The sequence below is a fragment of the Rhinolophus ferrumequinum genome, chromosome 6, assembly GCF_004115265.2.
Source record: "Rhinolophus ferrumequinum isolate MPI-CBG mRhiFer1 chromosome 6, mRhiFer1_v1.p, whole genome shotgun sequence".
NCBI lineage: Eukaryota > Metazoa > Chordata > Mammalia > Chiroptera > Rhinolophidae > Rhinolophus > Rhinolophus ferrumequinum.
In genome coordinates this window covers 30,799,101-30,871,189 of record NC_046289.1, presented here as the reverse complement: position 1 = coordinate 30,871,189, position 72,089 = coordinate 30,799,101, and the positions used below count along the sequence as shown (strand labels likewise).

Here is a 72,089-nt window from a genome sequence, read left to right as displayed (position 1 = left end):
CTTGTCAGCCGTTTAATGATAACTCTGAACACACGATGGGCAACCATATGCTGGGAAAATATTCCACTCCCCTAAAAGTAGGCATTGCGTATTAGATTCCTTTCCATTCCTTTCTTTTCTCCTCCCTTCCCTCCCCTTCTCCTGTCTGCAGCTTAAACCCTCTTCTCCATCTCTCTCTTCCAAACCCCTGGCTCACGTGAATAGGATTTCTCACTCTGCTCAGCGGGCGCAGGCAAAACCCACAGAGGGTGGGGGGGGGGAGGCCTCCTGATCCTCCTCACCTGTGTCATCCAGATGCAGATTGGGAGGTATAAGGTCCCTGCCTCCTCTGGCTCCAGCAGCAGCCTGGTGACATCCACCACATTTCCCAGCTGCCTGTTGGGTTTGAAGCTCTAGGCCTGGAGGCTCTGGTGGCCCTGGGGACAAGGGGGCAGAGAGGTGGGCGAGGCCTCTTCCCAGCAGTGGGTGAGGCAGGTCTGGCAGAAGTTGTGGCCACACTTAGTGATCACTGGGTCTTGGAAGTATTCAAGGCAGATTCAGCAGGTGACTTCCTCCTTGGGGTGGGTGAGCAGATCGGCAGCAGCCATGGCTTTTGAGGCCAGAGGAACAGAGGGGCTGTTTCACTTTCCTTGTCTCCACACTCTCTCCATTGTCTCCTTTGAGCTGAAAGCATCGGCTTTGGCCACCCTGACCAGCCCCTACAAATAACCTGAGCCTTTTGGCTTTTGGTTTCTTTCAGTCTCCCGGTTAGAAGCTGCTGCTCTCCGTTCTGCTGCTTTCCCATCAGCAGGCCTGTCTGGGTGGGGGTGGGGATGGGCTCAGTGACTGGGAGGAGGCTGTCGGCTGGGGAACTAGCAGGGGTTTATCCCTCATTACCAAGGGGCTCCCCATTTGTCAGGCCAGGATCTTTGAAATGGGCTTTGCTATACTGCTGTGGTGGCCCCTACAGATGTGAACCCACGAGGGCTGTGACGGCTGCTTCCCACAGCAGCTCTACTGACCCCACGGAGCTCTGGTTGCTCCCAGGGCCGGAAGTCTGGTTTCCTGAGGGTTAGGAAGGACTAAGAAGTTGGCAGGGTGACATCGTCTGAGTCACATCTCAAGAGAATTTGCGAGAAGTGCTTTTCTAAAACTTTCTTTATGGAAAATTAAACTTTGCATTCAGTAGGGAGAATGGGGCACAGGGATAGTGGGGAGGGTGGGCTTTGCTGGGGCAGCCTCATGGACAGTGATATCTGAGCCTTATGGAGAAGAGAATCAGGGATAAGTGTTGAGTAGATATCCTGGGTGGCTGCTGAAGGATGTAATTAAGTTATCCTGATGGTCTCAGGGCTGGGGGCTCCTGCCTCTATATCGACTTATGCCCCTCGAAGGGGAGGCTATGTGCATGCTGGCAGGGGAGGGGGAAGGAGCTCGAGGGAACCTGTTCTGTTTTGAAGTAGGTTCTGGAGCCTTGGACTGACAACATCAGAGAATTGTTATCCTTGGGTTCTGGGAGGTGAGTCTGCAAAGGGGAGATCGTAAGGTGATGTGCTTTACCCAGAGCTGAAATGGAAATAGCCAAACACCTTTATCTAGATGGAAGAGTTGATTAGGGGCGTCCTGGTTAAGAGGTGGGAAAAGATCTCAGATTTGGCCTCAGAAGCTCAGCTCAATCAGAGAGAAAAGTCCTGGATGGTTGCTGCTGACTTTGGAAGAAGGTGGTGGGACTGTGAAAGTTCAGTGAAAAGAGAAAATTGCCAACAGGTAAGAGAGAGCAGGGAGAGCCCTCTGGCTGAGCCCAGCCAGATTGTCCCACTGTTGCAGCTTTGTTTGAAAGCAAAATGCTGAGTGGCCTGTTTCAGGAGCTCCTTCTTTCTCATGACCATTCCCTGAGTACTTGGTATACCCCAGGCAGTATTCTGGAATTACAAGCATTGTTTTCCTTTTTTTACAAAAGACTTCTGGACATACTTACAGCCATCTTCTTCAAACTCAGGTGGTAGGGGCATTTGCCTGAAGCCAAACTTCCTGGGAGCAGTGGAGCCAGGATTCCAGTACAGTTCAACTTGGGGTCGAAGCCTGAGTTTTTACCATGGACACTAGTGACCCTGCACACACAGCAAGGGACTCTGATGGAATATGACAGGACCTGACCTCTGGGTAAAGCTAAACATTCTCATAGGAGACAGAAGTCACTGAGACTTTTTTTTTTTTTCTATCAACAGAGGACATTCTTTGCTCCTCCTATGCTCCTTGAACTTCCGTGAATCTGGACAGAAGCGGTGGCTGGAAGCTGCTGTACTTGTCCTAAGCATTTGCGGGATGAGTGCTTGCCTCGGTTTTCACACTAGCCTGAAACATCTGGGCTGGAAATAGTTAGCCACAAGCTCTTCTAGTACCTGCAGCCACCAGAAATGACATTTCAGACTTGAGTTGTAGGACACCTTCTCCCAACAAGGCACTTTAAGTCATGGGAGCATCTGCTGCCCTTCCAAGGGTTTTGAGACCTGAAGTTACCCCGTACGCCGAGTTGGACTGGAATGTTGGAATAGTCAGGGGGAGGTGGACTTGGGCAGGAGGGCCAGCTGTTATCATTATAGAGGAAAAAATACCCACACTGCTTCTGACAGGCAAGAAACACCTGTTTTAGAAGTGAGAGAGAATCTTGGTAATATGGATGGAAAGATGACATTTTGTCAGATACGGAGAGAACCCAGCAGAATAAATTTGCACTTATGTTCTACATGGGTTCCTCTGGTGATTCATGGCCCAGCCACAGAAAAATGTATGAGGTTTTTGAAAGTATTTTCTACAGCAAATTTAGTTCCGCACTGAAAAGGACCTAAGAATGAGCATTTTAATTACATGGCTGCAGCAATGTATGCTTTACTAAGTGAAAAGCTTCCCAATTTTAATATTTAAAAATGTATCTGACAAATTAGGATAGGCAGACAAGGTGATCCATTAAGGTGTATGGTCTTTCCAAACAGGCTTGCAGAATAAAAAGTTTGAAGGCCTCTGTCAGGAAGAACAGGTTCTGTTCCAAGTTCTCCTTATTTGGGGACCCAGCAGGCCACTCAGCTTTGTTTTAACAGTTTTCTAATGGGACACTAACTCCACCCTCTTTCCTATTTCAGGAACGGAAAGAACTGCCATTGTCAGGTCTGCGGGTTGGTGAAGGGAGAGACTACTGCTCTCGAGTGGTAGGTACCCTCATCCTTTCTTTTAACAAAATTATATGTATATACACATAGGGAAAGGAGACCTGGGAAAACACCAACTGTGCATGCTGATTAACTCTGGGTGATGCTAATTTTTAAAAAATACTCAAATGTGTTTTCAAAAATTTCCACAAAGAATGCGTGTTCATTTATAAGGAGGAAGAAAACATTGTAAATACCTCTCTCGGGTAGAAAAAAATCACAAACATTTATCTAACACTCTAATTTATAAAGTTCTTTTCACACCCATTCTAATTTAATCCTCTCAACAGCCGTTTCTGCTGATTATTTCTATTTAGGCTTCAGAACACAGACCTCAGGAGGTTTAGAAACTTTCTCAAGAACATACAACTCCAAGTAGTGGAGCCAGAGTGGAACCTGGTCTTCTCACTGTAGGTTTCCTCATCCCTTAGGATACTAGAATCTTGGACTGAGGTTGCAGAAGGAAATTTGAGGATAAGTTGTGGGAGAAAGAGAGAGGAACTGCTAACCTGATGGAAGGTGAGGGCTTGGTAGCTGCTGTTTGGATAACTGAGATCATGATATTGTTCTGTTTGGTGGGCCCTGGAACAATTTCCAGGCTGAGTAGAAAGCATGCTCTCAGGAGATTGGTCCTCTGGGGGTCCTAGTAGCTGGGTTTGGCTCTTCCTGGCACACCTCTCTAGTTGGAGACAAGTCATACATGGCCCTATTGGTTCCTCCTTTTTTCCTGGGCCGAAGGCAGGGCCTTCTTCCTTGTATGTGGGACAAAATGAGAGGCATAGGGTCCAGGATTGGCCAGTCACCTCACATAGAAGGTCCCGGGACTCCTCCCGGAGCCAGGAGGTGCCCCCTGCTGGGGTGGGGGGTGTCTGGGCTGAGGTAGGCCTGTGAACCCAATCCATGGGGAGGGAATTTGGAGATGAAGGCAGAGAGGTGGAGTATGAAGAAAGTTCTCTTTGTGGATGAGAAAAAAGGGGTTCTATAGAAAGTAACCTCACAGGGTGATCTGATCATAAATTCCTAACTGGGCAGGTCTTGGTTGGTAGTCATGCCCCAGGCATATAACTTTTTAGGAAAAAGTTTATCTTTTCCTTAAGCAAGCCCTGTTCATGGTTTCTGTGCATCTAGGTTCACATACCTTTGAAATAAGCCGTAACCACCCTTAAGAGAGCACAAAGTCTTGTTAACTATCCTGCAGTCCAATCCCTACCTTGCTTTTTCCTACCTCCATGTAACCTTCCTTATGGTCCCGCCTTAATTTCAAATGCATAAAAGAAGTTGCAAAACTTATATTCTGTGGAGTATTTGAGATCTTGTTCCCTGGCATATGTCATCAGTTTGGCTCAAATAAACTATTATAAAAATTCTCTACAGTTTAGGATGTTTCTTACATCTTTCAGAGCTGGGTCATGATGTTCTGGGCCATTCCTCTTTCTGCATTTGGTTAGAAATGAAAACTGGAAAGAGGGAGAGAGGGAGGGGAAAGCTAAGCAGACCGTTAGGTAGAGCCATCTGAGGATGCTGAGGGAATATCCTCCAGGTGGCATTCTCCATTCTTGTTTGGAATCAGCCTTGCTGGGGTGAGGCTGATCTATCCCCGCTCATCAATGTGCCCATCTAGAAGAATTTTGGAGTCCAGTTGATTGGGAAGGAGGTATATTTTTTCTAGAGATAAAAGAAATGGTATGTTGGAGCCAGCTCCTATAGGCTTGCAAGAGGCCTGTTGTTAAATTTTCAACAATCTCCATGACTTCATGAAGTGAATCATCATGTTGGTAGCTTGGAATTGGTTATGGGGGGAGTATTTACACCATGGAAAAAGGCAAACACTAAAAACAGGGCTTCCCCCTGCCAGAGAGCTTGTTGTTAAACAATTACCTGCATACCCCTGGGCAGGAGTACCATTCACCTCATGGTTTGGTGTTCACTATGGTCTTTTAAGGGAGATGATGACAACAATGTCAGGTTTGGCCTGCTCTCTGTGATGTCACAATGGGAAGTGGGGTTATACTTGCCTGTGGCAGTCTCTGTTTTGCTTTTCCTATAAATAAATCACAGAAGGTGGGTTTGGCTGGAAAGGGACCTACCATGTCCTCCATTTCTATTCTCTCTGGACCATGTGTCAGCCAGTACAATGCCCAGGACAAAGTAGGTGCTTTAGAAACAATTGTTCAATGAGGCTGAGGAAATCAGCATCACCTGCTACTAGAATTTCATAATTTTCCTGGCTGTCGTCAGCAGAGGGCACTACAGGACTAATGGTTTGCGTTATAGCTCCCTTTGATACTGTCTTTAAAAGAAAAAATGATCAGTTTTGAAAAAAAATAGTAGTAGTGCTCAAGTGCTCATAGTGAACATTGCTATGGTACTTTACAGTTTACAAAAAGCACTTGGCCTACCTCGGCTTACGTAATTCTTACAACATCCCTGCAAAGCAGGTAAAAGAATCGCAGTAGAGGAGATAGATACCTGTGTGGGCTCTGGGGTAAGCGTCTGGGCTTCCAATCCTGGCTCTGTCAGTTACTGACTCTGAGGCGGACAGGTCACAAAGCCTTCCTGTGCTTTGGGATAGTACTGGTTCTTGACCTGGTGCTTGGTGTGAAAGGAGAGAATGCACACAAAGCACTTACCAGGCTACTTCGCGGGTAATAAGAGCTCAGCAGATGTTAGCTCTTACTATTCTTGTTACAACATCAGGCACCTGGTCTCACTGTGAAGGAAACACTAAAAGTCCTATCACGAGGAAGGGCAAAGGCAGGACAAAAGTCCCACTTCTTCTCCCCCAGGTTTTCTGCCTCTGACCACCACTCGTCCCCCAGCTGTCCCTGCTAACAAGTCTCCCAGCTGTGCTGACAATAATGTTCGTCATTCCTGCTGGAGAGCTTGAAAATAACTTAAAAAAAAAATTCCCTCTTGAAATGCTCCTTACGCTATTCATTTGCTTAGTAACTCATTTTCCTTAAAGGGCTCGCAGTTAGCTCAAGCCCAGTGCTCTCCAGGTCTCAGAATCTGAGCCTCAAAATCCAACAGGTTTACCTTCCTGGGCAGTCTAAGCCTGGCGTCATGAACTCAAATGACTTCTGTGCCAGCAGGTGTAATAAGAGAGAAATAGGGAGGATTCCAGCCCTGTCTGAAGCAGGAAGTGGGGATGTGGCCAAGCATGGTCAGATTTTCTCATTTTTCAAGAGAATCAAGGACTCCATATTTTTATGTGAAATATTCCAGTTAATAGATCTTGTCAACCAATTTTCAGTTGTGTAAAAATCTCTGTGGGAACCAAATCTCACATGTTTGTAGGCCCCATCCACTCTGTCTACCAGTTAGCAATCACTGGATAAGCCTTAAGGTGGGGGTGGGATAGGGTGGGGTGGAGTGGGGGTGGCTTAGTCTTGACACATGGTCAGTGTTCCCAGAGGTGACAAGAGTAATTCCACTTCAGTCTGGAGGGCCTTGTCTAAAGCCAGTTTATTTTGCTCAATTGATCGTTTTCTCCCTTTGGCTGAGTTAAATAGCAGTCTTTTGCTCTTTCTATAAAGAATTAGTTCCTTGTCTAAGCAGTGCTAGAAGCTTCTGGATGGAGACTTGAAATGACTGGTATCTATCTGCGGCCCCGAGGTGTGACTCCTGGCAAATTCCCGTCCCTTCCCACCCTCTCCTACCAACACACCCAACGCAGCTGGGTTTCCACCCTTTTAAGCTCAGCAATGAATATTGCTCTCCATTCTGCTGAGAAACTTGCTTAGAGCAGGCGGCTCCAGTTTCTAAGTGCCAGGCCAGCAGCCTCCTCATTGGTCTACATTAGATCCTCCCCACCCCCAAATTTTGAATTATTATTTTTATTACTTTTTTGTTCTTTAATGATCAAGAATCTTTTGAATCATACTTACCTGTGGTGTAGTCCATGCAAGTGAGGCAAGGCAAGTACAAGAAGCGTGTCATTTTGGGACCTCTGAGAAGCAGATGCCAAGATAGACTTAGGTATACAATAAATGTATTGGGGAGAATGCCTGTGAGGGATAAAGGGTGAGGAAAGGGGAGGACAGGTTTCAGGCAACAGTGCAGGCCTGGCACTGGTCAAAGGACAGAGGACAGGAAAGAAGTTTGGGTAGGAAGAATGTCAGACTATAGCACAGCAACAAGAACATCTTGGCTGGGCTGCTGGGAAGCCCAAGAAGCCAGGAGTCACCATTGGGCCGGCCTGGCCTGGCTCGAGTACCCCTGCTGTGCTTGGGGACAGCCAGGCCTCAGTGTGAACAATACAGGGATAGCAAAGGCGCCATAGCTGGAGGCTGTCAGCCCGCTAAACCCCTTGCAGCAGTTTCTCAAAGGGAGGTCTGAGAGATGCTGTCTCGTGACTGCCACAATCAGCAAGATTTCCATGATTCCACAAATGTGTGGTGTTATTTACTTTTGCACAAAATGAAGGAGCACAGTGTGGGGATTCAAAGTTAGTCCTAGATTTGTGGCTCTACCACTGTGCTGGCCGCGACCTTAGGTAAGGAGCTAAATTTCCTTATCTGTTCAATAAAAATAAGTGAAAGCAACTCTCCTATGGAGTTAGTATGAGAATTATAATAGAATGTATGTAAAGTGCTTAGCACAGTACCAGATACCTCGTAAGTGCTGAATAAATATTTTTACTTCAGAATGTACTGTGAGGTGAAATATAGGCTAGCTATCCAACAACCTTTTCTTTACGTTGATTTTTAGAAGTCTTCTATTCAAAAATGTCATTGTTAAGGTGAGTCTGGTCGAGTGAGGATACATTTATGGACAATGGCCACCAGTAGCATTCTCCCACCAACCCCGTGAGGTAGACTCTACTATTATGTCTATCTTACAGATGAGCAAACTGAGGCCCAGCTTAGTCTTGGCGATTTGATGGAGATAGTGACTTAGTATGACCAATGAGAACACTGCAATGCATCCCGTTGGTTCAGGGATAAGCAGGGGACTCAGTCAGAACTGAGGAGATACAGTAAGTCTGTCCAGAGTAGCTGCAAAGATGTTGGGCTCTTTTACTTGTGGGCTTGGATCAGGGAGGCTGTGAGGCTGAAAGTATCTTACCGCCATAAAGGTAAACCTCTCTAAGATGGAGGTAGAGGCAGAAGATGGGTAGAGGCCACACCCATTCAAACCCGTTCTCCCATCACTGCCCTGGAGGAGGTTGCTAAGTATCCTGCAATACCACTTTCCCCTTCATGTTAGTAACAGAACTCCCCAAGTCTCAGCTAGGCATGTGGACACCCAAATTCTGCGTTTCTCTGATTCCCTTTCAGCTAGTTGTGATCATGTAACTAGATTCTGGCCAATGGGATGTGATCAGAAGACAAGCGATGAGTGCAATTTATGTATCACATCTTTAAAAGGAAGCTTCTTGTTCCTCTCTTCTACTTTCTCCCCTCTGGGCTGGGAAATGACAACAATGGAGCCACCAATCAAACCCTGCGATGCAGAGACAGAATCATCCCACAATTCTGGGTATGGCTTCTCTTTGATTGCTATATGAAGAAAACAAAACAAAACAAAAAGCCTGCCTCTACGGTAGGGGACAGGAAAACCTAAAAACATGCTTTCCTAGCCTCCTTGGTGGCTATGTAGACATATGCATGTGACTCTGAAATGTCCAATCTATTAGAAGCAGAGATCAGCTGGGCGTTTGGGGGAAGAAGTTGCTTTTCTCGATAAAAGAATCAGATACAGCTACCTGTTCTTTATGCCTTGAATGCCTGGGGCGGGAGCAGTCCTCCTGTGACCCTGAAGATGTTGGAGCAGAAATGAAGAAAAGAAGTTGTGTTCTCGAAAGCATTACTTAGCTGCTGCATTGTAATGCCATCGATGCCTATTCTGGGCTACCTGTTATCTGAGAAAAATAAACCTATCTCTGGACTTCTTCTGTGAAAAAAACAAAACACATTTTATCGAAGCCTCTATTCGCTGAGTCTTATGTTATTACAGCCCAAACACCAAAACATGGGTGAGACAGCCAGCCCAGATGTTGATGATGTCATCTGGCCTCCTGAACACAGCTGGGCCGGAGCTTAGTCCATACCCCTGGACTTTTCAGTTATAAGAGACAATAAGTTCTCTTTGTGCTTTTATAGCTTCGGTTGGGTTTTCTGTTGCTTGAAAAGGGAAGACTCCTGATATAACAATTAACAAATAACCAAATAGGCTGATCAAGTTTTTCCCTCCTCTCTGTCCTGCCTCCAAATTTTATGGCGAAAAAGATGAGTAAAATTAAAGGAAGGAAGGAAAACAGAAAAGAAGACAAGGAAAGAATAACAAACAGTAGTAAGACTTGAGCTAACTTAACAGAAGGATATGTTTTTACAGTTCTGTTCAGAAGCCGGGACCTAGTTTCCCTCTGACTTGTGGGACCTGCCCTTAACATCTTGTGAGCACCCCGACTGCCATGAATAGGGTGACTCGGTTTCTTGTTCCAAGCAACGCAGCACCACATTTTGGGACCTTTCATCTCCCTTTACTCTTCCTTAGATGTGGCATGGTCCACATTAGTGAACCTCGTCCTGAACCAACCCAGTTGTTCTGGGCTACCCTTAAGTCCACAAGGGCCGTAATCCTCTTGTATTTACTGATCTCCAGGGTTTTCATCACTTCTGAGAAAGGACTGTTTAGTCCAACCTTGGTCTAGACCAGCATTAATAGGCAATTGCCACAGAGAGATAATATAGGAAGAAAAATGGCTAAAAATATACAATGAATCACAGAAAATTACATCTCTTAAAACCTACAGTGTATTCCTATCCCCATAGCAACCCCCAGCTAGTAAAGACAGGGCTGATTTATTGCAGGCTTTCCCCAGCACTCAATTCTGCCAGAAGCGCCTCTGGCCTGTGGTGCCGTTCCTGGTGAGAAGAGCAATGAATGGGGTCATCAGAAACCCAGGGTTTCTCTCCTCTATCCCTTCCACGGGTGTTTCTGGAGTGAGGAAATTTGAGTTCCTTCAATACCACCCAGAAAGCTACTTTTCTGAGATGAAGGACTGTTTCTAACCTCTGACAAAATATCCTGCATTCTTCTTACACAAATGCCTGAAGCAGCAAAGAACTCACTTTCTGGAGGGGTCAGTGTCAATGAGGGATGCGGGAGGCTGAAGGTGTCTGACCGATCGGGATGAATGAGGAGAGGAGACATGTTCCTTTTTCCTTCTTTCTTTTTCTTTCCTTTTCTTCTCTACTTCCCTCTCTCCTTCCCTCACTTCTCTGACTCTTCTCTCCCCACTGCTATTTCCTTAGTAGGCCTTCTTTGCAATGCACTGGCCTCACATAGGACCGGGACATAGGATTGGGGGTCAAGCCTTGACTTACCAAATGAGTCTGGTATATAGAAAGACAACAAAATGGATGCAAATAAATATTTTGTTATTCCATTAGAACTCTAAAATTCATTGGCATATAATGTGTATTTTGTCATAATATTAAAAACGATATTCTTGAATGCTATTTAAACTATCATTATTTGGAGAAATATTCTGGACCAGATTTCTGGAGCATCTTCCCTCAAAAGTAGTCCTGCCTGGACATGTCAACATGACAAAGAGGCCAGCCGGAAGGAGCTCCCACTGACTAAATCTGGGACAATCTGAACTTCAAAAAAAAAATAATAGTAGTGTTTTATAATCTATTGAATAAAATAAGAAATATAAGTTTATACTGATATAAAGAAATAAATAAATGGAGGAAAAGAAATAGCCTTTCTTATAGTAAAATTCAACTAATAGATAAAGAAGAAATGATGGAATTAGAAAAATCACCATTTGGCAACCTTCACAGTAATGATTGATCCAGGCAACAATTATCAATAGATGTGTCAACCAGTGGGTAAAAGTTTGGTGAGAAACAGTGTACGTACTTATACAATCTTCAAGTATTTTCTGACAAAATACTTATTCATTTCAAAGAGAAAAATAGTAACTTTACAGTGGAGAGGCTCGATAGAACCCATCTGAACCAAGTGATCAATGTTAACACCGCAAGGGACAAATGGGACACAGTGATATCATGTATCTTCTGATGTGATGAGCTAAGAAGGACACAATATCACCTCTGTGATATTCCTGCCCAAAATGCACAACCTGATCTAACTGAGGAAACAGCAGACAATCCCAAAATGAGGGACAGTCTATCCAATAAATGGCTTCTATTCTGCAAAAACGTCAGTGTCATGAACGACAAGGAAAGACTGAGGAACTGAAGGGACCTAAAGGGACATGTGTGATCTTGGATTGGATTCTGGATCAAAAAAATTTTTTTTCTCTTTACTATAGAGAATATTTTTAGGAAAACAGACGAAATTTGCAAATGATATGTAGTTTAGATAATAGTATTGTATCAATATTAATTTCCTAATTTGATAATGGGTGTTATGAAAGAGAATGTTCATGGTTCTTTAGAAAATACATGAGTAAGTTTGTGGAATAAAGCAGTAGTATATCTGTAACTTACTTTCAACCAGTTCGGGGTTAAAAAAAGTATATATAGAGAGAGAAAATGATAAGCAAATGAGGTGAAGAGCATACAAGAATTCTTTGTAGTTTTTGTATTTTCTGTAAAAAGTACTTTTCCATAAGTCTGAAGTGATTTCAAAATAAAGATTAAGAAATAGCTCCATCTGCAGACTCAAAGTCCTTTTGAGTGAACTATCTTCCCACTCTTTTCTTTCCCGCACATTGAAGCTAAACCTTAGAATTTTGGTCCTCACAGTTCCTTGCACAAAGCAGGAGAATCATACCTTAATTGGGGAATATGAGGAGGGTATGTGTATATGAGTGTATGAGTGTGTGTGTGTGTGTGTGTGTGTGTGTGCGCGCGCATGTGTGTGTGCGTGCGCGCGCGCGCGCGCGTGAGATGAAAATGCAACTATTCCCTCAGGGTGCCACAAAAGGCCACACAGGAAGCTGGGATAAAGTCATTTGTTACAATGCCCAGATCAGATCAGTGAATGGAGTCAAAAGCCCCTTTGTGACTCTTCTCAAGTTTCTGAGGGAAGGGAGGACGTGGCCTGGGCAGAATATACTGACCCAGCTCAGTGAGAGCCAGAGGCAGCCTATGATGCGAGAAAGCCCAGGATCCAGCTCATGCGCGCTCGCGCGCGCGCGCTCTCTCTCTGTCTCTCTCTCTGTCTTTCTTCTCCCCCCCCCCCCCACACACACGTCACACATCTCTTGTCTCTTTCCTCCTCTTTCCTAGACACTTTCTAAACACTGTAGTAACATGGTGAAGGGGCCCTTTCTTCAGGGACAGAATATCACTCCACAGAAGAGGGCTTTTTCTTCTTCTGGGGATACAAAATGAAGCCCAGTTTGTGGAAAACCCACTAACTTTGAGGCCCAGTGCCCCACCTTCCTGTATTTAGTCCAGACTGTCTAGAGCCTTGTATCCAGGTCCAAAGACCTGGTTATACAAGTTCCAAAGCGCTTGCTCCAATGCCTACACAATGAGTGTGTCATGAAAAGATTCCAAAGGAAGTTCTGCAATATACTACGTTAAAATTTACTCCCCTACTTCTCTAATAGCCCTTTCGTTTAATTCACTCATCTCAATATTGTGAGCTGCAGTGAAGCAGAAAGCAGTTCTGCTATTTATAAATGATTCTGATTGAATGAAATAATGTCTTGATTTCTTCTCAGTGGTCTGGGGACAATAAGAAGAGAAGCCTAAGGGATGGGGGTAGAGTTCCCCTCCTGGATAGAAGTGGGCATCCATCCCACTCCCAGCTTTTAGAATATTGCCTCAGGGTTGTAGGGAGGCATAGGGAAGGAAAAAAATAGAGTCATTTTCAGTTCTGAAAAGATGCTATTTGTCTCAATCTACCAACATCAGCCAGATATGAGTTGTACAAATCAAATAGGCATAGGGCTTCAGGCTGGCCTGTGAAAAAGACACTTTAAATATTTAAGAGCTGGTCAGCCCTGATCTGATGAGTTTAGAGTGAAAATAAAGACACTAAGTCTTAGCCTTGTTTTTTTTTTTTTTTTTTTTTATAGAGGCCACAGTCAGTATGTTTCTGCAGAGAATTGAACCTCCACGGCTGGGTCCGAGGTTGTATAAAAATTATAGAGGATCCAATTTCCTGCCCACTGTGCGTCCCCTTTGCCCACATACTATCCCAAATTGCCCCAAATGGCTTTGTTTCACAGATACTATATGCCAAATAGCTGCATCTTTTATCAGTCAAGTGGGAGCCACACAATGAATAACTCGATATTAAATTTAGGCCATGCCAGCGCCTGGACAAACTTGTAAGAAACAATACAACTAGCTGTCAGATGGGAGTGAATGTGACCAAGTGACTCCCTGTGCCATCACAGTAATGTGATGGGGAGAACCAGGATTTTTCCTGCTGGCTGACTCACTCAAACTTCCAGGGCCCAATGACATGAGAGGGATTTTAGTTTTTTTCAAGATCCCTTTATGAAAAGATATTATTAACTCTTACATGGGAAATTCATTATTTTCATGGGGCACTCTATACCTTCTTTTCTTTTGCCAGTCTGAGGAAGCATATCGACACTTTCAGGGCCAATATCTGTAATTTTGACAAAAAGGTTCTCACGAAGATCTTAAAATTCATGCAACCCAGACTTAGGAAAGACTGACTATGTTTAAGGTGCGAGCAATCTGCAAAAGGAGAAACAGGTGCCTTGCCGGAGCCGAAGGGCAAGTGAAGCTCCACAGCAGAGGGAGGAGTTGAGCTGAGACGTCCCAGTCCCAGTGCCCTTCTCCAGCTCTGTGGGAGGGGGCTGTGGATTAGGACGAGTGTCACTGTTGTCTCCCAGGTGTGAGTTCTGCCAGGAATTCCACTTCCCACATGCTACCATGGTAACTGTCTCTTTTGTTTATTGCTCTGAACTACCATAGGGCAAACTTTCTAGCTCATTGAGCCTACACTTGGAACTTTGTGGTTTGCAACACCATAATGTTCCATGTTTCTTGATTTCGGAAGAACCCTACAACATTTTGTCTTCATCATATTTACTATAATAGATTAAAGATGGCTGCAAATTCTTTGCTTCTCCTCCATAAAGAGGTGAAGTCTCTTTCCTCATCTATTGGATCTAGACTGACCATCTATTGGATCAAGACTGGCTTTGACAAACAGAATGCACTGGAAGTAGCCCAGTGTAATTTGTAAGGGCTGGGCCTTAAGATATCAGCAGTTTTCAATTTTGTCCTACTTGGAAGAAGTTGCCATGTCAGAAGTCTGGCTACCCTGAGACCTCCATGCTGTGAGGAAGCCCAAGTTAACCCATGTGGAGAGAGAGAGAGAGGTCATGTGAAGAAGCACTAAGGTGCCAGACATGTGAGTAATCTTAGACCTACCTGCCCAGACACCAAATAAATGAAGTCAAGTGAATGACTCCAGCCAATGGCATATAGAAGAGAATAACCACCCAACAGAATCCTGTAGATTGCTGACCCACAGAATTATAAGCAAATAAGATGGCTGATTTAAGTTAGTAAGTTCTGGAGTAATTTATTATTTAGTTAGTTAACTGAAACATATAAATCAAAACTGATGGAATTAGTGACCCACCTACCACTACCACACAGAAACAACAGAACCCAGATGGATAAAGCTTCTTTATGTCATTCAAATAGCAAAAACTCCACTGAGTTGGGAGCAGAGCCCAGAAAACCTCCAGGATTCCAGCTGTGGTCTACATGATGTCAGATAGAAATAATGTTTTACTCAAGGCAGCTTTTCTCTCTCCTAGTCCCTTTTCTGTACGATAGCCCATATTTCTGACCCTAACTACAAGGTTGGATAATTAAGTTCACAAACTCATCCTAGAAAAAGTGCTACATACCTCATTGCTGAATATCACTATGGTCACCTTTGAAGTGCTCCCCTTGGGAAGCTATGCACCAACGCCAGTGCCTAGTTCACCCTTCAAAGCAATTTTGGAACTCTTTTTCTGGAATGGCCATCAGAGCTGTTGTCATATTACCCTTGATATACTGAATGCCATCACAATGTCTTTTTTTCAGTATTTCCTTTATTTTTGGGTAAAGAAAGAAGTCATTGGGGGCCAGATCAGGTGAGTAGGGGAAGGTGCTCCAATACAGTTATTTGTTTACTGGCTAAAAACTCCCTCACAGACAGTGAGCTGGTGCATTGTTGTGATGCAATACCATGAATTGTTGGTGAAAAGTTCAGGTGGTTTAACTTTTTCACACAGGCTTTTCAGCACTTCCAAATAGTAAACTTGGCTAACTGTTTGTGCAGTTGGTACAAATTCATAATTAAAAATCCCTCTGATATCAAAAAAGATTAGCAACATCGTTGCGACAAGTTCATGAACTTTACTGTCCAACTTCATATTTGACCATTATACCTCCCTACCATAACGAAATTATTCACGGATGTGTTCATTTACTTTAAATATCTCTAGAGAATAACATAATAGTAAATGTTTGTAAACAATCTAGCTGTCTAACAATAGGGGATGGGTAAATAATTTATAGTATATCTGTATAATAAACTTGAATTTGTTAAAATTAATGCTATAGAAAGTTATCATAGACACAGAGAGGTATTCCCAGTATATATTATAAAACAACATGATGCCATGTAAAAATTTTATATACAGTAATAATATATACTAGAAAAGGAGGATTTGTGACAAGGTTGATTAGGATATGGGAACTCTGTAGTTTTATTCGAGTTTCCTGAAATAAGTACAGCAGGTCCTCACATAACATTATTTCATTCAACATCACTTCATTATAATGTTGTTAAGATGCTGTAGGAATTTAATTCTTATTTATATCAATTAACCTATGGTAAGGTTTGGTTATATGTCCTTTGGCTTCAAGACACAGAACTTATGTTAAGTGAGGATTTACTTAATGTATATAGTTTTATAATATGATAAAAGAGCAAGAGAAGTGTTATTTAGGAGGTAGAAGTAGTGATGGGATAGCAGGAAGTTTGCCAGGCTCCTAAGGGAAGTAGAATTGGGCTGACATGATGTTGTGACTTAAATTGAAATACCTGGGGTTTTTTGGAGCTCCCACGTGGTACTTGCCCTCCTGTGCACAGAACCGTCTTTAGGCAGCCTGCCGACAACATGACCTCTGCTAATAGCAGCTGAAATCTGGGCTCATGTAGATTCTTAAGTTGGATAGGAATCATGGTTATTAAGTGAGTGACCCTGTCAGAACTTTATCATCAAATAGTGTTTATTAAACACTCTCTTGCTTTAATGAGTCAGGAACTAGGCTTCTCTTTCCCTGTATCATTTCCCAGCAAGAGTAGGGCTCCCTTCCTAAAAGGACCAGGGCCTTCGTTTCCCTGAAGCCATATTACTAGGCAGAATGTCCAGGGAAGGAAAGTTTGATTCAACCACAGACCACCAAGCCAATATCTGGTTGCTGTCTGGGACCTTCCTTCTGGCTCTCATCTCTTTTTCCTATATCTCACCAGAAAATACAAGAGTAAAATTTGTGTACAGTGGACATCTGTTGTCCAATATATCCTTCTGCCTTCCACTGGAAACAGCACCCTGCCTTTCTTCTATGGAACCACCTCCTCCCATTCACTTTATGTGGTTGGGATGGAAGGACCTCATCTCCTGGCTCTAGGAGGTGGGCACATGACCCAGGTTTGACCAACTGGCCATTCTATTCTCCTTGCCATCGGTAAAAGGGCCACGAACAGGCAGGCACAAGACCCAGGGTCAGGCCATGAGACTCAATTCTGGGACTTTTGCTGGAACTATTGAGAAAGGGGTGAACTGTTTCTATTTGGGTTGCTAAGCTGATAGATTGCAAGCCTAGAGCTGCTTAAGGCTGTCTTTGCCAGCTCACAGGGTAAGCTGTCTGACAGTAAAGCCAACACAAAGGAAAGCAGAGCTGAGAGGAAAGAATCAGATTTTTTCAGTCATCTTTTGGAAACCTGGATCTAGCTACTCCAGAATTTACTCCTGGATTTTTCAGTGGCAAGGACTAATAAAATCCTTTCTCTACCCCCACTTAAGACTGTTTGAGTTGGATTTTTCTCACAGAAAAGGTGGACAAAGGTGGAAGTTGAGTGAAACCTACACGATGGGTAGACTATAATAACCTTTTTATTTTTGTGTAGTACTTAGCAGTTTTTGAAGTACATTCACACAGAATCACATTCGAAACTCACCATGACCTTATGAAGTAGGCTCAGTCTTTATTATTATTTTCATTTTATAGAAGAGGAAACTGATGTTCAGAGAAGTGAGGTGATGTGCGCAGAGACACAGGTTGGGGAGCAACAGAGCCAGAGCACAAATCCAGGCATTTCCACGACATGAAGAAGCTTCTGGAGATAAATCAGATTTGGGTGGGCAGAGAGGAGGCAGGGTGGGTTTTGGAGAACAATTCCTCAGTGACAGTGACTATTTCTGCTCTTTTTGCCTCTCTCATGATTGATTAATATAACACTAAGTACAGATGCTCCTCAACTTACGATAGATGGGGTTACGCCCAGATAAATGCATCCTAAGTTGAAACTATTGTAAGTTGAAAATGCACCATAGCTTAGCCCAGTTTACCTTAAACGTGCTCAGAAGACTTGCATTAGTTCACAGTTGGGCAAAATCATTTAACACAATGAAAACACTGTAGGGTTGTCAGTTGTTTACCCTCATGATTGCGTGGCTGACTGAGAGTTGAGGTTTCTGCCGTTATCCAGCATCACAAGAGTCTCTTATCACATATCACCAGCCCAGGGAAAAATCAAAATTCGAAGAACAGTTTCTACTAAATGCGTATCACTTTTGCACCATCATAAACCATTGTAAGTCAGGGACCATCGGTACATAATAACAAAAATAACTAATTTTATTGTTCACCATGTGTCCAGCATTGGGCAAAATAAGCACTTGACCTGAATTATCCATTTCCTTTTGCTTTTCCCAACACTCATAGGAAGAAGGTATTATTACTATCACCACCATTTAACTCACTAAAATGAAGTAACACTCAAAAAAGTGATGCCACTTGCCCAAAATGACACAAGTAAGTGGCAGAGCAGGGACCAGAATCCAAATCTGACCCCAAAGAATTCCCAGCTCCTTCTTAATCACCAGGCTGACCTGGTCCCTGGCAAGGAATACACTGACGCTATCAGCAACTACTGGTTGGCCTTTTGGCCTTTCAGTCGGAAGTTGGAAGATGTGGGTCTAGATTTTTCTTTTTAAATGTACTTCTCCCCTGCTGACGGTGGGGCTGTGTTCTGTAAAACTCCACAAAGGACACAGTCCTATGGGGTACTCCATCCCCTTCTCAAGCTGTCTCTGCCTGGCTGGCCCGGGCAGCAGCAAAGCCCACAGCTGTTTCTGTGTGATGCATGGAACTTCCTAGCTTCCAACTTCCTGGCTCCTGCTGGTGCTTAGAAGCCCACTGTGGCACTGTCGGGGGACAAAGGAAAGACAGTCCTGGCAGGAGCCAGGCCCTGCCCGCAAACCCTCCGAAGACATTTCTCTGTGTCTCCTCCCACTCAGCCCCTGCTTGCTCCATCACCACCCCACAGGGAAATGAATACAGCTTATTATCTATTTATTTTATAAAGTGTTACTCTTGGTGTTCAAATTGCTTCAGGGCACAGAGCACACAATTTAAAACAATTAAAAGATATAAAACAGGATTGGTGATGACCAGCAGTTTTTTAAAATCAGCGATAAAATGCCAGTTTGAGGAGCCCTGGTTGCTGCAGATCCCCTGTGGGGGCTTTGTCAATGGGAGGGGCAGGGAGTGATTCTCCTACAGCCTCTGCCTGAGCTGTTTGCTCACAAAGCCAGGGTGCTCCAGTTACCTTCCTTCAGGCTTTCCCGTCTGAGTCTTTATGACTCAGCTCAGGCCAGCATCAACTCGTTTATTTTCTTCCTGTGCCTGGCTGTGGGAGGCTTCCGGATGCCTGCAGCGTCTGCCAAGGGACAGAGGCCTGTTCTAAGTGCCTGACATGGGGGACCAGCTTAGCTGTTGGCATGTCACGGCGCTGGCCTAGCCAGGAGCTGGCGACCAAATAATAATATTGATAATGACAATATTAATAACAAGAGCTGAGCTTGACTGAGGCGTCTGCTCTGTGAAGGGAGGAATGTTGGCTCATTGCTAAGGTTTCCTCAGCTTGGAGGGATGTGTGGTTAGACCCAGAGGGGAGGTAACAAGGCAAAAGCAATGATGTTACCCAGGTGGTAAAAGAACTTGGGAAAAGGAAAGCGCAAGGTTGAAGTCATCTTAGCTTGAATGGAGGTCGAGGTGCAGCTGGGGCAACAGAAACGCTGCTAATTGCAGATAGGTTTGCCTAAAGAATGAGCCATGAACCCAGACTTGGAAGATGTGAGCTATAATCCCCAGCTTCTTCAGTACCTGCGTGTCCTGAAGTTACCTTACTTCTCTGGACTTTAGTTTCCATACAGTAAAATGAATGGACTGGCATGATATCCTCTTTTAATGCTACGTTAGAGGTTACTGATTTTCAGAACTCAAACAATCATTGACAACTATTTATTGACTACGCTCTATCTGCCAGGCACCTGGAGGGATCTCTCAGGAAAAGGAACATCTTCCAGTTTCTCAGGATCACGCAGGTTTCTCTCCAGTGGCCACAGCCCAGCTGCATCTTCAAGGTAGGAGAGGGGTCGGGGGAATGGGGGTGGGGTGGGGGGTGGGGCAGGGAGAAGAAATATCCTTCGGTTCAATTACGGATTTGTTGATCACCTACCTTCCCCACCCTCCAAGTTGGTTTCCATTCAGTAGCTGTTCCATTTGATCCCCGTGCAACAATGTTCTGGCATTCCCTGAGCACCACTGTACCTGAAGAGCAGCCCCCATCTCTTTCTAGACACTGATGAGGTTTCCCTTCTAGTCTCACACTGGCCTACTGTCTTTCATCCTGCTGAGTGTCACCGTGGCTGCTTTCATTTCTCACTATGCCCAGGTTTATTCAGCTGTGTTCTCCTCGGTTGCGCATGCTACCTGTCACAGGAGGCTGTCACAGCCCAATTGGAATTCACTTTATCTTTCCCTCTGCCCTATTCACTAAGCAAACATGTGCATTTGGCATTTCCGCCATGGAAATTCTCTGACCCCCTTTGCTCTTTCCTAAAATGGAATCTCAGTGTCTTTGCAGAAAAAAATTTTACATTCTCTGTAACATAAACAACAGGTATTTGTTGAATACTTATTCTTAGTTTTGTCCGGCCCTCAAGAGGCTGATGATATGGTTGGTGAAATGAAACAGACACATATGAAACAATTTGAAAACAGCAAAGCACAGTAGTATTGTCAGTATTATCATTAGGTGCCAAAATGTGTGGTACTAATACGCACTAACAGTAGTAGTAGATGCTGACATGCCAAGTGCTTATGCACATCTCATTTAAAACTCATAACAAGCTTATGAGTTGGGTACTATTGTTCCCATTTTACACAACAGCAAACTGAGTCACAGAGAATTTAATTGGCCTACAGTCTCATGAATGGTAAGACAACCCAGCTGTTTTCAACTCCAAAGTATGTGCATTTAAAACCCCAACTCTATGCTCAACCATTGCTTGTAAACTCCATGAAGGTGGAGTCTAGGTGTTTTGCTCATGGCTGTTTTCCAGGGCCATTTTCCCAGTGCTTACCATAGTAAATACTCATTTGAAAATAAATAGACACACGCACACACCCCCCCACACACACACACAGAGACACATACATATTGCACGTTGCACATCTTGTGAACAAAAAGACTTATAAGAAAAGCTAGACAAAATGGTCTGTTTCCTAGAGTCAGAGGTGGGAGGAAATGTTCAGAGGTTTGGATTATGAAAATGAAGTTCAGCCATCCCATTAGCCTGGGGATGGGCTTGATGATAAAAGAATGGGGGAATAGAAAATGAGAGAAAGTAAAAACAAAAAACAAAAAAGTAAAAAACAAAAACACACAATAAACACGCACACACACACACACACACACACCCCAACACACCAACAACACTGCCCCTCTTTTTGAGGCCTTAAATCCAGCTCTCGTGCCTGCATTGTTCCCTCATGCACACAGCACTGCTGTGCGATGACAGGGTCAGCCTGCTTTGTGCTGCATATGTCTGAGTCTCTCACAAAACTGTGGGTTTTAGGAGGGGGGGTGCTCACGTCTTTATCCTACTTTGTATCCCCCAAGGTGGGTGGGAAGCTCAGAGCAAATGTTTGTTGAAATGAATTGAAATTAGAAAAGTGTCTCATCCCAGTCAGCCTTTTTCTAAATTTTTAATTATTTTCTGTTTCTTATGTGATGCTTTTTAGAAAGTAGCAACGCTATAGGAAGAAAGAACCAAAGAGAAACCCCTTGAGAGTTATAAGGGGAAATGAATGTGGTGCCATTTTTTTTTTTTTAAAGCCCTGGGTCTTATCTGTCCCAGATTGGACTCCCATTCTTAGAAGGAAAAAAAAAAGAAGAAAGAAATGAGTCTGCATCTTCCAGTCAGTCTGGAGGGTCTGCCTCAAAGAGGACTGAAGAGGGAAATGTTCAGTTTTATTGGTTTGTTCTGCTGGGTCCTTTTCTCCAGGACACTGTGTAGTGCGCCGAATGAAGTGGAAAATGAAGAACAGGTGAGCAATCAGCTGTGAAAAGCTTTAATGGACCCGGCACCCCTTTGGGAATGAGGCAAGGTTCTTGCTGGCACGCAGGACCAACTCTCTTCCAGTTCAGTGGGCTTTGTTTTTGTAACGAGAATTTAACTCCCTCAGGTGGCCCCTGAATGGAGGAATATTACAGCCTTCAGCCCCAGTGGGGCTGCAGCGTCTTTACAGAGAACCGAGGCCACTGTCCGGAAAGAGGCCCCTGGCTCACTGGGGGCCTTTGCACATCTTGAACTTCCTGGGTGGCCAGGAGAGCAGCTTATGTGATCCTGTGATTATCTGGGGCTTCCAAGTAATGGAGCTGGGGACGTCCCTGGAGTGGAGGGAACTGCGGGTTGGTGAGAATGTGAACCACCACAGTATCTCTGTGGGAACAGTGGGGTGGGCAGGCCTCTTTTAAGCTTTTAAGCTCCCTGCAGTGTTCTATAAAGAATGAGGCCTTGGATTTGGGCTGGGAAGGTGGGAAAGGATGTCTTGTCTATCTAATAATAATGAGGAGGAGGAACAGGAGTGATCAGGCCTTCTGTGTTTACTATGTCCAGACCCTGGGCTAAGTACCTTATTTATTAATGCAGTAGAGCGACGCTTTCACTCCCTCACACTAACAAAAATTTAGCTTCTTCCTCTCTCCTGCCTGTCAGGGTTTTCCTGGCTACTGAGCTTTTAAAGATGCAGAGCCAGGGGAATGGTTATAGAGAGGAGGGAGTGAGAGGCAGTGGGGAAAGGGAAAGAAAGATTCTTCTTGCTGGGCCAGCTCTGAAGCTCTCCTTTGTGGTAGAGATTGCTAGTACTGGGCAAAGTGTAGATGAAAATTAAAAGATGAAGTGAGAGAAACATATGTAGTGAGCTAAGTCAACCTACATAACAAATATGGGACGGAGACATGAAAAGCAGAAAAAAAAATTTGTGGGTTGGGTGTTAGGCAGGGTTGCCAGATAAAATACAGGATACCAGTTACATTTGAATTTCAGATAAACAACAAATATGTTCCAAATAGTGCATGGGAAATATTTATACAAAAAAAAAAAAAAAGATTTGTGTATCCGAAATTCAAATGTAACTGGGCATTCTTCCTGTGTTTGTTTTGTTTTGTTTTGTTTTGCTAAATCTGGCGAGTCTAGTGTTGGGGAGAGTTTTGTAGGATTTCTAGAGTTGAGATTCTGGAGCAGTGGGTTGTGGCTTATGTCTGGGGTACATAGATGTTAGCTCATATAAGCCTTAACAATTATGCAAGGTGGACAGCATTACACTTGTTTTACAAATGAGGAAGTTAAGGCTCAGAGGGGCTTAAATAACTTGCTCAGGGTCATACAGTAAGGAGCAGAGCTGGTTCCCAAGCCTAAATTCATTTGACTTTCTGTGCTCTAAACCTGAGGCTTTAATAACCCATATCAAACTGCGTCTCTATTTCCCAACGAAATGCTGCTCATAGATAGTTAAAAAAAAAGTGTTTGAATATAACACGTTAAATGTATGTAGAATAGACTCATGGAGTTTTAGCATTCCTTTTTCAGTTGAACAAACAGTTATTTGGAGAAGACACGGGCCACGCAGATAGTTGCTGGTAGCGCCAAGACTAGAACCTGGACCCACAAAGGGCTCACAGGGATCGAACGCTCCGGGGAACAGCTATAAAGAGGTGAACAAGTCAAGTTGACCACCCCTTCCATTGTTGGCCTCCTCCTGCCTCAAATTCACCCCACCTCTCTCCCTCCCACATCCCTCCCTCTCCAAGCATTGAGCCAAGTCCCATTTCTACAAATTCCCACTCTGAGCCAGCTGTCATAATCCCTGCAAGGTGTTAGCTGATAAGAGCCTGTGGAAGGATCATGAAATGTTAGCCCAGTGGAGGATATTAAAGGCTGTAGAAGTCTGAAAGCAGGTGTGTGCCGAGACAGATATTGCAGGAGGTGTCAGAGGGCCTGGGCACCAGGCAGCCTTGCAAGGTAGTATTTACCTTGCGGTATTTACTCTGGTTCAACATCTGGTCTGTTCCTAGCTTTGCTAGTCTAGACACTTTGTCTTCTCATGTCCCAAGTTTGACTGGATGCAGCAATGATGACTCATAGTAACAAAGCTCAAAGAGAGAAGCACAAACGAAAAACCCAATTTATTAATGTACAATAAGACATACACCTGCCAAGCTGACTCTGGCCTGACCAGTGCCTTCTCTCTCATGGGATGAGAAGCTACGTGGAGAATCAGGTATCGACTGGTTGTTCAGAACCCCTGAAAGCAGAGCAGGGGGCGTTAGGTAGAGAAGACCAGAGTTTAATAGCATCTGAGTGCTAAGGTCTGGGGCTGTCACTTCCACAATGGCTGGGTGAATGACCCCATCAAACTAGGCTTACTGTCTTCTGGGCAGTGCTACAATAGGGCAGGTATCAGACTAGGTCCAGGAAGGAAATGAACAGTACACTCAAAAGGGAGTAGTGATTGCAGAGTGTTTAAAGAAGGGATTCTTTTCAAAGGTATTTCAAAACCAATATGGGATAATGGATCGCTCTCCACCACCACCACCGCCCCAGCTAGCCCCAGTCTAGCAACCTTGGGAGTAATGACCACCTCCAGGGCAAAAGGAGGAAGCCGTTGCCAGAACCTGGAGAGAGCCGCAGCTGTGGCTGTGCAGGAGTGCATTTCCACGGGATCTGTGGCCTTTCATAGAGGTTAGAGCCACTGTCAAATTTGTCTAGCTGAGAGGAAGCCCTGGGAAGAAATACTCTGGCCTCTCTCTCCAACTCACATCTGAACCTGCTTGCGCCTCCTGTTGGCTGAACTCTCTGGAAGCCAGAGGATTTGATACCGTTGGCAGAGATCAGCCTCTCAGATCACAGAGCAAGGTAGAGAAGGTAGGAAAACAATGTGCACGGGCAAAAAGAGATCCCTGGCACAGAGGCCTACCAGCATCCTTTTTTCCCATGCGTCCTTGCCAGGCCACCTTGCTTCTGCTTGAAACACTCTAGAATAATTCCTGCAATCTTGTTTCACAGGGCTCTTCCTGCCATTTTCTCTCTTTTAGGTGACTCTGGACATCTTTGTTTCGATCAGTTAAGTGATGAATTCATTAATATAATCTTATAATTTTATTTCCCGTTGTTTTCTCATGGTTTTTAGAGCCAGGGTGAGGGCACCTCACAGGGGCTTCCATAAAGCAACCTAAGTCAGCCTCATTGAGTAGAGGAGTTAAAGGTCAAGGAAACTCAAGAGCAGGCCAGGGCTCTCAGACATACTCTTGGCATCGTCTTTACAGGAGTATTTGCATTTTAAAATGGGCTCTTTTACATACACTATTCAAGAGCCAAAGGAATGTCTCTCAAATGGCAAAATTTCAGTTTAGCAGTGGGGAGGTGTGGTGGGCTGAATAATACCCCCCCCCCCCCAAAGATGTGCATGTCCCAAACCCCAGAATCTATGAATATGTTGCCTTGTATGAAAAATGGGAGTTTGCATATATGCTTAAATTAGGGATCTTGAGATGTGGGGATTATCCTGGATTATCTGGATAGGATCAATGTAATTGCCAGGGTCCTTATAAGAAGGAGGCAGGAGGGTCAGAAACTGAAACAGGAGATGTGATGACAGAAGTAGAGGTTGGATTGATGACTTTTGAAGATGGAGGAGAAGGGGCCATGAGCAAAAATGTACAGGAGGCCTCTAGAAGCTAGAAAAGTTAAGGATTCTCACCTAGAGCCTCCAGAAGGAGCACAGCCTTTGCTTTTTAGCCCCATAAGACCCATTTTGGACTTCTGACCTCCGGAGCTGTAAAAGCATACATTTGTGTTCTTTTAAGCCACTAAATTTGCAATAATTTGTAACAGAAGTCACAGAGAACTAGCACAGAAGATATTTTGGGGGTAGAGGCTCAACTTCAACATTCTTCAATCACAGACTACACTAAGAATTCTTAGGGTAGCTTTTTGTCAACCAATTTTAGGTCTCTATCCAGACACCAGTGGACCGGAATCCTGGCCATAAAAACTATCAAGGTAATCTGTCCCATGACATGTGTAACTGATGCTAAAGTGGGTTTCTGCCCTGATAAGCATGTTCCCAGACCTCATGCTTCACTGCTCACCAGGCCAGGTGTGGTTGGGGCCCTTCCACATCCAAGACTTCCTGAGTTGAGAGCACTGGTTCACAGAAAGGCCAGCAAGAGAGGCAGGCAGAGGTGGGGAGGAGGCCTCTTCAGGCAGGGAGCATTGGTGAATACAATGAAGAAGTAACACAGAGGACACCTTTCCTCTTGGCACTCCACTGCAAAAAATAGCCCAAAGAAAAGGATTTGAATCTGCTTTGAACTGGACTACTTGGGGGGGAAAAATCCATGACATGAACTTCATGTCACTTAGCAGATTTCCTTAGTTCTATTTGCACCCCTGCGGTGACCCCAACAGGCTCTCAGGAAGAGGTCCTTTTCTGTAAGGCTGTTTTCTTTCAATTAAGTTTCACAAACTAAATGGAAAAAAAGAGGACGTTGCTTAAACTGTGCCTTTGGAATGAAATGGAATATGAAAAGGCTCAAATCCATTTAAGAGACAGCCTCTTCTGTCAGAAATCAATACAGCCCTCAAAGTCTACAATGTGCCAGTTCATAAAGTGAAAATGGCTCCAATTCTGCATTTAACATTTTCAAAGCTAATATTAAATTCCAAGATTTTTATATCTGCTGTTTCCCATTTAGGACTAAGTTGTAAATCTGAAGTCTCTCCCCAGTTTACGAGTCTGACAGTGTTCGATAAAAACTTTTACAATCAAGTTCGATAAAGAATCACAAATCTCCATCTTGTGATTTTTAGTTTGCAATAATCTTCGTAAATAACATTTCCTGCCTTGATGTTTGTCAATATTTTAAAAATGAAAAAAATATATATATACTATGTAAACTCTTACCTTTGATTGAAATTACTGGTAGTAAAGGATTCAATGAATAAGATGTCTGCTTAGTGACATTTATAAAGAATGACCATGAGAAGTCAGAAGAAGGAATCTTTAGTGTAGAGATCACATGGCAAATGGAAAAAAAAAATCTACCTCCTGTTATTTAACACTGTATTTAAAAAGAAAAACAGGACTGTTTTAGGTAGAACTAACTGTTCCACTTGTGGGTTAGGATAAAATTTCCAAAGACAGCAAATAGATTCAAAAAGTGCTGTAACTCAAACAATTTAGACGGAAGAGAAGGTAATGTACTCTAGAAAACTGTGAGATGACTCAAAAAGTGGCTCTGGGGAAGGCAGAGACACTGATGTGAAAGAGACATGGGAAGAGTTTGAATAAATTATGTCATGAAATGTGAAAGTGGAAAAAAGTCGTATTTCTACTGTAGTATGTAATTTTATACAGCAAGTGGTTTTAAAGATGTATGTGCCACTAAACTAATGTATAGTTTAAGTTAAAAATTATGTTTTAGAAGACCGGTGACATGGGGGAAAGCTCATGGCAGTGATAAACCAGTATAAAAATTCTTGGTCTATGAAATCTATCCAACTGTAAACATAAATACAAATGAAAGAAAATTAAATGTATATTGATCTGGAAGGAAAGTCACCCAAAAGAATCAATGGTTGTATTTGTTTGTAAGATTACAGGTGACTTTTATTTTCTTCTTTATATATTTTTATAGTTTCCAAAGTTTACACAATGAATAGTCATTACTTTTCTAGCAAAAAAGAACCTTATTTTTAAAATAATCCATTAAAACATCTGCATGTAGACCCTGCCCCCATTGTGCTCCCAAGGAGCCTCCTAATACGTATACTAGTGTGGAGTAGAAATGAAATAACAGCTAACTTTTATTGAGTGTGACTCATGTACCCAGCACTGTATTGAGCACTTTGCATGGATTATTTCAGGTAATCATCACCCCAGTCCTATGAAGTTGGCATGAATACCCTGATTTTGTAGGTAAGGAAACTAACGATCAGAGTGGTTTAGTTCTTTGCCTAAATCACACAGCTAGTGGGTGGGGCTGGTGGCATTTAAACCCAGGCAGTCTGACTCCAGAGGTCACACTCTCCGCCTGGGCTCTGTGCCGTGCTGCCTCCCAGGACTCCAATACCTGTCGGGCAGGATTTCAGAAGCTGTAACAGACCAGCCCACGGACAAATTCCTAGCCCAGTATCCTGAGTAGTTCTTCTCAGCTTCGTACTTCAAGGAGCTGGAAATTTTCATTGAGTGAAGCAAATTTCTTACCTGGGACTGTCATGTTTGTATGAGTGAAGAGATGAGATGAACTTGTTGGGTAACATATTTTTATCTACTCCTCTAGGCAGAAAGACTTCTAAAGGAATGGGACAATTGGGTGTGCTGGTTTTAAACAGGGTCTGTGAGGATGTGTATGGGCCTACTTAGCTGGCAAGGAGGAGACTAAAATAAGGAGGACTGACCAGACCAGGGGTGGAGCACCAAGGTCAGGGGCTTTAAGTAGTCAGGGGCAGCAGACTCAGGAAAGCAAAAGGAAGCTACGAAAGGGGCCGAAGACCAGCTTTGCCCAGCAAAGGAAGAGCACATACTGAGCATAGACTGTGTGCTGGGTATTCGCATTTGCCCTTTCATTTCATCCTCCCAACAACCTATTGGAAAGGTGTCCTTATTTCTACCTGCCAGTTGGAGAAGGGGAGACTCAGAGAGATGGGGAATTACTGTTTAATGGGTACAGAATTTCCGCTTGGGATGATGAGAAAGTTCTGGAGATGGATAGTGGTGATGTTGCATAACAGTGTGAATGTACTTAATGCCACTGAATTGGTTAAAATGGTTAAAATTTTATGTGTACTTTGTCGTTCCCCTCGCCCCGACAAAAGACTTTCCACTGCCCAAGTCAGAACTTCCTGTAACAGGATGCAGATTATCAGACCTTAGGTTTTAACCATGGGGTTTCATGACTCTCTGAGCTACTGCATCATTTTCCACTTTTTAAAAAAATAAGCAGAGAAACAAAATTCCCTGGCCTGACACAGGGGCTCTCTCAAAAAGCCTATTGTGAATTGACAGCCCTTAGGAAGGGATGAGTCCAAAGTATGTATATATGTATGTATGTATGTATGTATGTACATATGTAGTATGTATGCATGTACGTATGTGTGTATGTAGTGTGACTGCCTCCTCCACCCCAATGGCTGCTGGCAGCCCGGTTGCTGCGGGTGGGGAGATAATTTGGTCTGAGTACCTGCCTAGGGATAATTCAGGGCCTCAAGAGGTTCTCAAAGAAACTGCTACTCAGAGGTTATTCATCTGATGGGAAGAGGCTGGTGAGAAAAGGAAAGAAACTTCTGGTAAGGGTTTGGTCTGAATCCTGCAAGGAGAAATGGTCTGGGAATGGACTTTGACAGCTCCCAGCGCATAGCCAAAGGGATGAAAGGAATTCATTAACAGACCAAAATTGGAATTCCATGGGCCCCCAGCTGTGAGGATGGAGATGGGGAGGTGCCGGAGAGTCCCCTGGATCTTGTGGGCTGAGCAGGCTTCATGGACTTGCAATCTGAGCAGTTGCACAGGGCCCCACACCCAGGAAGTCTCCACACTTGGTTTAATGGTCTGCTGTCACCATCTTGAAAGTGTATATGTGTATATATATATATATATATATATATATATATATATATATATATACAGCCTTGCATTTTTATTTTGCACTGGGACCTACAGATTGTTTAGCTGGTTTTGCCTGTAGAGCATCAGAAGGGAGAACTTCTACTGAAATCATTGGGCCAACGGGCCAGGCAGGAAGGAAGAGGGACCTCCAAGTTGCAGGTCCAGTGACTGTAAGCAAAGCAGAGCAGTGCCCTGGAGACAGGGGATGTCAGTGTGGGGGAGGAAGAAACTAGGCTGTACCCTTCATGGTGTTTTTGGCTGGTCTAATAATTAAATTGGCATGATACAGTTTAACAAGAGAAAACAACCAAATTTAATTACATACATATGCATGGAATCCCACATTCATGAGAGAGTCAGAGACTGCACATACATGAGAGGTGCAGGACAGAAGAGGAACACGAGGTATATATGACATTCTGAGCTAAGGATGAAGTAAGGCACCCGAGCTTCAGTAGGTCTTTGCAGGATGATAAGAAGAGCAGATGGTCAGTAATGACTAGTTTGCCCTGCCCCTGCATATAAATAGGTTAAAAGAAGTTATTTCTGGTGGTAACTCTTACTGTGGACAAGGTCCCTAATTTAAATCCTTTAAGGGAGAGTTAAAAATTTCTAGTGAACCTGCAGGGTTTTGAGTACCTTTAGCTCCAAATAATCCACATACCACAAAGGCATATCCTGGTGTGACTCATTTTTGAACCCCTACACCAGCATCCCCATCACCCCGTTTTATGAGAAAGCTCTCAAGGCAAACCCCAGACTTAGGGCCGAGGAAGGACGAGTGGTGTGTGCAGCTCCACTATCTGCCTATTCCGGCTCACTTTGTTTTCTCTTTTGCTTTGTCCTTGGCTTTAGTTCCAGCCTGGACTGGTGCCTGTTATTCACTATTAGAGTTTTCATACCCAATATTTCTACTTGTTCTTCAAATTTCTTGTTTCATATTACTTCTGTCTTATCTCTTTAATTCTACTTGAGGCTTGTTTTAGATTCTTGGTCTGTTTGTTATTGTTCTAATCCTTCTGTTTCAGATAACACAAGTGGCTTGTGTGATTTCATGTTTCTCTTCTGAAGGAGTAACAGTGGCCCAGTTTGGAGCACATATTCTCCGGGAGCACTGGCTGCTCTGTCAGGTATTATGTACAAGAAAGTGCCCAAGGCCAGGCTGTTGTCTGAGCCATCTCTCCAGGGGTTTCTCATACCTTGTTGCTATTGTTATTGTTGTTGTTGGTTCCTGGAATCCCTGTTTCCCTCTGTAGTTTCTCTAGTCTGGATTTTGGAAGGGGAGCCAGCGGCTCTGCTGGTCCGCCAACTTGGCAGATACTGGAAGTCTCTTTCTGGCTCACTTCTGTTTCTTGTGTCACATGTCCATGCATGCTGCATTCTCCCACACTTGTAGGTGGGTAAAACCTATTTTATTGTAAATTGCTAAGTGTGGATATTTCTCTATTTCAATCAGTCTATTTCAATTCATTTACAAAGGGCCAAGCTAGGTGTGGATATTTCTCTATTTCAATCAGTCCATTTCAATTCATTTACAAAGGGCCAATCAAGCAACTGCTACTGCCATTTAATTACAGGATCCAGATAGTGGAGGCTTACAAATAAGGTATGTGTGAAGAGAATGCTGTCATTTCTGAATTCTGATTGGCTAAATTTTCTTGCAGTCCGATTGGACAAAATGTCAGACAATTATGCAGGAAAATGTTCTTACTTTTTGGAGAAAGTATTTATGGGTCAAATATCGTGATGTCCATAATTTACTTTAAAATACTCAAGCATTAAAAAAAGTTCAAAAATAAGAATTGTTATTTCATGGTATTATATTCATAAGACCATAGGTTGTAGGAATAATTCTTGTAGGGAAGTAATGTTTCTATTTTATATTGTATATAATCTGCCTTATATTTTATATAAATACGTTATTTGTTCTACAAATATGCTACGGTTTGAATGTTTCTGTTCCTTCCCCCCTCCCATTCATAAGTTGAAATCCTCATTCCACAAAATTATGGTTTTAGGAAGTGGGGCCTTTAGGAGGTGCTTGGGTCGTGACGGTAGAGCCTTTAAGAATAGGATTCGTGCCTTATAGAAGAGGCTCCAGAGAGATCCCTGGCCTCTTCCACCAGGTGATGACACAGAAAGAAGGCACCAGCTATGAACCAGGAAGCAGGCCCTTCCCAGAGTGTGACCATGCTGGCACTTTGATCTTGGATTTCTAGGCTTTATTTCCAGAAATGTGAGAAATAAATTTCTGTTGTTTAAGCCACCCAGTCTGTGCTATTTCCTTATAGCAGCCCGAGCAGACTAAGACAATAAATATTTGGCAACATCTTATTCAATGAATTCTGCAGAAGTAATGTTTATTTGACAGATGAGAAAACTGAGGCCCACTGAACTTGTGACTTGCCTGGGGCCACATACTAGATAAGATCTTAATTCTCTTGGGCACAAATTTAGGGCCTTTTCCACCCCACCCGATCACACTCCATCTGTAATCAAGAAAGAGTCCAGGTTGACTTGCCCAGTTCAGCCATAGCTCCTTCAGAGCAATAGTCTTTCCTTTCACAGATTCATCCCCACGATGTAAATAGAACATACATTGCAAAAACTGATTCAGATGTTTCAAGACGAACATCTCACAAAGTGGTTGTAATTGATGGGGTGTCCATAACCCAGGATGGTGGGTGGCTATTTTTTTGTTTCTTCTTTCTAGTCTTTCTAATATGATATTTTACATGTGCTTGTTTAGATAATATAGAACAATATAGCTAATAACAAGTAATATAGGTTTACTGAAGAAAATTTTGAAAATACAGATAAGACAAAAATACAAAATGAAAATCACCCACAATCTCACTGTGACTAACATTTTGGGGATATATCCATTGTCTATTGCTGCATAATAGATTACCCCAAAATGTAGTGGCTTAAAACGAAAGACATTTATTATCTTGCAGTTTCTATAAGAATTCAGGAGCAGCTTATTTGGGTGGTTCTGGCTCAGGGTCTCTGATAAAGTTGGACTCATATGAATGAAGTTTTTCATGGGGCTGCAGGATTGATTCCAAGAGGCCTTACAAGGCTGTTGACTGGAGGCCTTAATTCCTCACCACATGGACTCTCCACAGGACTGCTTGAGTATCTGTACAATATGTAGCTGGCTTCTCCCAGAACAACTGATCCAAGAGAAAGAGCAAGGAGGAAACTGCATTGCCTTTTATAACCCAGCTTTGGAAGTCACACACTGACACTTCTGCTACATTCTGTTCGTTAGAAGAAAATAACTAAGTCAAGTCTACACTCGGGGAGAAGATTTAACCTATAACTCTTGAGAGGAAGAGAATCAAACAACTTGTGGACATATAGTGAAACCACCCTAGGAGATCTCCAGTCAGATTTTTTTTTTTTTTTAACCAAAATAGGATCTTATTGTATGTATGGCTTTATATCTTACCTTTTTGTGTTTATAAACTCAGATATCCTGGATTATAATCCAGCTCTTCCACTTAGTAACTGTATAATCTTGGGCAAGTTACTTAACCTCTCTATCTTAGTTTCCTTATCTGTGAAATAACGGTGAAATTAAAACATAACTGATAGGGTATTGGTGAGAATCACATGAGTTCATATATTTAAATAACTTAGAATCATTTCAGTCACAGGGTAAGCAGTATGTGTTAGCTCTTATCATGTTAGCAAGGATATTTAAAAAATATATTAATAACTTCTGAATGCTTTATTGTATGAACATTCTGTACTTTAATTCCATTATTATACCTTTAGAGCATTTCTAATTTTTTTTATTACTGTAACATAATAAGAAATATGTATTTGGTCTCCACCCCCAATTCCTGACAGAGCTGCTAAATCCCTTGGGATTTCTTGGGTGATTGAAACATCTTTTGTTCAAATGAGGAGACTCTTGGTGGACTCCTGGAGCTGGGCACCAGAAAGACCAAGCCGTGATTCAGCTTGGAACTTTCAGTTCCACCCCTCAGCCTCCAGGGAGGGGAGGGAGCCTGGAGATTGAGTAAATAAAGGAAAATGCCTATATGAGGAAGCCTCAGTTTCTAAACTGTGGGGTTTGGAGAACTTCGAGGTCAGACACACCACACGTTGAGAGGGTGGCACCCCCCAGCTCCACAGGGACAGAAGCTTCTGTGCTCAGGACCCTTCTGGACCTCATCCTATATACCTCTTCATCTGGCTATTCATCTGTATCCTTTATGACATTATGTATAATAAACTGGTAAATATAAGTAGATGCTTCTCTGAGGTTTGTGAGCCTTTATAACAAATTATCAAACCTGAGGCGGGCATTGTAGGAACCCTGATTTATAGACAACCGGTCAGTAATACAAGTGGCAATCTTGGGGACTTACAATTGGTGTCCGAAGTGGGGGCAGTCTTGAGGGACTGAGCTCTTAGCCTGTGGTGTGGTCTGGCCTAACTCTGGTAGTTAGTGTCAGAATTGAATTAAATTGTAGGATTCCCAATTGGTGCCTAGAGAGAGTTGGAGAATTGGTTGGTTTGGGAAAACCCCAAATGCATTTGGTGTCAGAAGTATTGGGAGTAAAGAAATAATTTTCTGTTTTAATTGCTAATATTAGTAATGCTGTAATGAATATTCATGTCACTAAATCTGTGAGCTGGGGATGAAACTCTTTGGAATGTTTACACAATTTTGCATGTATGATGCTGCTTGTGGAGAAAGGGATCCATAGCTTTCATCAAATTCTCAAAGAGGTCCCTAACCGAAAAGATTTTAAGAGCTGTTTGTCTAGGTTATAGCCCTCAGCCATCTAAGTTCAGGTCTTGGAGGAGGGGATTAGAGATGTGGACATCAAGGTCAGGAGCACTGGTTCACATCAAGGAAGCCCCCAGGGGAACTTTGGAGGTATCTTAGCAGTGCATTCACGTGTTGGATTTCCTGGTAGCTTATTTCTAGGATAATCTGTAGGTGACTAATCTAACCACCTTGTTACTGTTATGAGATCAAACACCTTTGTGGTCTCAAGATCTGTGGGTTTTTGGTCCCTTTTGTCTGGGCTGATTCCATTTGTGGGTTGTGGATGGATTATTCCAGTATGTATTTGGTATGTGCTAAGCATTCTATAATATTTGTTGAATAAATGAATGAATAATGGAAGTGTTGGGAAAAAAAGGGAAATATGTATAAGGAAATGCAAAGTGGTCTGGGTTTGTCAGATTTTGGAATGATTGAGCTTTTGTGGTGGTGGGCTACAAGAAACCCTCAGAAGGAATAGGGGCCCCAATACCCTGGTAGAAAAAGGAGATGGCAGCAGATGTTGCAGGGAGATGTTCTAAAGCATGGGCCCCCAAACAGGCTAAGTGTGAAGGTGATGGGCCGATGTCTCAGACAAGGCAGTGAAGGGACAGGGTGTAGGAAGCAAGTCGACTAATGTGTGGAGCCAGCTCCTACAGTCATTGCACTCACCCCACCCATCAGACCACCCCAAGACTCATCCCACCCTGCAGCTGAGAGCTTAGTGACATACCCAGGGCAGCAGCCTGATGGTGCTTCAGAAGCTCACCTCCCACAGGTGGTAGCCTTTTGTCTGAGCCTTCACTGCAGCAGCTGCTCAGGAACTGTCAATCTTCCAGGCCAGTGGCACTTAAAAATTGGTGTGTATCCTCATCGTGTGGGTAGTTCATCGCCAGTATGGATCCCCAGGCCCCACCCCAAGGGCTTGACTCAGGTCTGAGGTGGGGCTCAGCATTCTGCATTTGCAGAGCTGAAGGCTCACAGACAACCTATGTTCAATCTGGTCCACTGAAAAGCAGACACCAAGATGGGATTGTACATAAAAGAGATTTATTGGGGAAATGCCTATGAAGGATAAAAGGGTTGGAGCCCAGGCAGGGGTGAGCTCAAACCCTAATGAGGATCTGGCCCCTGTGAAGGAGAAGGACGGGCAGTGAGAAGACTTAGGGCAACTGAAGTTTAAAGGAACAGCTGCCACAGGGCTGCCCTCATTGCGGAGGCCAATTGCAACTTCAGAAGTCCTCAAGACTACCCTCAACTTTCAAAAATTTGCTAGAAGGACTCACTGAACTCACTGAAAACGATTGTACTTGTAGTTATGGTTTATTACAGGGGTAGGATACAGATTAAAATCAGCCAAGAGAAGAAGCATATAGGATGGAGTCCAGGGAAGGATCAGACCCAGCGCTTCCATTGTCTTCTCCCCATGGAGTAAAGATGTGTTAACATTCCTGGCATCCATGTGTGACAGTCTGCATGGAGTATTACAAACCAGGGAAACGTACCTATGCCCTGGTATCAGAGCTTTTACTGGGGCTCCATCTTGTAGGCATGACTGATGAATTGCCTACATGGGTGATTTCAGTCTCCTGGTTGACTGACACTGAGTGACTTAAACCCCACCCTAAATCATGTTGTAGGTCTTTCTGGTGTGGCCAGCCCAAACCCTAACTCACATTGTCACTACCTGCCCAGCCCAAGGCCCTCAGGCAGACAGAGATTAACTCCTAGGAGCCAAGGGCATATCCCAGACTTCTGTCGGGCAAGGTTAAATTCTTTACTATCCAGGTAGGAAGAGTCTCAGTAGTAGGGTGGCTCTGAGAAAGGATCAGGCAGGGGGATGGCGAGTCCTCCAGCCAAAGCTACCTGTTGGAGGCATCCTGAGTCTCGAGGAAAAACCTGCAGTAGTACCTCCCACCCCCATGCTCAGCATGGCCTGGGGAGCGCGCAGCAGTGTGAATGTGGGGGTGGATCCCAGCCGTTGGGGCCTCCAGCCAAACCTGCTTCCAGCAGCAGGGATGCTGAGTGGCCCCTGAAGGGGCAGTGCGCGTGGGGGTGGCGTGCATCTGGCCCACTAGCCTTTAGGCTGTGATGCTCTGCAAGGCTTCTTCCTGAGATGACTGTCTCTTGCTCCTCTTCCACCTCAGTTTCCTGGCTCCTTGCAAAGAGGAAAAGGGTTAGGGCAGGACTGCCGACACGGCCCTGTCAGTGTGGGCCACGCACCCCTCTTGCTGCTCTGCTGTAGAGGCTCTGAGGCACAGGACACAGAGGAGGAACAAAACAGGAACAAAAGAGTCTGGGGTCTGGATGACAGGTTGTCTTCCCTGAGGGGTTTCTCCTGTGGCCTCTGCTCTGGCTGCTGCTCTCTTGGCATCCCCACAGCTTTGCCTTGGCCTCATAGAGGAGAGTTCTCCCACGGGTGTGCTTGAAGGTCTGTGGCTCTGGGCTTCCCACCATGGGACCATTAAAGGCACCCAGAGTGACTGACCTGCTGAGGGGAGCACGAGGTCAGGAGGCGGCTGGGAGGAGCCACCCTGGGAGCCTCCGCAGACAGAACTGCTCTCACAGACCCTTCGGTCTTTTATTGATTTCTCCTTCTTAAATTCTACAAGCTGCTCAGACAAGAAACCAGGTGGGGGAAACCAAGATTATAGAGAAAGTGTGTCACGTAGACCAAGCAAGTGGAAACAGGAAGGGGGATGACTCAGAACAGGATGTCAGCATGAGGTGTGAGGTGTGTGGTGTGTGTGTGTTTTCTGCCTGGCACAGCTGGGCCTGCCCTTAGTCTGAAGCCTAGTTCCTTCTTGCACTTTTGCTTTCACCGTGTCTTAGTGCATTCCTCTCTGGTGGTCAGATCTTAGCCCTGGGGATGGTGCACTGTGCTTTTATTTGAAAAATGAGGACCAATCTTTGTACATTTAAAAAATGTCCAGGCCTGGACCAAACCTGCACCAACACAGCCTAGGGAAAGAGAAGGGTGGGCTCCATGGCCACACAGAACAGAATACCACCCCCAGAGCAGTGTGATATTGGGGACATGGACCCTGGATATGGAGGCTGGTGTCCTGGGTCCTATAAACGACTCTTCATTGACTGTTATTACTGCATTTCCCAGATTTTCAGATATCAAGGATTAATGAGGTACAGAGATTAAGCAGTGTGCTCAAGATCCCATAGGTAGGATGCAAACTTCAACCTGGCTGGTGTGGCTCCAGAGCCCACCTCTTATCTGCACCATGCAGCCTCTCTTAATGCACAAGGGAGAGAATAAGCCAAACAAAACGGAGAGTTTCTAGTCATTGTCTGTGGGCAGAAGGAAGAAATGGTAAATGGTAGATGGAGCTAAAGCAGTGATATGCTGGTAAACTCCCTCTGCTCCCAAAGCTCTGGTTTGTGACATTTGCCAATTTCCTTGGTGTAAATACTTCCACCTTGGTTGATTTCAAGATAGTAAAATTCCTGAGTGTTTAGTAGTTGCCTCAGGAGCTGTTATGAACACCACCCGCACACCACCAGATGAAAAAAATTGTTCAAGTTGATCTGGGGGAATTTAGCCAGGAAGCTGTTTTACATAAGGTTCAAGTCAGCCATCTGTGGACAGGGCTTGGCCTGTGTGTTGAGGGCTTGGAAATGGTTTCTCCCTCTCTGTTCCGAACCTGCCAACCTGGGGCGCCAGCCCCTTGCTGGACTCTGGGGAGGGTGAGTGCATGTTCTCCATGCCTCGCTGGCCTCCCTGAGTACCACAGACGAAGCTGAAGAACAAAGTTCCCACTCAAAGGGAGGCAGCTATCTGACTCATGCTCAAGAGGGAGCACTTAGTGGTGGCCTAAGGGCCTCCTTCTGGACGCAGAGTGGCAGAGGTGAAATGACATGGAAGGGAAGAAAAACACGAGGTTAAACAAGAGAGAAGAGGGCCTTTGAGGTGGTGAAGTTGAGAGGTTAGGAGGAGGCTGGTGAGCTGCTGTCAGTGAGGGCCGAGGAGAAGACAGAAAGACCTAGAAAGCCGTATAACTGGAGAACATTTAGGTCACTATCAGGACAGCTCTAGAAACCAAGTCACAAAGTAGGAATCACAAAGTCAGATGGCTACAGGGGCCAGGCAGATCACTTAATGGGCAAATTAGACAATGTATAATAAAATAGACAGTGGTGGGGACTGTGGCCAGTTGTAAGCAAGTGCCTTGCCAAAAGACACTGAAGTGGTTTTTTGTTTTGTTTTGTTTTTGTTTTTTTGTTTTGTTTTTTAACATTATATAATAGCCAAACAAAATAGATCCCTGACTTGGATGCAGGCCTCTACTTTGTGAGTTCTGTCACCAAGCCTCTCCTCGCAAGGGTTTTGAAGGCCAGACTTATAGGTTGGCCTAATAGTGGCCAGAAGCTCCAATTATCCCTGCTCTGCATCTGAGTGGTCGGGCACCAGGGGTGGGGCGGGCAGTGAGATCCACCCATCCCAGGTACAGACAGACAATACGGGGGAGCGTTGTCTGGAGCAAATTTTAAAACAATAATAGAACAAACTAAAATTCAGTCTGCTTTTTATTATCAATATGTATTGGCAATCCTGAACGATGTCAGTGATAAAAATACTCTCCTTGAAAAAATCTTTTATTGGTTTAAGTTCTAAACAATTGCTATGGTTGTCATTAAGTTTTAATAATATACTCATATATGTAAGCTTCAAATGAACACATTTTCATAAAATATCTATTAATGAACATTATATTCTACATGGAAGTTAATTTGAGAATTAGCCCCTGACTCAAGTAGGTTCACCCACCAGCATTTCTTTCTAGAATAAGTACCGAATGATTTGAAACCTTTCAGTTCCAAACTCTGTGGAACCACGTATTCCTTTAAAAACTAGATTCAAATAAAGAATAACAGCACATGATTGTACACATGAAAAAACAGAATATGAGTTAGTTCCATTTTGTTCCTTGTGACCATGCTAGAAGAACTGAAAAGGACATTGTTTAAATGCCTTGATTGTTTTCATCAAGAGCTGAGTGCTTGTTTTAAAGCAGCATGTCAAATAATTCTAATTTCTCTGTCATTCAGCCAGTTTCTCTGATTTTTACAAAAGAAAAACTTCAGAAGTTTACCAACTATAATAGAAATTCATGGTGAATTTTCTGGTGAAGATATTTTAGCAGAAATTTTTTGACTGTGGAAACATTTGGAAGCAGCTAAAATTGATCCCAAAGAAACAAATATATGGATAGTATTGCAACTTCTAAAATTAACTGTGACAAGGGATTTTTATGAATCTCTGCCAAACCTATCCTCATGTTTAAGGTTTCCTATCTACAGTATTTGTTTATCTGTTGATTCATGGAAAAGAAATTTTTCTAAATGAAAATTAATTATGTGTGAAGATAGATCAACAAACTGCCCATGGAACATGAATATGTGAAGATCAGTTTTGACAAAGTCATATACAAATTTGTAGGGTTGAGCCTGGAAAACAGAAACTATAATATTATTCATTACTGCAACAGACGGACATGTAGGTATGTTTGTTTCAGTTAAAAAATACTGATGTAATTAAAACATACCAATCCATTACTTTTTCTCTTTTGACATTGATTTATTTGTTTTTATTGGCATTATATATATGAAGTTTAATAAAAGAAAACTTTTTCTGTCTGCGTTCCTTTTCTGGCCACTATTATTATTTGTTTCATTTCATGATTATTGCTGAAAGTTGTCACATAAAGGAGGGGGATGTGGAAAAGGATCTGCCCCTGCTGCTCTCAAGTCTGCTAAACCTCTGAGCTCCAGAAACTCCTGGGTCTCTCTAGGCAGGGACCACATTGGGAGAGGGTTTCCCGCCAACATTTTATTTAAATCTTTTTCCAACATAGGAGCAATTTTGAGAACCTGATCCTGATCATTTAGTGCCCTGATTGGAGAGTCCATCTTGGCCGCACAGAATGGGCTTTGGAGATCCTGGTATTCACAAGTTTGATCCCACAGCCAAGGAGTGGAAGGTCTTGTTCCCACTTGAGGATGAAAATATTGTGGGGACCTTTGTAGCTGCCATTCTAGATAGGTGACATGGAGACTTTCACAAGCATGATGCTTTGACATTGGGGAGAGAGATGGAAGTGACTTTGCTCTCCTGCTGGCTCCTGGCCCCTAGCCAGACTGTTTCAGTTCTGGCTCCATTGTGCTTGCCTTTGCAGAATGAGGAGGTGGAGACTCACCAGCCTGACGGGGGGGAGGGGCCAGAGTTAGGCAATGAGGATGACCCCTAAACCAGCCCTGGCAGATAGGGCCAGGCTAAGCCCTGCTGCAGCCAGCCCTAGATGGGCAGAGATGGTGGCTTTCTCTGAGGAATAATTTGAAAGCTTACTGGCTCAAGATAGTACTGCCCTACCCCCAGCCCCAACCGTACCCCACACCAGGCCTGAAATTCTCACCACTGCAGTCATCCCACTGACGTAGTACTACCTCTAATGTTACTACTACCATTATTACTACTGTCACGATTTTCCCTCTGCTTCCTAGGTATTCTTGTGACTGCACAAAAGTGCTACCTGGAGGGACGACCGCATTCGCCCTCAAAATAACAAGGAAGACCAGCTCCTCTGTGGCTACCCTGGTTACGCAGGAGGTAAGGGATGCTGAGCAGGGGTGGGTTTACCGGGAGTCTGGGATGAAGAGAGATTGGGGACAGTGGGACAGGAGACAGGGAACGGGAGAAGAGGAAAGGTGTGGACCGCCGGGACTGGGCGGGGGGCCTGGTGCCCAGGGACAGCACAGGCAGATATCTTCGTCCACACCACTTTTGCCTGGTTCAGTCCAGGGCTCTTAAAGTGGTGTATGCCAGGGAGAGCAGGTGGTGGCATGGAGACACTCCAAAGGCAATGGATTTCTTGGAAGCTGTTAAGGTTATTGATTTAAGTCATGACAGGCTCAAGAGCACTAAGAGAGATTCTCTCAAAAGGAAATCAAACTGCTTCTCCAGGTGAGTATTGCTTTTTACTTAGGCAGAGGTCTAAATATATTGAGGTGAAAGCTACTGGGTCTCGCCTCTGAAGCGATCTGGGGAGACCTATAAAATGTATTGATTGGACTTACTTAACTTACACTGGTTAATAATAAAACAACTAGACCCATCAGTCAGTCTCCAGGCCCCCCAAGAGAATGATTCCCAGGTGTATTGATTCCTCCTCAGAGATGGCAGTTAATGGGGAAGGCACTGAGGGGCTCAGGACAATAGGTACTGCACAGTGACGTTCTAGGGTAGGATACCAGGGAAGCCACGTCTACCCAGATGAGTGTCCTGAGCGAGGGTGGCGAGTTCTCTGGGAATCGGCTTGCAAAGAGCTACACAGCCCCATCAGGAAGGTGGTGGAAGCTGCCAGATAAATGTTTGTCAGGTAAGAAAAGGCAAGAGAATGAGGACATTGATCAGGGCAAGGAAGGGGCGGGAGGTGTATGGAGAGAGGCAGACAGCCACGATAACTGAGCTGCCAGCAACCCTGCCTTGAAGTCTGGAGTAGGGACCTCTAGAGGGCACCTTGTGGGCCTCTCTGTGCCAGCTGGAAGGATGGAGAGGAGGAGGTATTCAATCCAATTCAGCAAGTATTCCTCTTGCCTTGAGAAGGAAGTAAGACATGTCTTCCTTACCCGAGTTAACTTGCAGTCTTGTTGAGAGTCAGGATGTCCCCACTTGAATGAGCTAATGACCTGAGACCTTAGACCAGGGGTGCCCCAACTTTTTTCAGCGTTTTTTACTAAGGGCCATGTGCGGTAAAATACCCAAACAGCTGGGCCACTCACTTGAAGTGAAGTACATATTGCCTCACCTGGTTTATTTAAGTAAACTAAATATATTTTTGGAATTTGCTGCGGGCCAATTAAAAATGGATTGTGGGCCGCAGTTGGCCCGCCGGCCGCAGTTTGGACACCCCTCCCTTAGACAATGAGATGCCAAGTCAGTGGCATGCATTCTAGGTGCTACAAGAATTCAGGAAAAGGGGTGCTCTGGGAGGGCTGGAGGAGTTGGGGAGTGTCTCAGAGAAAAGGTGAGACTTGAACTAGTTCAAGAAGAACAGAGCGGAGTTGGATGAGTAAATCCATCTAAAAACGTAGCAGCCATTGTCTAATTGGGCAACTCCTGAGAGACAATTGTTAAACACTCAGGAATTTTCAGCTAGTTGGTACCTTGAAATCAGTCAAGGTGGAAGTATTTACACCAAGGAGATTGGCAAATGTCATAAACCAGGGATTTTTTTTGGGGGGGGGGCAGAAGTTGCAGTTTACCAGCATATCACTGCTTGTAGCCCAACTCAACATTTCCTCCTGCCCGCAGACAATGACTAGAAATTCTCAGTTTTGTTTGGCTTGTTTCCCTCCCTTATGCTTTAAGAGAGGCTGTATGGTGCAGTGAAGAGGTGGGTTCCGGAGCCACAGCAGCCAGGCTGAAGTTTGCCTCCTACCTGCGGGTCCTTGAGCACACAGCTTAGTCTCTGGGCCTCGCTGAGCCCACCTCTAAGGTTGAGGTTGTCATAGCACCTTCTCATAGGCTTTCCATGGGCTCAAATGAGGTAACACACAAGAAATACCAGCACCTGCACATAGAAAGCGCTCCACAAACATTAGCTATTATTATTCTAAAACGGAAATATCCTTTAGTTCTCTCTTTTTTTTTTAAAGATTTTTTATTGGGGAAGGGGAACAGGACTTTATTGGGGAACAGTGTGTACTTCTAGGCCTTTTTCCCAAGTCAAGTTTTTGTCCTTTCAATCTTAGTTGTGGAGGGTGCCATTCAGCTTCAAGTTGTTGTCCTTTCAGTCTTAGTTGTGGAGGGCGCAGCTCAGCTCCAGGTCCAGTTGCCGTTTCTAGTTGCAGGGGGCTCAGCCCACCATCCCTTGCGGGAGTTGAACCAGCAACCTTGTGGTTGAGAGGACGCGCTCCAACCACCTGAGCCATCCGGGAGCTCAGCGGCAGCTCAGCTCAAGGTGCCATGTTCAATCTTAGTGGCAGAGGGCGAAGCCCACCATCCCTTGCGGGACTCGAGGAGTTGAACCGGCAACCTTGTGGTTGAGAGCCCACTGGCCCATGTGGGAATCGAACCGGCAGCCTTTGGAGTTAGGAACATGGAGCTCCAACTGCCTGAGCCACCGGGCCGGCCCTTTAGTTTTCTTATACTTAAGGATTGTAGGATAATATAAACCGTGATTAAAAGTGGGAGCTCTGAGTCAATGTTTGGATTCCAGCCTGAACTCTAACAATTACTATTGGGGCTGGCCCAGTGGCTCAGGCGGTTAGAGCTTCCCTGCAACTAGTAATGGCAACTGGACCTGGAGCTGAGCTGCGCCCTCCACAACTAAGATTGAAAGGACAACAACTTGACTTGAAAAAAAGTCCTGGAAGTACACACTGTTCCCCAATAAAGTCCTGTTCCCCTTCCCCAATAAAATCTTTTTTAAAAGAAAACAAAATAAAACAATTACTATCCATGTGGGCAAGTAACAACATCTATAAGTCTTAGTCTCTTCATCTATAAAATGGGGATAATAGTAATACCTACAGAGTATAGTATTTATCAAGGTTAAATGAGACTAATATTTTTAAAGCACTTAAAAGTGCCTGGAGCAGAGAAAGCATTCAGTAAATGATAATCACTGTTGTTGTTATTATTATTATTATCATTATTATTATGGTAATAACAGTATTAAGATTGCCACCAGGTTCCGCACTGCTCTGACTCCTTTCAGACAACTTGGAGGAGTAGATAAATGGCAAGAAGGAATTCTGTCTCTATTCTGAGGGAGATCACTTAGGGAACCATATTCAAAGTTTGAACTTGCTCTCTCCCAATGGAAAGAACTTCCATAGAGTTCCACGAAGTTATTTCTTCACCTTGTTAGGCCCCGAATGTCCTCCCTGGACAATTGCCCCTCTCTTCCAGAGCCCATTCAAGCTTCCATCCTCACGAAGGCTTCCCTTACAGCTCCGGCCACCAGACTCTCGCTTTTCTTGAGCCTGTTGCCCTTGCCTCTCTGTGGGCATAAAGTCAGAGGACTGACACTTGTCCCCTTGAGTCTCTTTCATAGCTATGCTGCATTTCCCCAACAAGGTGCATGGGAGCTGAGCAGAGCACGTGCTCCATAGACTTTAGAAGAATCGAATCTTGTTCAGGCTGCAAACTTTGTTCTCTGTGAAGAGACTGAAGGGTCTGAGCTCTCTCTTCCTTCCCACCCTCATTCTTCTTTCACCAATTCCATGTCTATCGCTCAGTTCCTGGAACCCAGGTGCACTGTGAGGTTCTGCTCTGGATGTCTGTGAACTTCCCAGGATGCCTGAGCCCCACTGGTGAGGAGTCCCACTGGGTGGGAAGAGGGCCACTAGTCAGACTGGGCTTCTGTGAATGACCAGAAGGGAAGTAGATGCCACGACTCCAGGCCCAGACTTTGATCTAATTTCTGGCCTGTTTGGACTGAAAGAGAGATACCCATTCTAATGCCAAATGGGTCTTAATAAGTTTCCGAGAGATCTGAGTCCCAGTTCGACCTGACAGCTAAGACAGATTGGGGGTGTGCTGGGAGGATGGAGAATGACATAACCTTTTTGTTCTCCTTGTGGCTGTCCTTCAGGGCTGGGAATTCCCCTAAATCACTTTCTGTATCTTGGTTTTCAACAATCACCTATCTGGGAAGCAGAGTATTGGAACCATTTCTGTTCCTTCCACCCCTGTTTTGTTCTTTAACCCAGGTTAGGCTTTGGGGGGACACTAACATGGAGATACATTGCTGGATAATGAGAGAGACTTCTGGACCACTGAAAGAGAAGACAACTGAATGGGGGACACCTACATCAGGAACAAATCATCTTAAATATCATGCAAGGACAGGTACATACAGGCCAAGGTCAACCAGTCATATTAGGAATGATAAAGCTGGGTCTGGCCTAGTCTCTGCTTCTTCAAGGAGAGGCATTTTGGCCCAAGTGTCATGCGGATTGCTCTATAAGTGGGCCCCCAGTCCTGGTTGATATTTCTGCAAGCCCATGCTAGCCTCTTTGAGTGATATGTGTGGCCCTTGTGTAGAACCTGAAGCGCAGGCAGAGGAGGCCCAGGACCCCACTGAGGAGGTGAACAATGGCCCACCACAGCCAGCAGCCAGCGAGTTTAGGGCTTGCAGGGTAGAGATAAATGAACCTCAACTTTAATAGGGCCTCCCCCACAGGTACCATTGGAGAGCTGGCAGGGGCCTAATGGGGAGAGAATGAAGCTTTGAGTTTTGAACTTGAAGCGACCTAGAGAATAAATAGGTTAGAAGAAATTGAGAGAAGACGGTCCTTTGGGGAACCAACAGAGGCATATCTAGAAGCTCTGGCTCCCCACAGCAACAATTACATACAATGACTCCTTTATGAGATGAAAATAAACCCAATACCAGAGAGCTTGGATGATATTTACAAACACCTACAGAGCTGGGAAAAGGAGCAAGGGTTCCTTACCCACTAGCTAGTTTCCCTTGCTTTTCCCCTGTACAGACAAAAGTGGCAGGGCTAATAAGCTCCTCTGAATGGGGCCAAATGGAACTTACGGAAGCAGTACTTTCAGCAAGTTGGTACAGAGTAGCCAGTACCTTTCGGAGGTCAAGAAATACATGGGCCACTTTCATTTTTTTAAGGTTTTTCGTATATTTTTTAACATGGAGAAATGTCAAAGCAGAATCACAACAATTGTGATACTTTTTAAAGCATAGCATTTAATAAATTGGTATAATTTAGCACCAAAGGCTTGGAGTTATTCACAAGATAATTATAGGATTTCTGAAAAATATTAATTTGTAATGTATGACAGGCAATCTGATCGGGGAATGGGAACACATATTTTAGCTATATGAAGAACATCATCTTTCAATGTTGTTATGATGTGCCCCTGAGACTGCATGCATAACCTCATTTAGAGATGAGTCAAATCTTAAATTTGAAGCGTTTCATTAGCCTGGTATAAATGGAATAAATAGTTTCCCCAATACACTCCTCACCCCCACCAGCCTATGACAGCCCTGCATTTAGCAGAAGTAAATAGTTTATATAAGTGCAGTATTTCATGAAGATTCAGAAAACTTAGATAATACTTAATAAAGATTCCTTTGTTAGAGAAATTTTAAAGAAGGGATTATTATGACTTCTGGGATAGCAGTTGGGGATTTTTGCTTTGGTTTTTTATGTCTGCGACCCAAATTTCATGAAAGCATTGCCAATGAGATTCAATTACATACATGTAACTCCATGAAAAGCCTAAAAAGAGTGAGCTAAAATGCTATAGGGAAGGAAATCATCTCTCCTCACCAATGTATGTGTATGAGACACCTCTTATGAATCACTTCAAAGGTCTGGGCCTCACCCATCCCTTATTCCAGCTGTGTGCAGTTCTGTGGTGGTGCCAGCCAGTTACTGCAGGTACGCCCACTGTGACCCACCTCAGGCCCCCTCTTTGTGCCCTTTGCTTTCTCTCTTCAGGCGTGTGAGTGACACTGTAGGTGGGGCCTCCATGGTAATGTGCTTGGCATTCATGCATGGGCAAGATAGAAATCCATGGGGAGAACCTTTGCTCAGTGGTCTTGGGGGCAATGGAGAGCGGCTGTCCACTGTCTACTCCCTTTGGTTGGTGCTGAGATACCTTTCAGGCAGCAACTCCAGTAGCCTGTAGACAAGGCCAACTCCATAACATAGCTCTGTGTTGGTTCTTCTTTCTTTCCTCCTCACTCTACCACTTCCTCACTTCTGCTCCTTTAATCACATTCTCCAGGAAAGAGCTTTCACTTAGGCCTCTGAGGCTCTGAGGTCTGAGGCTCTGCTCTCCGCAAAACCCCGAAACCTTTTCATAAGAACTGGTAGTGTACTTGATTTTCCTGTTACTATTTTCTTGCAAGTGATTTTTTTAAACCTAAATGCAAGATTTGACATGGAGATTTGTCACATGCCATCTGTTAAAATGGTTTTTTAATTCTGATTTTGTCATTTAACAGTGTTAGTGGTCCTTCCTAGCCTTAAATTGTCTACAAACTTGTTCATAAAATTTGTCGGGTGTTTAAAAATAGCCATCAGCAACCAACCTCTGTAACCCCATCTCATGCTTCACTTTCTTTGATAACTACCCTCTGGCAGCCTTACCTCCTACAAGTGCACAAATGGGCCAAGCTCTTCCCCCTCAGGGTTTTGCACACAATGTTCTTTCTGCTTGGAATCCTCTTCCTTTAGGCTCTTCACCTGAACATCTCTTTAATCATGCTTTAGGACTCAGCTTAAATGTCACTTCTCAAAGAGGACTTTCATGACCACCATGTTTCTGTCACAGCACTTATCCCAATCCATGAGTACCATGGATCCAACTATTTGTTTTTTTATTGTTCATTGTGTGAATTAGAATGAAATCTCCAGGAAGGAAGGGATGTTGTCTGTTTTCTTTGCTACTACATCCCTAGTACCTAGCCCGACATCTGACAGGGTCTCAATAAATATTTGACTCCTCTTCTCCAGTTTTGTGCTAGATTCATCCCCTCTCACTCAAGGGCATTACTCCACCATCCCTCCCTCCTCTCTCCTGTGTCATAATAATCCCCCTCATTAGTGGATTGTTTCCATCAGCAGACAAGCGTGCTATAATTTCTCCTGTCTTAAGAAGCAAAACAAAACAGACAACCGTGTTCTTGTTTACATTCTTTTTCAGTTGACACAATACATATTTTATTTATTATGTCTCCGCCACTAGATGAGTGAAATATTTGTGTTTTTTTTTATGTATTGCTATATCCTTAGTGCCTCAAAAATGCCTAGCACATAGTAGGCACTCAATAAAAATTTGTTGAATGAACGAATAACTTTTCAGAATAAATGAATAAAATAATAAAGCCTTTTTAATTAACAGAGGGAAAAAATCAGTCTAAATCTTGGGCAATATCTACATAACTTAAAAGATCAGTATTCAACTAAGAAAGTAAATATACACAAGACACCTATGTAGAGATATATGGTGGCTATCTAACTGTATAAGTGGTGTGGGGACAAATTATCTTCCATTTTCTGGCATTGCTTTCTTATGTGGACAGCTCAACAGAACAGTTCAATAGAGAAGAGAAAACCAGTGACAGACTCAACATTTAGGTAACAGCAGGCCTTGTCTTAGAAACGGAAAAACTAAGGCCAGAGGTAATAACTATCCCCAAACTCTGTGTTCTTCCCTTTAATGGTCTGGGGCATAACCCTCCACAAAACACATCCAAATAATTAACTCACATAAAACAAAAGTTCTTATCCTTAGAAACTAGATATCACAAATTGTTTTCTGGACAATTGGCATGCAATAATAGTGCCAGCCAGGAGATGGCGACAGCCTTTCTCTCTGGGAAGGCTACACCATAGGTGGCTACTGAAGGACAGACAGCAGCTGGGACCTGGCCAGGTCAGCTGGCTGGGTCAGCCAGGGGCCTCTAGGGAGGAGAGTCTGAAAACAGGGCTCTGCCTCAGAATACCTCATTCTTGTTGGCTGGGCCCCCTGAGTAAAATAGTTGTTGCTGAAAAAGGTACATTTTTAAGGCCTCAGATCTAAGATCAACTACAAATACAGCATGGTTGGCAGGTCCACAGTCAGGATATTTATCTCAAATTCAGGGAGTTTGAAAATCTAGGACAGCTCCTTGGCAACCCAGTACTGACAGTCCTTTTGTTAGACTTTTCTTAGGTTCAGGCAACAGCCTCTGAGAGCCAACCAGATTTTCTCCAAAACGGAGGCTCAATCCGGCCAACACTCTTCCACAGGAATTATTAACCTGGGTTTTGGGGTCTACCAGCCACTACAACTGGGTGTAAAATTGCCTGTGAGGGTTGGAGGTGGGGGATGTGCTGATACTTACAGTTTCTAGAAAGACAGCTTATTCATTGTTTTCGTCTGTCCCTCAGAGGCCTCCATGATTCAAAAAGAAAGTTAAGAAACTACTCTAAAAAATTTCCATAGCCCTTCTCCCCAGAGGCCCCACTGATTTTTTTACCCCATTGAATCCCCTGAAATACTACACTTCTCTATTTTTCATTAAGGTATGTATCATTCAGAAACATCATCAGTTATTTGAACAGAGAAGGTACTATAATAATTGCTAGCTAAATATGAAGTTGTCAACTAGGTAACTGAAAAGGCAAAAAGAGTGCACTGAGGTATCACAGAGGCAGCAAGTGCAGGAGCAGCCACCACGCCTAGGTCATGTGTGGGAAGAGGTAGGAATTATTACAACGGAGAAACTTGAAAGTCAGACTTTGAGGAGGAGGCGCTGCTCAGCTGAACTGGGATTTCTGAGGGCCCCATGGGGACCTGGTATCTTCCGGGAGTGGAGAGTGTGATGAGGCTGGTGCTGTAAGTGTTGGAAAACCTGTGACCTGCGTGCAAATGCTGCTACAGGAAGGGACTGCCACTGTTAGGGTGAAGAGGTGAGGCTAGGGTGACTGGATGGGAACAGGAAACCCACAGGACGCAGACAGGAAGGAGCGAGTCCTTACTTTCTCCTGCAGCCATGCTGTCTCCCTCTAATGTTTCCCATTGGGAGAGCTAATGTGGAGCCAGCTGGCAAAGCTGAATATGGTTTGCAGAGTCCCCGCTCCAGCATCACAAGGCTGAGTACAGAGGGTAGGATTGGAGCTGAGAGGCAATAAGTTCAGATCTCCCCAAAAATTTGGTTATTATAATATTCACAGCCATTATCCAATTCATTCATCCAAAAGGATTCAAATTCTTAATAGATTCATCATTGGGCAGTCTCTAGGGGGCACATATAGTGGATTTTTAGACTGAGTTTGGGATTCCCAATGAATAGGCAGTAGCAGCCATCTGCCTCCAAGGTCTTGCAGCAATGAGAGCGGTGGTGGGTCCCACCATTTTCAATCTCGGCTTCTAAGTTGGGTAGGAAGCAATGGAGACCTCTTGACCACGGCCCCACAGTGGCTGTGGGCACTGGCCTATTCATATAGTTGGTGTCACTTCTCCAGAGAAGTCTTCTGGGATTCTGAACGAGAGTCTAGCTCATAAACCACATCTGACTCTTTCTCTGTGCACTAGGAAAACTTCTAGTATTGGAAATACAAATGATCATCAAGCCAAATAAACACGACTCATGGAGTGTACATAAAGAAAATTTGATTTCGTCTCCCACTGTCCTTTCTCTTTTGTTCAGGGGAGCAAGCTCTTCCCCTACCCCAGATAAAATTTAGGGCAAGTCTCATGACTTTCTGGTCACACTTAGTAGTACCAATAATCCTCTGGCCACTTCAGATCACACAGTATAAATTTAATAGCTGAAATATTCAGTCTCATAACTTCTTACTTTGAAGTTGACGCTTCTCACCCTTACACCCAGGAAACTGGCAAATGTCATAAACCAGGGATTTTTGAGGGGAAGTGGGGGAAGCCAATTTATCAGCATACCACTGCTTGTAGCCCAACTCAACATTTCCTCCTGCCCACAGACAACGACTAGAAATTCTCAGTTTTGTTTGGCTTGTTTCCCTCCCTTATGCTTTAAGAGAGGCTGTATGGTGTAGTGAAGAGGTGGGTTCTGGAGCCACAGCAGCCAGGCTGAAGTTCGCCTCCTACCTGCGGGTCCTTGAGCGCACAGCTTAGTCTCTGGGCCTCGTTGAGCCCGTCTCTAAGGTTGAGGTTGTCATAGCACCTTCTCATAGGCTTTCCATGGGCTTAAATGAGTTAACACACAAGCAATACCAGCACCTGCTCATAAAAGGCACCCCACAAACATTAGCTATTATTATTCTAAAACGGAAATATCCTTTAGTTCTCTTATTCCAGCTGTTTAGTTAAAAGATGCAAACATCTACTGGCCAACTTAATCCCCGCACGACTTGCTGAATGTAAGTATCACTAATATACCACCCTTTTGAGTGAGTGTATATCAGGTCAACTGATGTCCTCTTCCTCTCAAAAGAATAGCAATGAAACACTGTAAAAAACCTATTACTCCTATTATCTCAAACTGTGGGTATTGGTTTTGCATCTCAATCTCTTCACTGCCAACCCTGTCTTGGGTGAGGCCACATATGGCCACACACTCACATGTCGTCTGTTGTGACAAATTTTGGGAACAAAATGTCCTAGCTTCCTCCCCTGTATTCCACAATGAGAACCATAGTCAGCCCCTCACTTGTCCTTTAGACGTTCTAGGTGGGAACTGGATACCTGTGCACTGCGTCTCCTAAGCTCTAAGGGACACATAGTAAGCTCTCTCAGTGAACAAGTTGAATCCCCTTTCCCTAAGCAACAAGGCCCCTGTAACTCTCTTTTCTCCCCCATAGGTGAAAGTGGCCTCATGGCACACCAAAATCTTTGTCCAGAAATCCTCCTTCTTCATCTCCAAATTACTGGCCATTTCGGCACCATGAATGAGGCGTACAAGAGTCATGAAACTGGTTTTCTTTGCCTACCTTTCTTCCAAAGCCTGCAGTGGGGTGTGATACCTCTTTTTGGAATGTGATCTCTATTGTCTTCAGGCCTTAGCAGAAACTTTTATTTCAGCCTCTTGTTGCATGCGTACTTTGAGAAAAACAAATAAAGTGACTGAATTTCTTTATTAATCTAAAAGCACCAATATTCTTAAAGCTTCTAAACCTGAATAAATTGGCCAGAATCGGTCTTTTTAGGTACATTAGGGACTCTTTAAGTGAAGGAGAGATGCCACAAAACTTACTTTGGAATCATCTTAACTGAAATCACTCAACTGTTTCTAATCCCTTGTGGAAGGATGGAAAAATCCTTCTACCGAGGACTATCATCCCCCTCACTGGTTTACCAGGAGGATTAGATGAGATTATATATGCAAAAGTAATTTTTCTTTTTCCTTTTCTCCACTTCCTCCTCACCCCGCCCCACCACTCCGGTTCAAGCCATTGCTTCTCAGTCTAGTTGTGTAGGACACAGCTCCCTGGCCCACGCTGGTATTAGGAGCCCGGCTCACAGGAGCACACGACCCCTCACGCTGACCTCCCGCTGCTCACAGCAGCCCAGCTCCAGGGAGAGCCGTTGTTCACAATCTTAGCTGTAGAGGGCGCCGCTCACTGGCCCACGTGGGAATCCAACCAGTGATCTGGGCGTTAGGAGCCCGGCGCTCCAACCACCTGAGCCACCAGGCCGGCTCCCAAAAGTAATTTTGTAATTTTGTAAACTAGAAGGTGCAATGCATGTGTCTATCATAATTATGGATACCTTCAGGGAGCTCGATTATCTAGAGTTTCTAAAAAAAAGTTCTAAGCAGGCACGTACAGTTCAAAGATGAAACAGTTCAAAGAACAAACGATGGGGCTGTTTGGCAGGTGTTTCTGAGAAGAAAAAAAAACTTACCTAGAGTACATTAGCAACACTGGGCGATCACTGAGTAGCTGGCAGTCAGAGCCCCACCCGTAGTCCTTGGCCCACCCCAGGTCACCTGCCAGTTGTTCCCCAATGTACGAATAGTTTCCTGCTTCTTGCTGCCTTTGGGTATGCTCTGGCTCTTGGAGAGTGCTTGCCCTTGAAGCAGGCAGAGAGGAAATGCCGGGAGTAACACTTACTCATGGGGGATGGGTATAAGTGTCCTCAAGGATCATTCTGAGGTGTGTTCCAAACAATTTCTCAGAGTCGTAGTGGGACGTAGTACCTCCCTTCCCCCTCTGTGGTAGCCTGGTTACTAACACCCTTTGTTACCTTGCCTGCCTTACCTGACTCATTTTCCCCATTCTCCCACCGAGCTTTCTGGGATGACCATCCCAATCAACTATTTGCAACTTGAAGAAAAACAGTGTTTGCTTTTGGGGAGGTCTTAAGCTAAGACAAAGAAGTCTGGAGGACTTGTCTTTGGCTGGAAAATGTAAGTTATGCTAACTGAAATAGTAGCTTCTGGGGAAATCTAGTTATTGGGTGCTAGTAGAAATTGTTAAGTAATAATAATAACTTGCATTAATTGATAGCTTCCTTCTTGTTTAGAGTGATCCAAGCACTTTTCACATAGGTGACAGAGGATGGAACTTTGGAATCTGACAGACAGGGATTTGAATTTCAGAAATTTTGCTGTTTTCACCTTAAAAAAAAAACACACCTTATTTAATTTCTCCAGGCCTCTGTTTTCTCATCTGTAAAATGGGGATAATGAAACAGTGCTGTGGAAAGGGTTAAATAAGTCAATGCACATAAAGTGCTTAGCATAGTCCAGCACATGTTTGTGCTCAGAACATGGTAGCTACTGTTATTCCTATTGATTTTAAGAGAGAAAAACATGAGCCTGTTGGGGAGTAAGAAATTTTTCTCTACCCATCTAGGCCCTTTCGGTTGGTCTAATAATCAAAAAGATGTGAAACAAATTAACAAGAGAAAATAACTAAATTTAATTACCTACGTATGTATGGGAACCCTACATGCATGAGAGAGTCAGAGACTCCCACATACATGAGAGGTTCAGAGACAGAAAGATAAAAATGGTACTTTTGGCATTCTTAGCTAAGGATGAGGTAAGGCACCTTGGGGCTTCAGAGAGGAGGAAGATGATGTCATTCTTAGGACAATAAAAAGAGCAGATGTTTAGTAGTTAGAAGATTGCCCGGCCCTATTGATAGGTCATAAGAAGTTTATTTCTGGTGATAATTCTTATTATGGGCAAGGCCCCTAATTTAAATTCTTTAAGAGAGAGATAAAAGTTTCTCCTGAGCCTCCAGGATATCAATTGCCTTCAGCTCAAAATAATTCATGTGCCAAAGTGGCACATGTTGGGGAGGCCTGTTCTGCATACCTTCCACCCCCATCCAAAGACAGGGGTTAAAAGTTGATTTTACTGATTTACATGATCTATGAGAGAATTAGGGGTTGTTTCCATCTACTTAAGAGACAGTGAGAAAGCCTCAATCTGTCATTACATCCCTGTTTACATTCAAATCTGTACACCTTGCTGGAGAAAAGGATAAAGAAGATTTGAAGAGAAAATAGTTTTGGAATCCATTGTTGAAAGCAGCAATGATGTAATGCAAAATATGTACTCTATGCATATGGATTCCTTAAACATAGACAAAAGCTTTTATTTCTGAATTTCGTTCCTTCCCCACAAAACGAAAAACCAAAAATGGTGGGGGAGGGGAGCTGGGGGACTGCAATGTGTTGAACCAGGAAAGAAATGTCAGAACTAGAAAGATCTCCCTCCAAGGCTATGTGTGGCCTTTGAAAGGAACAGGGCAGGGGCAGAAGTGTGGGCAAAGAGGGGAAGAAGATTGGAGACACAGGCAGGAAACGGTGAAAAAAAAGCTGGCATCAGCCTTGAAGCAGGCACCAGATGGATGGATTCCCACCGCCCCGGCCCCAGGGGCTCATGGGAGAGGACCCGCTGGGTCTCCCTGACGGGGTGGTTAAGACACAATTGGAGACTTAGCACCTGTTAACTTGTTAAGGTGTAAAAGAAGGGAGAGAGACCTGACATTTTCCCAATCCCTGAAAGTGAAAGAAGGAAGGGTTCTTTACTTTCAGGGCCATATCCTGAATGACAGAGGTCAGTGTTTGCAACTGATCCATGTGGGCGCAGGCTTCTAATTATTTCCTGGATAACCTGTTATCTATTAGCTTTCAGGCTGCTTGCCAGAATATGCTAATGTCTCCAGAGTTGCTAGTCTGGATTCTGAGGAGCAGAGTTTTGTTTTGTTTTTGATTGTTTAAAGGGGAAGTAGGAGTTGGGTAGCAGCTAGCTGTGAGTCATTGGTAGAAAGGTTGTCCTGTCCTCTGTCCTTAGCCCGTGTAGAGGGAGAGACAATGCCCAGGGAGTCAGGGCACGATCCACCCTGATGCCCATATGTAACCCATCAGTGTCTCCCCTTTTCCTGGCTCCTCGACTCACACTCGAGGAGATTTGGCTTTATCAGAACATTCTGGAAAAGCTTTTGAAAGAAATGTTTTTCTGGGCTGATATCATTTGCTTAGAGAACAATGAATCTTTTTAAGTAATCTTTTGTTTGGGGAAAGAAGGGAATGGAGGGTGTCAGAATTCAATAGGTTTGTTTTTCTGTTGACTAGGGGCAGAACTTGGCCATCACCCAGGTGAGCTTATCATCAACCATCAGGTACAGTCATGGCCTCTATATTTGTACTAAGGCACAATGAAATGTCATCAAATGGCAGGGGTACACAAATACAGGGCATCGTTCTTCTTATTAATATAATAAAGGGAGTGCATGTTCATTATTTAAAATTTAGGAGCTCTAGAAAAACAAAAAGAAAAAAAATCCCTCAAAATTTCAGTCCTCAGAGACAATCACTGTTAACCTTTTAGTGTATCTTCTTCTACCTTTTTTTTTCTGTGCTACTTTATACCTATCTATGAAAAAGGGCTTTTGATTAAAAAAATACAATGGTACCCTCTTAACTTTTGGAAATGTCTGGAGGATAATATGTTCTTTAGCACTGGAATTTGTGATTAGCTCTATGTAATCCTCAGAGACTCTTGTGAGGCGGGTTTCAAACAATTTCTCAGAGGGTTCCAGTGGGATAATACTTAAAATTAAAATACTGACAACACCAAATGTTGATAAGGATATGGAGCAACTGGACCTCAGACACTATTTTGGAAAACACTTTGGCAGTTTCTTGTAGTTAGGCATGCACATACTCTGTGAACCAGCAATTAAAATTTTAGGCATTTTCCCAAGAGAAATAAAAACATGTCCACAAAAAGACTTGTAAGAATGTTCCCGGCTCTGTCACTTAACTAGCTGAATGTTCTTAAGTATGTGACTTTACCCTCGGTGCCTCAGTTGCCTCTTATATAAAATGGGGTCAATACAATGTACTGAATAATCTGAAATGGAAATCTTGATGCCGTGTGTACAGCCTCCTTCAGAGAAGAGTAGCCTTTTCCCTGCTCTTTTCCCTACAACTAGCCTTTTCCCAATGTGGCTGCCATAGCGTATGTAGTGTGCTTTGCTAGTGGCCCAACTTTACTCCCCTAGAGGCAGAATACAGGATGAGGTCTGGGGACAAGCTGGAAGCCACCACACAACGGAGGTTTTGGCTGGGCCAGAGCTGATGTTAGATTTGTCTGGCATAGGAATGCGGGTCACCCCTCTCCCCAGGCGTATGTTCCTCTAAGGAGCTATTTCTGTCGAAGAGTCTCCTGGGAAGGAAACCTTGAGCAGCATTCCCATTTGGCATTCAGAAATTGATAAGTAAGTCTGAGAGCCTTCCATGCTATAGAAGGGGTCCCCGAGAAAGCATTTAACATAAATGAAGAAGGACCCAACGTCAACCATGAGGAAGGCAGGTGTCTATGTAATCTCATAGTGAGCAAGACTGTATTTGGGAGGTGGAAAGCACTTTGTCAGTTTTCTTTGTGGTTGATTCTTTAGCTTCTTGACTGTTTCTTTGTGGTTGACCCTTCACGCCAGCTATGGTGGTCCCATTCCTCTTGCCAGAGATTGGTTTAAGAGTAGGCACGCACGCAGTTCTGGCCAATGAGACATCAAAGGAATTCTTTAGGGACTTTTGGAAGAAGTTTCTGTGCTTCTAAGAAGCAGACACAGGAAGAGCTCCCTTTTCTTCCTCTGGATGTAATTTTGTCTGGCGAAGACATCTTATAACTACAAAGGGAGCCAACTGGTGGACAAAGTCAACACCTTGAGGATAGCAAAGCAGAGAGATGCAGACAACCTGGGTCCTGGACACCTTGAGCTGCTCATTGTACGACACCTGGAAGGCACTACTTCCGGAATTCTCATTAGTGAGCTAATGTTTCCTTATGTGTTTGAATCTTCCTTATATTGGCTTTCTGTTAGTTGAGGCTAAACCATCTTAACCAACTGAACATGGAATGGAATTCCTACATTAGCTGGTGGGACCTTGGAGCTAATTAGATTTGGGTATTAAGGAGATGTAACTGGTGTCTTCATAGGCTGATGACACCAGGACAGTGGGGTCATTCATGCTTCTATACCTGTCAGGTGTGACTCCGACTTTACAACCCATGTGAACTAGGATTATTGTACTCTTCCGCTTTTTTCCTTTAGTCAAAGTAAATTTGACTCTGAGACCCCAATCCTGTTCAGTGGGCACATAATTAATCTGTCATTCTTGGGGCACAACCCCCTGAAAAATTGTGCCTAGTTGGGCAAAAGGGTAAAGCATCGCATCCACTCAGCAGCCAATACTTCATACTGAGTTTTCCTTTGATGCCTCAGGTCTCTTCCAGTTTGGTGATTTTGCTATTTCTGAGTCATTCTTGGGGCCCAGGAATCTTTGGTGAGGGTAGAAATCCAATGCCTAAGGCTTCACATCTTCTGAGACCTGGTCCTTATCCAGGACCCTGGAATGCGTTTATATTCTCATCATCAGAGTTTTCTCTTTTACTATATTTCTGGTTTCTGAGCACTCTCCTTCCTCTTTCCTTGTCCTTCAAAGCCCACACGCCCCCTTCTCCCTTTGGGTATCTGCATCATCTCATTAATGAGCCAGGGTTTTTTACCAAAGACAGGGAGATCCATTAGCTTCAAGGCAGCTTCTGCTTTCTGTCCTGAAAGAATTCCTAAGGCAAGAAAAAAACAACAAAAAGCCTGACTAACAGTGCCTGCTTGGAAAGAGAAGGCAATGGAAAAATACAGCAAATGAATTAATATCAATTATCTTGTCACAGATACCTCAGAGGTGACCTGAGAGAACTCAGCCCAATAGGGCTGGCTCCATGCTGAATGGCAACCAGTCACCCAATGAGAGTTGGAAAAAGAGAAAGAAGGTGGGTGCTGAGCACTGTGGGGGAAACTTTCCTGGTAACTTGCGAAACCTGCCTTACAGCCTGGAATTGAGAGCTTGGGGCCCTGGCTTCCTCTTTCCTTTCCTGGGTGTTCTTAAAAGTACATTTCCATTCCCATAAGCTTTCTCTCTGTCTCTGCCTTGCGGTCACACATGGGGCTACTACAAATACTAAAATCACTGGAGAGTGGGGAGGATCAAATGAGATAATGTAGGTGAAAAGTTTTTGGGTTGATAACGTGTCGGGAGGACCTGGCATCCCACTCAGGGCTGGAGCAGTTCCTTGTCTTCCCCAGCCTCCTCTGTGGAGGCCACTGTTCCTATGACACTGGTGGTTCCTGTCATCCTGTATCTGCCACAGCCCTCCAGGTGGCACTGGGATGCCTGGGCTTCTGGACTTGCCTCAGAGGTAGAGGTAGCCTCAGAACAGAAGTTATGTGCAGCTGGGATTTAGATAGTATCTTCCCACTGTTGACGTAAGAAATGTCCAAACCTGTAGAGAATTTTTATGAGTTTACTTGAACCAAACTGACGATAATTTCTGGGAAGAAAAATCTCAACGGATTCAGAAAATGTCCAGAGAATGGCAGTTTTATAACTTGTTTTATACATTAGAATCAAAGGAGGAGACATCAGGATGGTTACATGAATTCCACTAGTGTTAGATTAAGGGAATGGGAGAAAGCAGAGCAAGGAACTCTCTGGGATTGGATAAAAAGTAAAATGGAGAGACACATACTTCTTTCACATTGGTGGATACAGGATAGTTAATAATTAACATTTACAAGACAGAGATGGTATTCAGAGAGCAAAATAACAATGAGGGATTCAGTGATCTTGTGCTCTGGTGGAAGGTTGTACCCTGAGGGGGCCGGAAAAAAGGATTACTCTGGCATTCCAAGGGTATGTTATCTTAGATGCAAAAAGACAATAGACAGATTTACTTAAGGTAAAGGTTGACCTTTGTCAAGGAAGCTACAGATATAGGATGTGACTACCCACCATGATCTGCTTTTAGGAATTTTTATGTTCAGATCATCCTATGTGGTTACTTTCGGTCTCTGAGTTTGTAAGGCCCCCCTGCATGCAGGCTTCCCCTGAGCTTGTCGGGTTTAATATGTGGTCCCTTTTTCATCCACACAATAGCTGAAAGGATCTTTGAGATCATAGGCCAACTCCTTAATTTCACAGATAAGGGTCCTGAGGCCCCACCAAAGAGGCTGGGAGACTTGGTTAAAATCACGTTAAATCCTAAGGAGACTCTTGAGTACAGAGACTCTTAGCTCCTAGCCCTTTCTTATTATCCTGATCTCTCAATCCTGGTCCTGCCCCTTGACCCCGATTGTCCTCTCCGGTGCTTTTGAATGATTAACCTGCACTATTTTCTTGCTGCCTTAGAGGCCAGCACACCTCCTGCTCAGGGCTCCCTCCAGAATGTTAGGCTGTGGGATGTTTAACCCAAGGACAATGAAGGTGTATAGTATAGAGTTCACAGGTCTTGGGCTGGGTTCTTGCTCAACCTTTGTCATCCTCAGAGCCTTTGGGGAAGAAAATGGGTTCCTCAGAAGACAGCCCTGGGCTTTTCCCAGTTTATGGGTATCTTCTGGGCATGCTCATTTGTGACATTCTGACTTGAAGCACTTCAGCCTGGAGATGAACTTCAAATCCTGGGGCAAACAGGTTGTGTGTGTGTTGTGTTTTTTGTTTTTACTCCTATTGTCAAACCTGGTTTAACAATCACCTCAGGGCATTCTGATGTAGGTAACCTATGGAGTACTCTGTGAGAAACATCAGTGCCGTGGGTTGGTGAGCTTGGGCAAAGCCCTTGCCCTCTATAAAATGGGGATAAGAATACTTCCGTGCTAGGGTGGTTGTAAGGATTAAATAAGATGATGGAAGGTTAAGAGTTTAGCACAATGTCTAACACATGTAAGCCCTCAACAAATGTTAACTGTTGTTGCTATTATAGTTATTTTAATCATGTCAGCTGGGCTTCTTAGTACCAGTATTTCCTGCTTCAAATCTCTGTGTGGTCTGAGAGATCTTCTGTTAGTCCTCTTGCTCTTCCCAATCCCATCAACTGGATTTCTGATCACTTACTCCCCAGCCTAGATTAAAATGCCAGGACTGCCTTCCCTCCCCCTCCCCTTTAGACACACACACACACACACACACACACACACACACACACACCCTGTGCTCCAGCTCTGCACATTGCCTTCTCCTGCAAAATCTGGTTGTCAAGGTGTTGAGAGTATTTAACAGAAGTTGTCTTTGGGTGGGTGAGATTGTAGGTGGTTTTTTCAAAAATTTCCTTTCTTTGCTTGTCTGTATTTTCTGATTTGTTTGTCATGGGCATGTATTGCATTTGTACCAAAAAACATTATTTTTAACTTTTATAAAATGTACTTACTACCTCGAGGAAACTTTCCCCGAAGGGTTGTACTGCATTCTGAGCCCTTCTTTGAACTTCCCACTCCCTCAGCATTCTTTGTGCTCTGTACTACAGTTGCTTTGTTCACGTGTGAGATGCTCTGTAGATGCTCTTAAAGCAGTTCAGCGTCCTGAGCAGGCAGTGGGCACCGTGAGGGTAGAGGCTGTCTTATCGCTTCCATAGAAATAGTTTGAATGTTTCTTAGCTGACTGCAGCTCTCCACCCTTCTGTCTGTACCGTCGAGCCCAGGTGACTGAGAGAAGTCAAGGGTGACTTGGTTAGAGCAGGGCTTAATTCTCTCCAGCTGCACCTCCGGTTATATCCATTTTACAATTCCCAGCACTAGGACTAGCAGCATAGCACAGCTTCTGGGGTACCCTGATGGATATACAGGGAAGCTTTCAGCAGTGTCTTAGCCTGGGCATGAATTTTATCTGGATCTTGCAAAAGTCTCTAGACAAAGGTATCATAGCCACAGGCAGGAGAGAGTGAGGGGCACACAGTGTACAGAAGTGCTGGGACTGTCATACGAATGGGAGCAGTCTGGGACGTCTTCAGAAATAAAATAAGTCTTGGATGGACCCAAAAGGATGGGTGAAGAGGTGGAGAGGTGGGGGTGCAGTACAGAGAAGAGAAAGTTTGTGGACTGAAGGTTAGGAGCTGGCTGATGGAGCTGTGGATATAGCAGTAAAAACCAGTGGTTAAGAGCTCAACCTCTAGAGTCAAAAGGACCTGTACCTGAGTCATTAGCTGTGTGATCTTGGGAAAGCTACACGCCACACGCCTGGTTTTCTTATTTATGTAATCCGGCTAATGATAATTCCTTCCCGTTAGGATTTTGATGAAGAGTTAATGAAATAATTCCTGTAAAATGTTTTTAAACATCCAATAAATGCTCGCCAAGGTTACTGTTGTTATTATATTCTAATTACTATTATAATTAGCATTTATTTTCCGAAAGAATTTTATGGCACACTCATTCAAGCCCTTCTTTCCCATGTATTTGTTCACCTGCATTCATTCATCTAACACCTCGTGATAATAATATGTAATACAGATATATCATATGTAATAATAATATATTCATAGCTAACATTTAAATGGCATACTCTCTGTGCCAAACATTTTTCTAAGTGCTATGTATGTGTGAAACTCATTTAATCCTCCCAATATGCTGTGGAGTGGGTCCTATTATCCACATTTTATAGAGGATGAGACTGAGCTGTAGAGAAGTTGAGCAGCTTACCCAAGGTTGCACAGCTAGTAAGCGACAAAACAATAATTTTTGGTCCCACGGAATCTCGTTCAGAATCCGTGCTCTTGACTACTTGGCTTCTTAACACCTGTGCTATTTTCAAAGACAGAGAAGAACAGAAGGACAAAAATACGAATGAAATACTGATCCTACCTGCAGGGAAATAGTAACCAGGGGAGGAGACCAATAAGATCATACCCACCCAAGTCAATGTGATTGTGGCTGCCTGGGGGTGTCAGTAGAGCCCACGTAGGCGTCTTGGCATGCCTAGTTGTCACCTGTGATCAGCTTGGGTTACCAGATGAAGTCCCAGTTGTCAGCTCTGTAAGTGGACCCCACTAACTTAGTGCATTGCTGAAACCTCTTGGCTGCGGTTGGTACCCCCTGCCCCGTGGATAACTGGATGGCAGGTGTGGTTGGAAGGCTATAAACCCACACCATTACTGACTGAAAAAATAAAGTACAGAACCTGCTGAGTGTGGGTTGGGTAACTGTCTCATTGGGCTATCGCGTCATTTACCAGCTGGCCACCTATGTATTTATTTAATTTTTTAAAAATCAACTTTTTCTCAGTTACAGTTGACATTAAATATTATTTTATATTAGTTTCAGGTGTACAGCATAGTGGTTGGACATTTATATAATCTATGCAGTGATTCCCCCAATTAGACTAGTACCTACCTAGCACTATATGTAGTTGTTACAATATTATTGACTATATTCTCTATGCTGTACTTTACATCCCTGTGGCTATTTTGTAAATATCAATTTGTATTGCTTAATCCCCTCACCTTTTTCACCCAGCCCCCAACCTCCCTCCCATCTGGCAATCATCTGTTTGCTCTGTATCTATGAGTCTGTTTTGTTTGTTTGTTTACTTTGTTCTTAAGATTCCACATATAAGTGAGGTCATATGGTATTTGTCTTTCTTAGTCTGACTTATTTCACTTAGTATAATACCCTCTAGGTCCATCCATGTTGTCACAAATGGTAAGATTTCATTCTCTTTTATGGCCACTTGGCCACCTATTTTTTTAGTTCAGTGCTCTGTGCTGGATATTACACTGAAAACATGTTTGTTTGATTTTTTTCCCTCCCCTCCTGAGTACACTTCCCAAATCCCTAGGATTATTCCACTTGGCTCTTCCCAGCTTTAAATGGCTTATCCTTTAGTGTAAACATTCAGAATGTTGGCTCTAAAAAGATCCTAGATAGTGGTATCTGGAGGCTGGCTCATACAAACTAGTAAGAACAGATTTGTTAAATTTTCTGCAATTTTGCAAGCCAATTGTTAAATGCAGCCATATTAAAAAATCGAATAAATTATATTAAATAAATTATATTAAGAACAAAGGTAATATATACTGAAAACTCATTACTTCATAATTACTTCACTGTCTGGTCTGCTGCTTCATGCCCAACTCTGTATTCAGTGATGTGACATCGGTAGCTTGAATGTAGTTGTGATGGTAGTATTTACCCCACAGAAATCAGACATTACAAATTAGCACCCTCCTCCCTCAGGCCCATTGTTAAATGTTTCCCTGCACTAAGATCCACTGAGAGTCCTTGGTTGCCCCAAGCCTGAGCTAGGCCAGAGATTGTTTGTTTTTAATATGAACTTATAGCTGTAAGATTTTGCTTGAGTAAAGTTCTTTCCACAGTTAAAAACAATTGAAAGCGACAAATCCCATCTAATCTTCTTATTTTATAGTTCAGGAAGTGAAACTTTTTATAGTTCAGATCCAGAGGAGTGAAGTGACTTATTCTAGGTCTCCAAGAGCCTAGTCCACGGCCTTATATGAGGGAGCTGAGATCATGGCACCCCACAGTGGGAAATAGACTCAAGCAGACATTCGCCTAGGGCTTCCATGGACCCCAAGCTTCAGGGGCTCTCTCATTGCTCCTTTTACATAGGCCGTCCTCCCCTGACTGCATCCACTGTGCCACTTTGCCCTGGGGATGGAGTGGACTCTAACCAAGTCTTACAGGTGTTTTTCTCCCATAATAGAAACCCTTCCTGGTGCCTGGAAATGACGGGCTGCGTCTCTGAGCCCATCTTCTCTGACTGATGTGAAGCCGAATTAAGAATCTTACCCTCACAAACAGGGTTTTAAACTTGCTCCTAATTTTTGGTTGGGGAAATCTGTTTAAAGCCTTAAAACACAAAACAAAAAAGCTTTTTTTTTTTATTAAGCAAAGCCAGAAATGGACGTCAGGGTCTGCTGGCGGGCAGGTGGATTTGGTGGTGGTAAGGGACGTGGGTGACAGGGAAGTGTGGAAGGGTGGCAAAGTGGGGAGAGAAGAAGATATGGGAGTAAAAAGATACAAAGAAACATTTAAAAGAATCATTTTTAGGGGTAAGAAAATGTAACTGCAGGTGTCAAGGAATATAAAATTTCCTAAGACTTTTAGTCTTGCCAGTTGCTTCCCTCTAGCAAAACCTAATCTCCTGTGTGATCAGTCAGTTAGGTTCCATTATGTAATCCCAATTATACAGTCCCCAGTGAGTACATGTGTTGTACGAACACATCTTTGTGGTAATGCCACAATGAAGAGTTCTGCAGTAAATGTTGTATTAGTTTGCTAGGGCTGCTATCACAAAATACTACAGATGGGGTGGCTTAAACAACAGATATTTTCTCACAGTTCTGGAGGCTAGAAATCTAAAACCAAGGTATGGGTATGTTTGATTTCTCTTGAGGCCTCTCTCCTTGTCTTCAGGAGGGCACCTTCTCACTGTGTCCTTACATGTTCTTTCCTTTGTGAGTGCATCCATCTGGTGTCTCGGTGTGTCCAAATTTTCTCTTCTTAGAAGGAAACCAGTCAGATTGGATTAGGGCCCACCCTAATGGCCTCATTTTATCTGAATTGCTTCTTTAAAAACCGTATCTCCAAATAGCGTTACATTCTGAGGTAACTGAGATGTCTGAGGTAATTCATACATTGAGGTTAGGACTTCAATGTATGAATTTGAGGGGATACAACTCAGCGCATAAATGTTTAGGAACCAGTTATCCAATATACATGAATGGGACCCTGATCACATACTTGGATGTTAATGGTGCCCCCTCATTGACACTGAGAGATCTCATCATCTGCCATGATTTGGGAGAAATGGGTGAAAATGCCTCTGCTCATTGGGTGAAATGCCTTAAAAAAAAAACACAAAACAAACCAACTCATGTTGGCTTCAAGAATTTTGAAAGTTCCATCTCTCCTTCAAATTGCCTTTTTGTTTTGTTTTCATCGGAATTTATTTTCATAGGTGAGATGTCCTCAAAGGATTTTCACTATTAGCAGAAGCTATTGATGATATGGAAACAGGTATAGTGGTTGAAACTAGTAGCAAGGAGAGATCATTGGTCAGGGTAGGCAGCAGGTGAATGTCCAACAGTCCCCGTCTAAAACTTGTATTGAGTACTTGCTCTTGTGTGTGTCACCCGTTTCTTCATCTGTTCCTGGATCCATTAGCATTTTTCAGTATCTAAAAGGATGGGCTGGGCAACTGCAGACACATAGGTGAGTGATGTTATCAAGTCCCTGCCTTTACTAGTTTACAGTTCAACTGTGTTAACTCTAAAAGAAAATGATTCAAATAAGCACAGCGCCTGCCTACAAGTAGGGTTTCCAGGTGGGAATTCCCACCCATTCTCAGGAATTTTTTTTGCGCTTTCCTGTTCCCGAATCCTGAGATAGAAACTGTTTTCTGTTCTCCACGATGAATCGTTTCCACAAAGTGACGGCCGATACTGCCAATCACCTGGGTTCAAGGAGCCAATTTTCCCAATTTTCCGACCAACTTTTCTCAGGATTTGGGAACGGAAAATCAAAAAAAATTCCCGAGAACGGGCGGGAATTCCCACTCAGAAACCCTAGGGACAAATAGGAAAAATGTCTAAGAGATACATTGTGAGTAGTATGTTTATTTGCCATTGTGGGTATTACTGGGTTCAAGGAGCTGATTTTTCTGATTTCCTGACCAACTTTCCTCAGGATTTGGGAACCAGAAAAAAATTCCTGAGAATGGGTGGGAATTCCCGCCCGGAAACCCTACCTACAAGCAGCATGGATCCTAAAGGGATCCTGACCAGCAATTCTCTTTCATTCAGTCTCCAGAAAAAGACTTAAAATGTTGCTGTGTAACACTTTTTATGAGCTGAAGTAAAAGTTCTTCCTGTCTCCCCATACACACATTCAAATGAATCAGAAATATGAATTTTAGGTATCCCTTTAATGATCTGGGTAGTGAAAAATAAAAAAAGGAAAGCATTATCGATGCATTTCTTGCCCCCTGCCCCATCAGATTACAAAACGTTTGAGGATAAGAACCAAGATGTGTGCTCTATAGCCCCAAGTGTTCTTTGCATGAAGTGGATACTCAATATGTATTTACTGATTTGACCTGAATCTCCAAGAGGAAAGACAGTTTAACCAAAATCACTACAATACTAAAAAATGTCATCACTTGCTCAGACTGCAGAAGGAGGAGAGGCCTGATTACCCCAGAAAAAGAAAGCGCAAATAATGGGAAAGTTGGCACTCTCCTTAGTTCAAGGCCATGAGAGGTCTCTGGTCTTCAAGTAATGAGTTGGAGACAAGAGGCTGGCGACGAGTTCCACCTGAATTTCCTACTGCCATTCCAAAGTGTGGATGTGAATAGCATATAACTTCGGTGTACTTGTTCTGTAGTCTGCTCTCGATAAACAGTAGCTTATTGGTGGGTAACCCAGGGCTGCCTCTGAGACTGCCAGACTCAGAAATTAAATATCAATGCAACAGATGTTTATTGTGTAGTTCAAAACGAGAGTGCTTTCAAACAGCTTAGCTTATAAGCAGAGAAGAACCCAGGAATCTGGACAGATGGTTTAGAAGGTTGCCCTTTGCATGTTGAAGATTTTTCTCTAGGATCTAGGCACAGGACTCCAAACAAAGAGTAAGGAGAACCTGGGCTGCTAGATGGGAAAATATAAGTCTAGAAAAATGGAATACTCATCATTTCATACTAGTGATTTGATGATTAGTATAACCAAAACATGGACTTATGTTCCCTTGACCAGTGATAGTTTTAGGTGTAGGCATGTGACCCAATGCTGGTCAAAATGAAATGAACCAATGCAAGAAGGTGGGAAGGGGAGAGGGAGGGAGGAAGTTTTCTGGGAAAGGTGAATAGTGATAAAATGTTCCTCAATTATTGTTATATTTCAGATAATGGACACCATTTGAACACTCTAAGCAGAAAAGAATTTAATTTAGGAAATTACATGCTTAAAAATTCATGGATGGGCTAAAGGAGCATGTCCTAGGCTGTGTCTCCAGCAGAAACCAGCACAATACTGCAGGAATGTCAGCGAGGGTGGCCTGTGTCACAGTCAAGAAGCTGGGGGAAGCATGCCAAGTGCAGCTCCAGAACTAAACCACTTTACCTACATCCAGGGTTTAAGAAACCACCTCCAGGGACAGAAACCACCACCACAGGGACCTCCTGTGCCGTTTGATCGGCTTGGGCACTTCCTGCTTCTCTGTATGCAAGTAGCCACTGATGGGGCCGTGGGACTTATGCTGTAAAAATCCAGTGCCTCCATAACCACGTTTGCCAAGAAACAACACATGAAACAAACAATAGCCTCCTTTCAAATCTTAAGAGGGCGATCTCATGTTCTCTCTTTCATGTGTGAGGAGTTGTTAGTGCAAAACTCCTGTCCTCCCTCTATCCTGTCACACACTCCTTCCCAGGGAGACGGAGTGACATCTGATTGTAAGTTTGGAAGAAGAAACTTGACATGCATGGACCAGTCCTCCACTCTTCTCTTTCTTTTGGAAGTAAGTTGCCCACAGGGGTTATGTTTTCTGTTTCACAATACCAGGGACAAGCTTTCCCTTGCAGGGGAGGAGCATGGGTTTCCAGAGTTGCCTGTGATTGCCTGGGTAAATCAGCCTAATATTGGAGTTAAGTATTAGGGAGCTCACTTGCCTATAGTTACACTTGTTAATATCAGATTTTATCAGAAGTAAGGGTAATGTTTTGACCTCTAGATGCCAGCTTTTTCTTGTTTCTCTGTTGACTCAGAAATCTGGTGAGGAAACTAGGGCTTGAGAAATGGAATCAAACTCTCCTTGTGCTACTGGCTGATATCAGGTATGTGGACTGTCATACACCTCCCATTGGTATAATTATCAACAGTTTTAAAAGCATTTCACACCTATAGCTCATGTGATCACAACAACCTGTTGACAAAGGCAGGACAGGATTTATTAGCTGAGGAGTTAAGGCTGTGACTGTTAGTGTTTCCAACGATTTCTATATCATGATACACATAGGATTGAAAAATATGATATGTATACATACATACATACATATCTCCATCTCTGCCTCTATCTCTATATTTATATATCAGTATGGAAAAGGGCTGAGGCGCTGGCACCAGAGCTGATGAGCACAGAGCTTCTGGCTGCCCTTGCCTGGTCACTCCAAACATTGAGAAAGATCAATATCTTAATACACCTGTAACCCATTCCTTGCCTAAGTTCCAGCTTAGAGAAGTGTGCTAATTAGTTCAAGGCCACAAGGTTAATATATAGAAGACCCTTTGAGTTCAAATCCAAAGAAGCTCAAATATAGTCTGAGATGGGGGAAGTATTTGTTAACATCACAGGTCCTTACTATAACTTACCGGGTCAGAGATGGTCCAGGGGACTGCTTCTCATTCCAGCCTCTGTCTATTGAACCAATCTTTATCCAGAGTTGCAGTCTGCCTCCTAGCAAGTCTCTCGCTTTCTAAATCAGAGCAGATTTTTCTAGCTACCTTCTGGAGAGGGGAGATGAGGTCTCCTGATGGGGTAGTCCTCTCATGATCTGGTCTAGCACTCCACCAGAGAGAGGGTAGTGCCTATTAAATAACCAAGGCACTTCCCTGCTTCTGAATACATGCAAAGCCCTCCTTTCCAATGTGATCTTGACAGGAGATAGTTCATTTATTAAAAATACAGTGTAAATGGGTCACCATGTGAAATGTACCTTAAACATCTTATTTTATCTTAAAGCCTATACAAGTATGTTTGGGCACCATTTTTTTAAGGTAGGATCTAAGCTGTTTTGGGGGGAGCAGGCTTCTATTAATTGGAGTTCTGCTTTATCCCTCTTGTATTAACCACACCCACAATTCACTTATTGTACAGATATTGATTGTGTTCCTACTACATTCCAGGCATATTCTAAGTGCTGGGTCTCCATACCCATGGAGCCTACATTCTATTGGAATCTTCTGTAAGCTCCAGCTTGGGTTTCTTCAAAGTAGGATGAGAACTTTGACACAAAGCAATCTGAGCACAGAATTATCCTAAGATATTTATGATTTTTTCCCCCTCCAGTCTTTTTCATGTGTCTTTTCCACACCAATTCAATAGCATTTTTGTGTGTGTATGACTTGTACTTTTCAAGCCGTTCCAAAGCATACAACATCTGTTTTCATAGGAATAAGAACTCTTTTTTGCCCTATTACCGTGTTTCCCAGAAAATAAGACCTAACTGGAAAATAAGCCCTAGCATGATTTTTCAGGATGACATCCCCTGAGCATAAGCCCTAATGTGTCTTTTGGAGCAAAAATTAATATAATACCCGGTGTTGTTTCGGGGGAAACACGGTATTTCATTTACTTTCACAATAATTAAATTACATAATCAGAATTGCAAGTACAACAGGCAGAAATGGGTTTGGGAACAAATAGCATTGACTTGCTGTGAGCACTCACCTCAATCTGTGGGAACAGAAGTACCCAAGAGTACCTCTACTAATTGAGTCTCTGGCCTGCCATGGGCACTAGTGGGTTTTCTAGAGGAAAAGCATCATGAATCAGGTGACTTGGTTAGGTGGAGAGCAGTTGTAAGAGCTTCTGTCACAGTGACTCACCTATCTGCTACAGAACAAATACATACTGGACTTCGGGAGTGGCTTAGTCCACTCTTTTATTGAAGGGTTTGAGTACTTATTCCAAAGCTTTACAAAAGTGGGGAAAGAAGGAGTTGTACCTTTGTTTGCTAGGTTTTGTTTTTTATAAAATTCATAAAGAGGAAAATATGCCTCTGTGGTGACTTTTGCATTACATCTTACGTGGATGTTTCTCCTTTTCTCCACAATACTCTGTATGTGTCTCCCAGTCAGAGGCCCTAACACGGTCCTCAAGCATACAGACCACTTCTTCCTTCAGGATGATGCAGCCCCAGCCCCATCCTTTCTTGTGCCTTACAAAATCCTGTCCCTCAGGCACCAGCTGGGTATCAGTGCATTTTCCCTTCCCTCAGGCTTCCAGGCGCTCTGCAGCAGGGAAGAGATAAACTCTGGTCTGTGGATGGGGATAAAGGAGGAGCATCAGAAGACTGGCCTCTTTCCATCTGAAGGCAAATATAAATCACCACAACAAAAATGTAGATTTCTTCAGAAAACAACGCAGTTGGTCTCTTTATTTTTCATGAAAAATGCATATTTCTCATATTCTTATGACTCGGCCCAATTTCCTGGCCTGGATTTCATAACAAAGAGCCTCCCCTCTCCGCCAGTTAACTGAAAATGTCCCTTCCAGAACCATTCAAGACAGATGATATTGTGCTCAAATAGTAGATCTCTGATGTCCCAGTTTTTCCCCATAATAGAGGTGGAGTTTTCAGTTCATCCTCTACAGCAAAATACGTGCTACATGGGAGAGACTGCTGCCCTCCCATTTGTAAAGGGATAGAAGAGAATATGTTCCTGTATATCCTCACAACAACACACCAAAAAGAGAACGCATATTAAAAACAAATACACAATAACAATGATAAGAAGTCAACAATGAAAATGGGTCAGTGTTTCAGAGTGCTCCTAAGGTGACAGTGAGATGATAGAGATCATTTAATTCAACCTGCTCATGTTACAAATACAGAAACTGAAACATTTGGGTGAAATGACTTGCAGAAGACAGAGCTAGCCACAGGCAAAGCTGGGTCTGACATTTACTCATTTGTTGCATTTACTATACCTGCTGTTCTCAAAGTGTGGTCCATAGAGCCCTGAGGATCCGTGACACTTCTGAGGTGTTCATGAAGTTAAAACTATTTTCATAATAATACCATCATGTTTTTTTTTTTTGCTTTTTTCATTTTCATTTTTTGCTTTTTGACATTTTCACTGAAGGTGGAAAAGAAATGGTGGGTAAACCTTTTTTAGCATCTGAGCAGGAATCAAGGCAGCCACCAAGCTGTACTTACTAGTCATTGCCACACACCTGCAGTAAAAAACAAATGCCAGTTTCATTTAAGAATGTCCTTAATGAAGCAGTGAAAATGATTAATTTTATCAAATATTGACACTTTTCAAAATATTCTGTGTAACAAAATGGGGAGTATGCATAAAGAACTTTTACTGCATTCCAAAGTGTAATGGGTATCTCTAGGAAAAGTATTTAGGCAACAGAGCTGTGAGAGTTGAACTAGCTGTTTTTTTTCATTGAATATCTTTTTTTTTTTGCTTTTTGCTTTCTCAGACTGGGTATTTGGCAGTGTTTTTCTCAAAAGGAACAAAGGGAGCCTGTCACTTCAAGGAAAACAATTGATAATATTTGTTGTCAATGATAAAATTTGAGCTTCTAAGTGAAAATTAGAAGTTTTGAAAATTTGTATCTTCTATTATGGAGCTTGACAGCTTCCCAATACTCAAGGACTTTTCTAATGAGATTGATGGTGATGTTAATGAATGTAATTTTTTTTATATTGTATAATGAAATGTGTCAACATTTTGGAATATCTGCGTAACTCAGTAATCCAGTATTTTCCAATGACCAATGCATGGTATTACAAAATCATACATAGGTAAAAGATCCATTCAAAGTATACAGTAAACCAAAGGACTTGAATGTAACAGAATACAAAAATTCATCGATATGCTTTCAGATTCCACATTGCAACTAACCTTTAGAAGCATGTTACATTTTAGTGCAGTATCGAAAAGTATATCTACAATTATTTTAAAAGACTATTAAGAAGAGTATTAAATACTCTTTGTTTTTCCAGCTACATATCTGTATAAAGCCGGATTGTCTTCATATACTTCAACCAAAACAACGTATTGCAACATATTGACTGCAGAAGCAGGTATGAGAATCCAGTCATCTTCTATTAACCCAGACATTTTAAAAATTTGCAAAAATATGAAACAATGTCACTCTTCTCACTAATTTTTTTTGTTTTGTTTTGGAAGATATTTTTTTTTCAATGAAAGTATGTTATTTATGTTAACATGTAATGGGTGTATTATTTTTTAATTAATTAATAAACATTTTAGATTTTATACTGATAGACATAATCTATGTAAATTTTAAGAGTATAAAGTGGTCCTCAGACTCAAAAGTTCGAGAACCACTACATTCTGCCTTCCAGAAAGTAGACTGGAGTGAGGTACT

General features: G+C 43.4%; 1 long non-coding RNA gene across 2 annotated transcripts; it reads left to right on the top strand.

Annotated features, from left to right (window-relative positions):
* The first annotated feature begins 19,115 nt into the window (after positions 1 to 19,115).
* LOC117023926 (uncharacterized) lies at positions 19,116 to 57,951 on the top strand. 2 transcript variants are annotated; one of them, XR_004423282.1, is made up of 3 exons: positions 19,116 to 19,815; positions 40,707 to 40,812; positions 57,851 to 57,951. It is a non-coding gene; the product is annotated as an uncharacterized LOC117023926 (long non-coding RNA). The 2 variants fall into 2 exon arrangements; XR_004423283.1 differs by lacking the exon at positions 19,116 to 19,815 and adding an exon at positions 21,644 to 21,784.
* The last annotated feature ends 14,138 nt before the right edge of the window (positions 57,952 to 72,089 follow it).